Source organism: Panthera leo, chromosome D4 (assembly GCF_018350215.1).
Source record: "Panthera leo isolate Ple1 chromosome D4, P.leo_Ple1_pat1.1, whole genome shotgun sequence".
Classification (NCBI taxonomy): Eukaryota; Metazoa; Chordata; class Mammalia; order Carnivora; family Felidae; genus Panthera; species Panthera leo.
This window is the reverse complement of record NC_056691.1, coordinates 31756525-31828613: the sequence shown is the minus strand read 5'-3', so window position 1 is coordinate 31828613 and position 72089 is coordinate 31756525. Positions and strand designations below refer to the sequence as shown.

General features: G+C 37.1%; 1 protein-coding gene across 5 annotated transcripts; it reads right to left on the bottom strand.

Annotated features, from left to right (window-relative positions):
• Nucleotides 1–33794: 33794 nt before the first annotated feature.
• Nucleotides 33795–71745, bottom strand: IL33 (interleukin 33). Of its 5 annotated transcripts, none has more exons than XM_042913747.1 (11): nt 71696–71745; nt 60554–60690; nt 58300–58383; nt 50841–50970; nt 48209–48316; nt 41214–41336; nt 40534–40665; nt 38828–38935; nt 37996–38046; nt 36952–37049; nt 33795–35594 (listed from the first exon to the last, which is right to left on the bottom strand). In XM_042913747.1, exons 5-11 carry the CDS (start codon nt 48303–48305, stop codon nt 35397–35399), a joined length of 807 nt encoding a protein of 268 aa, XP_042769681.1. In that variant the 5' UTR covers nt 48306–48316; nt 50841–50970; nt 58300–58383; nt 60554–60690; nt 71696–71745; the 3' UTR covers nt 33795–35396. The 5 variants fall into 5 exon arrangements, with proteins under 5 accessions (XP_042769681.1, XP_042769685.1, XP_042769686.1 ...); XM_042913751.1 differs by having other exon boundaries at nt 48242–48316; XM_042913752.1 differs by lacking the exon at nt 40534–40665.
• Nucleotides 71746–72089: the final 344 nt, after the last annotated feature.

The window sequence follows — 72089 nt, the reverse complement described above, 5'->3', positions numbered from 1 at the left end:
TAAAGTCTAGTTTGAAAAAAATAAAAATAAAAAATAAAAAAATAAAATCTAGTTTGTCTGATATAAGTATGGCTACTCCAGCTTTCTTTTGACTTCCAGTAACATGATAAATGTTCTCCATCCCCTCACTCTCAATCTGAAGGTGTCCTCAGGTCTAAAATGAGTCTCTTGTAGACAGCAAATAGATGGGTCTTGTTTTTTTATCCATTCTGATACCCCATGTCTTTTGGTTGGCGCATTTAGTCCATTTACATTCAGTGTTATTATAGAAAGATATGGGTTTAGAGTCATTGTGATGTCTGTAAGTTTTATGCTTGTAGCGATGTCTCTGGTACTTTGTCTCACAGGATCCCCCTTAGGATCTCTTGTAGGGCTGGTTCAGTGGTGATGAATTCCTTCAGTTTTTGTTTGTTTGGGAAACCTTTATCTCTCCTTCCATTCTAAATGACAGACTTGCTGGATAAAGGATTCTTGACTGCATAATTTTTTTTTCTGTTCATCACATTGAAGATCTCCTGCCAATCCTTTCTGGCCTGCCAAGTTTCAGAAGAGAGATCAGTCACGAGTCTTATAGGTCTCCCTTTATATGTTAGAGCACGTTTATCCCTCGCTGCTTTCAAAATTTTCTCTTTATCCTTGTATTTTGCCAGTTTCACTATGATATGTCGTGCAGAAGATCAGTTCAAGTTACGTCTGAAGGGAGTTCTCTGTGCCTCTTGGATTTCAATGCCTTTTTTCTTCCCCAGATCAGGGAAGTTCTCAGCTATGATTTCTTCAAGTACCCCTTCAGCACCTTTCCCTCTCTCTTCCTCCTCTGGAATACCAATTATGCATAGATTATTTCTATTTAGTCCATCACTTAGTTCTCTAATTTTCCCCTCATACTCCTGGATTTTTTTTTATCTCTCTTTTTCTCAGCTTCCTCTTTTTCCATAACTTTATCTTCTAGTTCACCTATTCTCTCCTCTGCCTCTTCAATCTGAGCCATGGTCGTTTCCATTTTATTTTGCAGCTTGTTTATAGCACTTTTTAGCTCCTCCTGACTATTCCTTAGTCCCTTGATCTCTGTAGCAATAGATTCTCTGCTGTCCTCTATACTGTTTTCAAGCCCAGCGATTAATTTTATGACTATTATTCTAAATTCACTTTCTGTTATATTGTTTAAAACCTTTTTGATCAGTTCATTAGCTGTTGTTATTTCCTGGAGATTCTTTTGAGGGGAATTCTTCTGTTTGGACATTTTGGATAGTCCCTGGAGTGGTGCGGAACTGCAGGGCACTTCCCCTGTGCTGTCTTGAATACCTTGCGTTGGTGGGCGGGGCCGCAGTCAGACCTGATTTCTGCCCCCAGCCTACCGCTGGGGCCACAGTTAGACTGGTGTTTACCTTCTCTTCCCCTCTCCTAGGGGCGGGATTCACTGTGGGGTGGCGTGGCCCGTCTGGGCTACTTGCACACTGCCAGACATGTGGTGCTGGGGATCTGGCGTATTAGCTGGGGTGGATAGGCAAGGTGCACAGGGGCAGGAGGTGCAGGCTCAGCTCCCTTCTCCTTTGATGATCCACTTCAGGAGGGGCCCTGCAGCAGCAGGAGGAAGTCACACTCACCCCCGGAGGGATGGATCCACAGAAGCACAGCGTTGGGTGTTTTGGGTGTTTGGGCAGTGCAAGCAAGTTTCCTGGCAGGGACTGGTTCCTTTTGGGATTTTGGCTGGGGGATGGGCGAGGGAGATGGTGCTGGCGAGCACCTTTGTTCTCCACCAAACTGAGCTCTGTCGTCCGGGGCTCAGCAACTCTCCCTTCCGTTGTCCTCCAGCCTTCCCGCTCTCTGAGCAGAGTTGTTAACTTATAACCTTACAGATGTTAAGTCCTGCTTGCTGTCCGAACTCACTCCGTCTGGCCCCTCAGCTTTTGCAAGGCAGACTGGGGGGAGGGGGTCTCTGGCTGGCGGGATGCCCCTCTGCCCTGGCTCCCTCCCACCAGTCTGCGTAACGCGCACCACCTCTCCGCCCTTTCTACCCTCTTCCATGGGTCTCTCGTCTGTGCTTGGCTCTGGAGAATCCATTCTGCTAGTCTTCTGGCATTTTTCTGGGTTACTTAGGCAGCTGTAGGTGGAATCTAAGTGATCAGCGGGACGCGGTGAGCCCAGCATCCTCCTACGCCACCATCTTCTCTCCACTTTTTTTTAAAAAATATTTTTTAATGTTTATTTGTTTTTGAGAGACACAGAGAGAGCAAGCACGAGTGGGGGAGGGGCTGAGAGAGAAGGAGACATAGAATCTGAAGCAAGCAAGCTCCAGGCTCTGCGATGTCAGCACAGAGCCTGACAAAGGGCTCAAACCCACGAACTGTGAGATCATGGCCTGAACCTAAGTTGGACGCTTAACCAACTGAGCCACCCAGATGCCCTTTTAATGCTCCACTTTTAATTCTAGTTTTCTTCCTATTTCCACTACATCTGAAGATATCTTCTCTCCTTAAGTCTTGAGGGTTGGAAACAACTTATTCCAAACTCCTTCTCCTGTTGATATTTTGACCTCTTCCCATAAATTACAAATGTTCTTCATGACACCTAGGATGGTGAATCTTTTCCAGGAGGTTTTCAATTGACTGCCAGATGCATCAGAGGAATCTCTGTCTATGGCAGCACTAGCTTCATGAAATGTATTTATTACATAATAAGATTCAAAAGTAGAAATTACTCCTTAATCCATAGACTGCAGAATGGGTGTTGTGTCAGCAGGCATGAAAACAACATTACTCTTGTTGCCCATTTCCATCAGAGCTCTTGGGTAGCCATGTGCATTGTCAATGAACAGTAGTATTTTGAATGATTTTTTTCTCTGAGAAGTGGGATTAAATATTCAGTAAATTATATCATAAGCAGATATGCTGTTATCCAGGTTTTGTTCTTCCATTTATTGAACACAGGCAGAGTAGATTTAGCATAACCTACTCTGTAAGAATTTTAGAATGGTAAATGAGCATTGGCTTCAACTTAAAGTCACTAGCTGCATTAGCTCCTAATAAGATAATCAAACTGTCCTTTGAAGCATGGCACTGACTTCTGTAGCTATGAAAGTCTTAGATGACATCTATTTCTAACATCAGAGTGTCTCATCTATATAGGAAAATCTGTTGTTTTAGAAATAACTTCTTCCTTATACCTATGGATTAACCTCTGTTAGCTTCAAACTTATCTTCTGTAGCTTCCTCACTTCTCTCAGCCTTAATAAAATTAAAGAATATTAGGGCCTTGCTCTGGCTTTAGTTTAAGGTAATATCGTGGCTGGTTTTATCTATCAAGACCACTAAAACTTTCTCCATCTCAGCAGTAAGGCTGTTCTGTTTTGTTTTTTTTTTAATTTTTAAAAAATCATTCATGTGTTCAGTGGAGTAGCACTTTTAATTTCCTTCAAGAAGTAGTCCTTTGTGTTCATTACTTGGTTAAATATTACAGAGGCCTAGCTTTCAGTCTTTCTCAGTTTTTGACATATCTTGCTCACTAAGCTTAATCATTTCTAGCTTTTGATTTAAAGTGAGATGTGTGACTCTTTCACGTGAACATTTAGAGGCTTTTGTAGGGTTATTAACTGGTCTAATTTGAATATTGTGCCTTAGGGAATAGAGAAACCTGAGAAGAGGGAGAGAGATGAGGAAATGGCCAGTTGGTAGAGAGGTCAGAGCACACACATTTATCTATTAAGTTCATTATCTTATATAAGTGTGGTTTGTGGTGCCCCAAAACAATTACAATAATAACATCAAAGATCACTGATCACTAAAAAAATATAATAATAAGGAAAAGTTTGAGATATTGTGAGAATTTCTAAAATGTGACACAGACACAAAATGATGACATACCTTTAGAAAAATGTTGCTGATGGGCCTGTTTGATGCAGGGTTGCTACATTTCAATTTGTGAAAAATAAAATATCTGGTAAGCACAATAAAACAAGATATGCCTGTATTGAAAATTATTATTAATTAAAATCCATAGTTGACATTAGAATTTACTCTGTTGCACAGTACTATGGGGTTTTACAACTGCATAATGTCATGTATCAACAACTATAGTATCCTACATAATAGATTCATTGCTCTAAAAGTCCCCTGTGTACCATCTCATATCCCTTACTGTTCCATTTCCTTCCTGAGCCTCTGCTATCATTGATCTTTTCACTGTCTCCATAGTTTTGTCTTTTCCAGAATGTCATATAATTGGAATTTTACAATATGTAGCATTTTAGACTGGCTTCTTTCACTTAACAATATGCATTTAGAGTTTCTACATGCCCCGTTGTGGCTTGATAGCTCATTTTTTAAATTGCTGAATAATATTTCATTTTATGGATATACTATGTTTTTTTTTATCCTTTCACCAGTTGAAGGACATATTTGTTGCTTCCTACTTTGGAGCAATTATGAGTGAAACTGCTATACCCATTCATATGCCAGTTTTTGTGTAGACTTAAGTTTTCCAACTCATTTGAGTAAATACCAAAGACCAAGATTGCTGGATCATATGGCAAGACTACATTTAGCTTCTTAAAAAGTGGCCAAACTGTCTTCCAAAGCTGCTATACCATTTTGTATTTCTACTAGCAATGAATGAGAGTTCCTGCTGCCTCACATTCTCATTAGCATTTGGTATTGTCAGTATTTTGGATTTTAGCCATTCTAGTAAGTATATAGTGATATCTCATTGTAATCATGTCTTTCCTTTAGCCACTCTCTTCTACTACCTCTCACTGGAAACAGTTTATCCTCCTGTTATTCTAGGCAAGAACAAATTCCAATTTTACTGAGGAATTTAGCATTCTGACAAGATTAAATCAGCTTTTAATGAAAAAAAAAACAAAACAAAATAAAACAACCAAAACACCATTGTATTTTCATCTCTCTCTAAAAAATGTTAAATGGTTTCACTTATAGGCTGACAGACTGAGTTTACACTGCATGGTATCAGGCCAATTGCTGTTTGACTTTATTATTTTAGTCACATTTATTGAGGGATAATTTTCATACAGCAAAATTCACTTATTAATTGTACAGTTTGATGAGTTTTGATAAAGCATATAGATGTATAATCACCACCTCAGTCAAGATATGAACATTTTCATCACTGAAAGAAGTTCCCTTATTGCCTTTTGTAATCTATCCTCATCTTAGGCAACCACAAATCTAATTTTTGTCTATATAGTATTTGACTTTACAGAATGTCATATAACAAATATCATACACTATATGCCCTTTTATTGATGGCTTTTTTCACCTAACAAATGCTATCGAGATTCACCCATGTTGTTGCATGTGTTAGTAGTTTGTATTCTACTGAATGGATATATTACATTTTGTTTATCCATTCACCAATTGGTAGACTTTTTGGTTATTTCCAGTTTTTGGCTATTATGAATAAAGTTGCTATAAGCATTTACAAACTGCTCTTTATGTGGAAATATGTTTTCATTTCTCTTAGGTAAATACTCAGGAGTGGAGTATTTTGTAAGAAACTGACAAATTATTTTCCAAAATGGCTGAACAATTTTGCATTTCTTCTAGCCATGTGATAGAGTTCTAGTTACTCTTCATCCTTGACAGCACTTGATATTCTTAGTCTTTTAGATTTTATCTATTTTAATAGTTGCATAGTGTTATATAGTAGTAGTTGGTATGTCAGTGTGGTTTTAATTTGCATTTCCCTGATGACTAATGATATTGGGCATTTTTTTCATGTGCCTGTTTGTCATCCGTATGTCTTCTTCAGTGTCTGTTCAAATCTTGTGTCCATGTTTATTTATTTATTTGTTTTTAATTTTAATTTTTTATTTTTTTAAATTTACATCCAAATTAGTTAACATATAGTGCAGCAATGATTTCAGGAGTAGATTCCTTAGTGCCCTTCACCATTTAGCCCATCCCCCTCCCACAACCCCTCTAGTAACCCTCAGTTTGTTCTCCATATTTATGAATCTCTTGTTTTGTCCCCCTCCCTATTTTTATATTATCTGTTTCCCTTTCCTTATGTTCATCTGTTTTGTCTCTGAAAGTCCTCATATGAGGGTAGTCATATGATATTTGTCTTTCTCTGACTAATTTCACTTATCATAATACCCTCCAGTTCCATCCACATAGTTGCAAATGGCAAGATTTCATTCTTTTTGATTCATTGTATAGATATACCACATCTTCTTTATCCATTCATCCATCGATGGACATTTGGGCTTTTTCCTTGCTTTGGTTATTGTTGATAGTGTTCCTATAAACATGGGGGTGCATGTGTCCCTTTGAAACAGCATACCTGTATCCCTTGGATAAATGCCTAGTAGTGCAATTGCTGGGTTATAGAGTAGTTTTATTTTTAGTTTTTTGAGGAACCTGCATACTGTTTTCCAGAGTGGCTGCACCAGCTTGCATTCCCATCTTTTGTCCATTTTCAATGGGTTATTTGTACTGTTGCTGTGTTGCAAGAATTCTTTATATTTAATTCTGAATATGAGTCTTTTATCAGATGAATGTTTTATAAATATATTTTTCAGTCTGAAGCTTTTTATTTTCTTAATGTCTTTTGAGGAACAGAGGTTCTTAATATTTGTTACCTACAATAACATTTTTTCTTTATGGTTTGTGCTTTTTGTGGGTTTTATCTAACCAATCTTTGATTGACTTATTGTCACATATTGTGTGTGTGTGTGTGTGTGTGTGTGTGTGTGTGATTTCTTAGAGTTTTGTATTTTTAGCTCTTATATTTAGGTCTATGATCTTTGCAAATTAATTTTTGTGTCTGGTGTGAAATAGAATCAGAATTTTATCCCCTCTTCCTTCCTTCCTTCTACATATGGACATTCGATTGTTCAAACACTATTTATGGAAAAAAACCATCCTTTTTCTGCTGATTTAAATCTTTGTTGAAGGCAACTGATCTCGGTTATTATATATAGGTTACATATATGTTGATTAAAATCTCTACCACAATCATGGCAGAGTTTTGAGAAGCTGGTTCTAAAATTGACAAGATGCCTGGGTGCCTGGGTGGCTCAACCAATTAAGCATCTGATTGATTTTGGCACAGGTTATGATCTCATGTTTGTAAGATCAAGCCCCGAGTTGGGCTCTGCACTGACAGAGCATGGGTTGCTTGGGATTCTCTCTATATATCCCTGTCTCACTTGCATGGATGCTCTCTCTCTCAAAATAAATAAACATTAAAAAAGATAAAAGGGAGAAATCGGTGAAAGAGAAAACAAAAAAAAAAAAAGGAAAAATCAAAGATACTAAAAACTGGTTCTTTGAATAGCTCAGTAAAACTGATAAACTGTCACGAAACTAATCAAACAACAAAAAGGAAACCCACATTATCAATATTGGAAATGAAAGAAGGGACATCATTATAGATCTTATAAGATAAGAGAATATTTTGAACATCTTATTGCTGATACATATGATAGCTTAGATAAAAGGAACACATTTCTTGAAATAAGTTAATTACTAAAGATAACATGAATAACAGCATATCTATTAAAGAATTGAATTCATAGTCCAAAATGCTGCCACAAAACATCTCCAGGCCCAGATTGCGTCACTAGTGAATTCTACCATGGAATTAAGGAAAAAATAATAATAATTTATACAAAATCTTCCAGGAAATAAAAGAGGAGGTAACAGCCACTCATTTAATGATGACAGCACTATTCCCAGTAGCAAAGTCAAATAAAGGTATAAAGAAAATATACTAACCAATATCCCTCCCAAACCTAACTCAAAAAACTTAAAAAAATTTTTTTTAACATTTTATTTATTTTTGAGAGACACAGAGAGACAGAGCCTGAGTAGGGGAGGGGCAGAGAGAGAGGGAGACACAATCTGAAGCAGGCCAGGCTCTGAGCTGTTGGCACATAGCCCAACATGGGGCTTGGACCCGTGAACCGTGAGATCATGACCTGAGCCAAAGTTGGACACTTAACCAACTGAGCCACCCAGGCCCCCCCCTTTTTAAAAAATTTTTTTTTCAAAAATCTGAATAAAGTATTGGTAAATTAAAATGAGTATTAAAAACCTGAGAAACTCAACAGAAGACCAGGGGGGAGGGAAAGGGGGGAAAAGAAAGTTACAGAGAGGGAAGGAGGCAAATCATAAGAGATTCTTAAATATTGAGAACAAACTGAGGGTTGATGGGGGTGGGGGGAAGGGGAAAGTGAGTGATGGGCATTGAGGAGGGCACCTGTTGGGATGAGCACTGGGTGTTGCATGGAAACCAATTTGACAATAAATTTCATATAAAAAAAGAAAATACTTCAGCAAAAGGAAAAAACCCAGATTAAAAAAAAAACAGTAATATACAAAAAGATCATATATCACGAAGTGGGACTCATCTCAGTTATACAATGTTGGTTCCACATTTTAAAATCAATTATTGTAAGTTACTATATGAACAGAATAAAAAAGAAAATTATATCATAATCTCAATATGTACAGAAAAGCATTAGCAAAATTCAGTATTTATTCAAGATTTTAAAACTCTCAGCAAACTAGAAATAGAAGGAAACTTCCTCAACCTGATAAAAAAAATATCTACACAAACAGATTTAACTTTATTTTTAATCCTGAAAGGTTTAATGCATATTTTCAGACCACAACACTATGAAACTTGAAGTCAACCACAAGAAAAAAATTTGGAAAGACCACAAATACATGGAGGTTAAAGAACATCCTACTAAAGAATGAATGGGTCAGCCAAGACATTAAAGAAGAAATTTTTAAAAAGTACATGGATGCAAATGCAAATGAAAACAGTCCAAACACTTTGGGATATAATAAAGGCAGTTAAGAGGGAGGTATATTGCAATACAGGTCTTAATCAAGAAGCAAGAAAAGTCTCAAATTCACAACCTAACTTTGCACCTAAAAGAGCTAGAAAAGGAACAGCAAATAAAGCTTAGAGCCAGCAGATGATGGGAAATAGCAAAGATTAGAGCAAAAATAAGTAATATAGAAACAAACAAACAAAAAAAAACCCCAGTAGAATAGATCAACAAAATTAAGAGCTGGTTCTTTGAAAGAATTAATAAAATTGATAACCCCCTAACTAGACTTATTAAACAGAAAACAGAGGGGTGCCTGGGTGGCTCAATCAGTTGAGTGTCTGACTTTTGATTTGGGCTTGGGTCATGATCCCAGGGTCATGGGATCAAACCCCACATCAGGCTCCACTCTTGGCAAGAAGCCTATTTAGGATTCTCTCTCTTTCTCTGCCCTTCTTCCCTACTCGCATTTGCTCTCTCTCTATAACAAAACAAAACAACAAAACAAAACACAACACCCAAATAAATTAGGCCAATTTAGTTGAAAGTGTTGCATATTTTCTATTTCCTTACTGTTTTATTCTTTTTCTTTTGGTCTGCTTGCTCTGTCGTATACTGAGAGAGAAGTCTTATGTTTTCAACTCTGTGATCATCCTACATTCTTTCCCAAGTGTGCCTTTTTTGGCTCAGCAGTACAAAGGCAGGGCCTGTAGTAGAGCAGGCATCAGCCAGGCCATTAAATGTCAGTCTCCTCTGGCTGGCTCCCAAAATTTATCAGCGATTTTATGGGAAATGTTTACTTTTGGTTTCTAAGAGATGAAGGGAGGGGATTGTTTTTCTTCACGAGTTTAGCATTCCTCAAACACTTGACTTTTCCATCCCTTATCAGTCCTCTTTTGCATTGAAATAGAAGGATGAAATGGTTTGTTCAAATAACTGAATTTCAAATATTGGGTAATTACTGGTTTTCTTTCCATCCATGGGGTCTTGACAATTCAAGGAAAAATAGGAAAAGTTCTGTTAAATAAGTTACACTTGCATGGAACTGAATACCAAATCAGTTCATACTATTCTGCTTAAAATCCTATGTTACAATTAATAAGACTTCTCAGGGCACCTGGGTGGCTCAGTTGGTTGAGCATCCAACTTTGGCTCAGGTCATGATCTCATGGTTCGTGAGTTCAAGCCCCACGTCAGGCTCTATACAGACAGCTCAGAGCCTGGGGCCTACTTAGGATTCTGTGTCTTCTTCTCTCTATGCCCTCCCCTGCTCATGCTCTGTCTCTCTCTCTCTCAAAAATAAACATTTAAAAAAAAGACTTCTCACTGAGGAAGGACTGTTTATGTCAAAGAGGTGGTGTGTCAGCTGAAACTCATTCCAAAATTCCCAAGTGTTTCCTTAGAGAATGTAATCATTCTTTTAATAGAAGAAAAAGCCAGTATGGTGCAATGGTAGTATGTTATCAGCAGCAAAAAGCAGAAATATATTTATTTTTCTTCTTGTCTTTGTTTAATTTTACAAAATGCCTCTAATAATGAGGCAAACTAATAATGAGGATCCCATTCAACTGCAAAATTCTGACCTGATTTAACAAGTTTTTTTGTTTTCTTCAAGTGTGGTTCTTTGAAAAGTAGGCCTCCCTTGAGGAAAAAAAAAGTTCTATTGGATATTAAATTGCAAATGTATGTCGAAAGGAGGAAATAGGATTAACTTTTGTTGATCCCAATATAGTCCAGACAATGTGCTAGGTGCTTACAACCATTTCCTTATTCCATCTTCTCAAGATCCCTATCTGGGAGATATATTAGCTCTATTTAACATGCAATGACACTGAGGTACAGAGCAGTGTGAGGTCACATAGATGGCAGAAATTAAGATTAGAACCAAGATCTCTCTAGTACCAAAATTCATACTCTTTGCTGTCCATCATGCTTTCATTAATATGGAGGCCTGACACAAAAGTAACCCATTACTGTTTTTACTGATTAGTTCTGTGGTTTCTGAAATGGTTTTATCTAATTGTAGTTGGCATAGAATGAGATCTTTCTCTTTATATTCATTGTATTAGGAAAGCTTTGATCATACCATGTACTTTAAACAGAACTTGATATTTTGGTCTTTGATTAATTTGACACTATACAATATAGACATCTCTTTAGACTTTAGTCTTTGCAAATGTTAGGCTTAATGTGAGGACTGAGCAGAGGGCAGTTTAGGGCCTTTGGTCTAGGCAAGGAGGGACAACTAGAAAAATTCAAAGAGTGTAGCAAGATTGGTCAGTAGAAATGAGAAAACTGGCATGGAGGCAAGTACAGGTATCAGAATTCAAGGCAAAACAGATATCAGAGACCCAAAAGAACTTGTTACAAGAAATAATCATGCAGAGAAATGATTCCAAGCAAAGGTCATCAGTGATGTGGTTTGAAGTGTTGAAGTTTGGAGCCGATGGGTAAGAATTCTTGAGATGTTTTTGGTGCAGAAAGGTGGTTTTATTAAAGCACAGGGACAGGACCTGTGGACAGAAAGAGCTGCACTGGGGTTGTGAGGAGTAACTGATTATACACTTGGGAGTGGGGGAAGATAAAGGCAAGGGGAAGTTTCCAAAAGGACCTTCCTATGTTAAATAAGACTCACAGGATCCTGGAGGCCTAGATATTGTCAAGCTAAAGTTATTTTTCCCTCTAGCAAAGCATTAACATTAAGACAGTTGGGAATTCCTGGAAGAATGTCATACTCTGCCTATCTCAAGTTATACGCCAGTGGGCTGTGGGTTATATGGAAATTTAATTTTATCTACAGTTCTTCTGCCTTTGTTTCCCCCATTAACCAGTGGCCATGCACTTGTGTGAACTGGAACATTGATTTTCAGATATGATCCTCTGACCAGCAGTATTGCCATCACATATTAACTTCTCATAAATACAAATTCATGAGTTCCACTTTGATCTACTGAATCAGGATTTCCATGACTGGAACTCAGAAAACTGTGCTTTAACAAACTTTTCAGATTATCCTTATTCATGTTAATATTTAGGAACCTCTGAACTAGAGGTGCAGAGCATCAAGTAGCAGGAAGGAATGAACTAGTCATGGAGCCTTGACTCCTTCATATACTTAATAAAAAAATTATTAAAAGTGCCAGGCACTGTGTTAGGTACTGGTTATACAGAGATGAAGGCATAAGAATGACTTTGTTGATGACATAGAGGAAAAGAATGCATTTAGTCAGAGTTGTGTTAAGTTTGAACAATCTAAAGTACATCTAAATGGTAGTGTCCCATAGGCAATAGGAAGCACAGTTGGCCTTTAATCAGAAAAGATATCTTGTCTAAAAAGTTACCAGTCCTTAAAAGAAGAGCTAAACTTCTGGGAGCTAATGGCCTTGTGTGGGGTGGGGTCTAGTTGGGGGCTGGCAATGTGGAGTGAGGAATGAGAGGGTCAAATGTTTGAGATTCCTTGAGACCTTGTTAACCACTCCATTCCCAACCAGATTCCCTGCCAGATGTTCTGACTACCTTCTATTTACTCTATTAGTGAAAGGGGGAGATTATTCCTTGCCCTAAGTAGTATGAGATGCCCAAACACGCAATGCCTGACATGATCAGATGAGATCAGCAATAGTTTATTAGTCACATATACTCACAGCCTGGGGAGAGGAGGACACCATATGCCAGGGCCCACAGGGGTTTCTCTTGGGAGCAGAGTGAACCAGCAGGGGCTATGGGAGGCAAGATTTATAATGACAAGACAGTGAGGTGACCTTTGATCCCTGTTGGAGGGTGTGGTTTATTTGAATAGTAACTTGGGCTGTCAAAGAGATGAAACCTGTTAGGTTGAAGAGCCGGGTAGTGTGTAGCTAGCTGGGCTGACAGGTGAGCTAGCTGGGTGGGGAGCAAGGGAACTCATGGTAGGCCTTTGGGATTCTGTGAGGCTTAAAGCTGTCAAGGCAGCACATGGAATTTCGGATTTTACAATTCACCAGCATACATGGGAAGTGCACTTCAACAACCGTCTTCTTTTAAGGGAGTTTATCTGGGCTAAAGCCTTCTTGTTCTCTTTTGGTTTTCATTGCACAGCCTGATATCTCTCTGCCACCTGTTAGAAATAAGCCCATCGACACAACCAAAGAAGGGACACAGAGGGAGCACAGTGAAGGGAGGCTTTAATCAACGTTCTTGCAAGAGCAGGTGTCTGATGAACAGGCACACTTAGGGCAGTTACAGCAGACAATTTATCTCCTAGCATGCAAGTCCCTCCCCTGGTTCCTCTTTGGCTGAGTACTACAGAGGTTACAGCCTTACCCATGATGAGGTTTTGGGGTGATGGTGGGGGGTCCAGAGCCAATGACCAAGAAATAATTCTTGAAGATGTCTTTGGTGCAAAAAGGTGATTTTATTAAAGCACAGGATCAGGACCCATGGGCAGAAAGAGTTGCGCTGGGGTTGTGAAGAATGGCTGGTTTTATACTATGGAGTTGGGGAGGTAAAGTCAAAAGGGAGGCTTCCAGAGGGACTTTGATATGCTAAAGAGAACTCTTAAGATACCTGAGGCCTTGCTATTGTTAAGCTAAGGTTATTTTCCTTCTGGTAAGGCATTAACATTAGGACGGTAGGGAGTTCCTGGAGAAATTTTATACTCTATTTGCCTCAAGTATTTGTCAATGGGCTGCAGGTCACCAGAAAATTTAATTTTACCTGCCATTTCCTTCTTGCCTTTGTTCTCCATATCACTATGGAGGGGTGATGTTGGGGCTCCAGGAAACTGAGTCCATAGGTTTCTGGAGATTAGGCTTTTTCTTGCCTAATAAGATTGCCTTTTTCTTGTAATTTATTAAGATAAAATCATGGAGACCAATGTCCTGTATGACTATGATCTCTATCAGTTGGCCATTTGTTTTCTCTCCTTTCCTTTGTCCTGGGGCAGACAGGAGTGCCTGAAAAATATCACACATCCCACCTGGAGGGGGGGAGGGGGTTGGGTGTGCTAGCTTGCACTTTGTCAGCCCACCCCATGCTCCCTTATCACCTGGATGTCACCCATGCCAATGTAAGACAAAAAGTAGTCTGATTGGAACAAATGTACATTCACTATGGTGACACAGAGATTTTCAGTCCTTCTTCCCTTTGTTCTTTGGTGCATGCTCATTGCAAAGCCCATGAAAATAAACCCGGGAAAATAAGTCCACGAAACAGAGAGGGGAAGAAGAACCAGGAAGTGAAGGGTCTAAGTGTTTGGGACTCCACTGTGGTGGGGAGAAGTTGTACATATTTCCAATAGGTTGTAAACCTACTGTTAACTAGACAGCACAGCTTTTATTTGGTATTTCTGAAAATGAATCATCTCCCTTCTCACACTGTTATGGAATCAGGCTGGAATGCTGGCAGAAAAACCAAGCAGCACTTGGAGACCCTGGTGGACTGGAGATTTACTTAACACCAGCGGGCTCAGAGGAGATCGTTTCTCCAAAGATCTGAGCCCTGAATGCGAACGGGAAGGGTAATTTATAATTATCAGCCTTCATATTTGTGTGTGCGTGTGTGTGGGGGGGGGGTGGGTTTCGCGCGGGCAGCAAAGGAAGAAGAGCTCGGAGGAAGGGGTCTCTAAGCTAGAGACCAGAGTTTGTTTTAGTCCAATCAGCCATCTTTGGTGTACATTATCCACTTCTCCAACATTCCCCCCTTTGATGCCTTAAAAAAAAAAACTTTTAATAGGCATCACCTTTCAGTTTTACAGGTTGGTACTCTCAGAAGGCTAAGATATGTGCAGTAGTTTGGCAAGCAACAGTGTTTTCAATAAAACATACCATGGCATTCAGTATACAGGGGCCGATGGATACAAGTAAAATTATGGAGAGGAGGGGCCCCGCCAGGGCAGGAAGCAGGATGCCCAATCTGTGAGATTCCATCCTTTCCATTGATTGATATTTTCCTATTGTTTATGTTGAATTCTTTCCTTGAATTTCTTAACCTTAGTTGTAACTATTCTTGACTGGTTTAGGAGATAGCAACATTCCTCCCCCAGAAAGATGCAAGTCCCTCCTTTTTCTGAAGTGAGGAGGTCGAGGGCTCACCTATTTTGGAGGGTCACCACCGCCAAAGAGTTTATTTGGCTTTGTAAGTTTACCAGAGAATCTGCCACCTGTTCCATGTCTTCATTTAGCTCTTGAGATAGTCTATGGTATAGTCCCACGGATGAACCTATGCCCCCTATTCCAGTTCCTATTCCTGTCTCAATTTCTGCTCATATCAGAACAGGTAGCAGGACTGCCTGTTTAGTCTGGGACTTGGGGCTAAAGGCAGTTAGGAGCTGATCTTCAGTGTATACAGATATCTCTGGGGTTAGGAAGACAGAATAACATATCTGAGTCCAGTTGGCTTCTAAGCATTGGTAGGCTGAATTAGAACATAGATAGAACACCCTAGGGGATGAACATAGGGTTGTATTCCTCTTTAAGGTTATATTTCTTCATTATAGAGAGGTACCATTCATACCCTCAGGGACTGTACAGATTAGATTGTTGGCATTTGTGAAACAGAGCCCAGTGGTCAGGGTCCAATTAAGACAGAAGTGTTGGATTTGAGATTTTCAGGAGCTTCCCAGGTCAAAGGGATAGGAGTGGCTAAGTAAGCCCTCCAGCTGAGGGGCAAACACATCCAGCAGGTAGGGGTGTGATCATCTATTTGATGGAGGACTTTAGAGTAGTGTTAGTCCAAAGCTGGAGTGGGGAATTGGTAAGCATCTGACTGAGGGCTGAAAGCCTCAAACACTGGTAGGCTGCTGGGGGAGTGGTCGCCTTTATGGTTTATATTACCCTATCCTGGGTATATTTTATAAACTTTTGAAGGGCCCTGTCTTGCATTCCTCCCCTGTCTGAGATCCCCCATTGAGGAAGCTAAGTGTAACAAGCTTCCCTCTCTGGAGGCCCTTGTTGTGACATGGATTTCTGACATTTTGGGTTATCCCCATGGTCCAAACCTTAGTCCTTGGGGCCCCGGGGGGCCTGACAGATAGTGGGTGTTTTTCCCTTGTAGCAATCTTTGTGGAGGGAGGTGAAGGTGCTGAACGACCTTGACCCCCTTATTGTCATATAACAATCCTGGGGGCAAAGTGGGTAAGTGGCAGTTGTGAAAGTGAGAGAGGTTATCATAATATACAGACAATACTTAATAATCCTCCCATCTAGAGGAGGTGTGTGAGATCCAGCATACATCTTTTGTCCCATGTCCAGCTTGTTGGTGCAGTCTCTATCAGCCCAACAGTAAGAAGATCAGGGCTATGACACCAGTGAAAGGTAAGGGCTGGCAGAGTTGTATCCAAATCCCTGGGTTCGGTGCATATATTGATTCCTCAAGCTTCTGCCATGCACAGGCCAGCCAACTTCCAGGGTGTGGTTGGAGCAGGGCTGGAGATCTCAGGGGCCAGTGTCTTTTTGAGGGTCAGTTTAAGTGGGTTGCCTGGATCACTTTGCCAGGTTGAAGGTTCCTCTGAGTTGGCCTTCTTAGCTCTGGAGTGATGAACCCATGGGGTGATACCTGAAACTGAATCCTCTATTTGGTTGTATGTCTGTAAAGTCCACCTCCAAGTCTTCCAAAGGGATAGGTTTCTGGTAACTGTCAGATCAGGTTTAGGGAAGATATGGTTTGCATATTTAGAGATCCATAGTGTTTTTCAGTTGTTTAAATAATCATATGTCCATAGGGTCTTATTATTATCCCCATAGTATAACAAGCACAGAAGATTGCCTATATATGAAATACTGTGACAATTTTCTGAAGTTTATCTCAAGTTGTCTAGTTTAGGCAAACAACAAACATTTAAAGGCAATCATAACTAGAATTTAACATCCATAACGATGCATTGTTGAAACATAGTTGTTCTCTCTAAACACCCCCCCCCCTTTCCAGAGATAGCCAAATTGAGACCAATGCATTTGTAGAACAAATCCAGTCTTAACAAATCTGGCCTAATTATTTACATAAGCTCAGCAAGAATAGCGATTGATTGTGAGGATCTTTTAAAGTTTGCTTTGTTGGAACCTTTTATAAGGAATCTCCAGGTTGAACTTTTAGTAGCCTCTCCAGGCCAGAAGTCAAGCCAAATACATGCCATCAGACAGGCCTGCAATACCTGTAGAATTGGGCGAATTCCTCTTCATGAGGTCCCCAAGATATCCTGAGGTTCCTGCACCTGCCAGGAAGTGACCTTCTTTACTTACCCGGTGAGGCTGCTGGGAACTCTGTAAGCAGGGACCAGGCCAACACTTCCAAGGGGCTTTATGGCTCCATGTTTTATAAAGCCAACCCTAATTCCTTAAAGCTGTCTGGTCATATCTGAGTCTATGAATGTCATCCTCAAATATGACATTCCAGTCAAAGCCTTGGTAAAATAACCAGTATTTCCAAATGGTGACCTGTTATAAGATGAACAGATTCTTATTGAACTTTTGCAAACAATTGTAATTGCCATGAAAGAAAGAATACTCATTGAGAGTTTTGAATTTCAGGGGAATTATGTAGAGAGAAAAGATAAATGCTTCAGTTTACAAATGCATACTTTATGACATTTTTATATATCATAGTTATCTTAAGAGAAAGTTTCCTTAATCTGGAAGAGGAAACATTAGGGAACCAACAATATTTTTAACAAGAATCACAAAACTATAATCTTCCTCAGTTCATTTAATCTCATGTTCCTAATTCTTATTCAATTTGAATGCAGCTTTTTAGTTATGGAAATTTTTACCCATTTTAGTATTAATCTTAAGGATGTTGAATACCTGTATTTGTCCCCAAATTCCTTTTTATAAATCTTCTTGAAGAAGAGACATGTTTTGTGAGAGAATAAGAACAATTATAAATGGCAAAATCTCAGAAATAGACATCATTAAAGATCTGATGAGAGTTCATTATGATGCAATTGACAAAGAAATTCGGTTATTTCTGTGACACATAACATCTCAAGTAATCAGAATATTAAGTGATGACCTTATATCAAAACATTAAAATTTTAGGAATTGCATATATTCAGGCAGTTACAGCATTTACCTGTGCAATACAATCTAAGGTTTACTATTGTATGACAGAGCTTTTCCAAGTAACTTGACATCCCAAATAAAAGAGCCTAATTGGTCAAGAAGACTTCGTTTACCATTTAAATCCTGAGAAGTTTGTTAAAACCCCAAAAGTCATAAGTGCATCCTAAATAGGATTACAGATCATTACAAATCTTACAATTTTATATATTCAACCAAAGTGGCAATAAAAGATCCCAAAGGTGAATGTATAGCATTATACAGTTGTTATCAAAACCTAGCTCCTTTAACATTCAGAAGTTTTAACTAAGTAATCAAAGACCTGATAGAGATGAGACCTAAAACTTTGATTTTCCTGGAGGATAAACCTTTGTTTGCATTGTCTTATCAAAAGCAGATCAACAGTTTAAGAAAACTTTGTCATTTGAGCAGAGAGAAAAGCAGGATTTCAACCTTATAATAGTGTACTTTTAAACTTCCATTCATCTCAACCTTCTATAACTTTCTTTTGCTTCTAAATTTTGTCCCAAAGACATTTCTTTCCAAATAACCAGTTTCATTCAGGACAAAATTATTTTCTTCTACCCTCGAAGAAACTGTATTTCCATTCCTTATATCTTTCTTATATACCTCCTATTTTCCTACATACAGAGTTGCTTTCTTTATTTTCATCAGTCTTAAGTATATTTAGCAAAATTTAAACTCTTAGGAAACTTTAGTCTCCAAATGAGGACTTGGTAACCAATTAAGAGGTGTTTAATCAGAATTTTTTTAGACGGTAAATTCATTAATCAATTAAGTACAAAGCATGCTTTCCAATAGGTCTGAATAGCCTTAATTTCTCAGCAATAAGAAGTTAAAAACACAAACCTATGTTCAATAATCAAAGCTTTAGCATTACATACTATTTGGAAAGTTTCAGGTTGCCAAGGACCTTGAAAGTTATCTTAACAATTACCCATGAAAACTTTGAGACAAACAAAATTAACTATCATTAACAAACTGCAACAGAAATAACATGAGCTTATTTGACCTTTGCTGATAACTTTAAAGACAGGTCCAATAAACTTAGATTAGTTTAAACATCGAATATGTTTAACTGCATCCACCTAAAAGTCAATCAACTTTTCCCCATTGTCAATTTTCATTTGGGGCACCAGTGGAGATATCTGAAATGGGTGGTCCAAGGAGGGTGCACTTTGCTCCTTGACTTGGAGGGTGGGAGGAGGAACCAATGGTGCCTGAGACACTGAGGATGGTATAGGACCACACCCAAGTTGGTGCAGAAACATGAGGGGAAGGGGAAGGCAGAAGCAGCAACTTCTTGGGAATATTCCTTAAAGTCCCTGTCCTGAGGTAGACTAACCACAGTTGGCTCCAACTATAGCTTTTAACCCGGGAAATGAGGGAGAATCCCTCACATCTATTAAGCAGAGGAACAGGGAGAGAGAGTCAGTGCCCCCTTTTAGTCTGGTTCTGTCTCAGCTAGACCAACAAGGTCCCCTTCTGGAGGTTCCTCCTGATTTCCGCTGGGTTTTGGGGACTTTCCCTGGTTGGGACACTTATTCTTTTTAATGTCCTTTCCCCTTGCAGTAGGTTCATTGACCCCTTGCTAAGAATGTTCTGGGCATCCCCCCTTGCTACTGGGCATATTTATGGCTTTGTCAGACCCCTGCTCTGATCTTCCTGAGAGCCTCTTGATATCAGTGGATGTGGACTGGCATCTGGAGAGCGCCTGCCCCTGATGGAGGGCGCCTGTGCTTGGCCTAGGGTGCAATCTGGCCATGAGCCTTGTGGGGGAGGGTTCTCTGGCCTGGAAGGGGAGGAGAAATGGGCGGCTGCTGCAGCAGCAGCAGCGCTCTGGCTGGGGCAGCAGTGGCAGCAGTCCACCAGGGGAGGAGTTTCAAGCTCGGGAGGGGGGAGGGAGCCTAAAGAGTCATGAAGAGGGTAACATTAGGGGAGCGGTGGGTCGCTCCTTTGGCTCCCTGGGTGAGTCTCCGGATAAAGCAGCTAAAACCTTTACCTGGCTCTCCTTGTTCTGTCCCAACCCCACAATGTTCCTGTGAGGCAGAGTCACAAAGACAGAGGGACAGGGGCATCCCCTCCAGTGAGGAGACCAGCCAGATGCCCGCCTGGCTGTGTCTTGAAGGAAACTAGGCGACGCTCAGCCCACAGGTCCCAGCCCTGCCACCCACAATCAGAAACCATTCTGATATCGCCACACCGAGTGCCATCCATCATGGAATCACAGATGGGCCCACTCAGACTCCATGCCCCCCTGGGGACCCCAAGGGCACCTGCCTGTGGAGCCACAGAATCTAACTCAGCAGGCAAGCTAGACCGAGTCACACATTCACATTCACATACACACCAGAGGTTATTATATTCCCTACCATAAAATCCCTACCTGTGAGACTTCTGAAGTCTCAGGTAGTGATCAGGTCCCCCTTCCACTCTTGCAAGTAGGCCTGACTAGATTGGGCCCCAGCCTTACGGTTCGACGGTGGGGTCCAGGTCCTCACCTGCCAAGTATCCTCAAGTCTGGTGGGAACGGTGGAGTGGGCCGGCCTGAAGGGGACAGAGAAGGAGACTGCTGAAATTTAGGCAGGGTGCACACTCTCCCTTGTGATCCCTCATTCTGTAACTGCCTCGCTCTTCTCCCAAACTGGTGGCAACAATGGGCCAGCGCTGTTGGGTTTCCCAGTCAGGGAACCAAATTTGTTATGGAATCAGGCTGAAACTCTGGCAGAAAAACCAAGTGGCTCTCAGAGACCTTGGTGGATTGGAGATTTATTTAACACCAGCGGGCTCAGAGGAGACCGTTTCTCCAAAGATCTGAGCTCCGAATGCGACCGGGAAGGGTAATTTATAGTTATCAGCCTCTATATTTGTGTGTGTGGGGGGGGGGGGGGATGGTTTTCCCATGCACACAGCAAAGGAAGAAGAGCCCAGAGGAGGGGTCTCTAAGCTAGAGACCAGAGTTTGTTTTAGTCCAATCAGCCATCTTTAGTGTACTTTATCCACTTCTCCAACAACACCACCGGCCTTCTCTCTCTCTCTCTCTCTCTCTCTCTCTCTCTCACACACACACACACACACACACACACGCGCACACACTTTTATATTGACAATAGGTTTGGATAGTCCTCCTTGATGTGGGAAACAAAGGCAAAAGGAACTGTAGATAAAATTAAATTTCCATTTAACCCACAGCCCATTGGCGTATAACTTGAGACAGGCAGAGTATGACATTCTTCCAGGAACTCCAGCTGTCTTAATGTTAATGCTTTGCTAGAGGGAAAAACAACCTTAGCTTGACAATATCTAGGCTTCCAGGATCCTGTGAGTCTTATTTAACATATGAAAGCCCCTTTTGAAACTTCCCTTTGCCTTTACCTCCTCCAACTCCCAAATGTATAATCAGTTATTCCTCACAACCTCATGCAGCTCTTTCTGCCCACAGGTCCTGTCCCTGTGCTTTAATAAAATCACCTTTTTGCAGCAAAGACATCTCAAGAATTCTTTCTTGGTCCCTGGGTCTGAACACCAACACTTCAAACCACATCACTCATGGCTGTAAATTCAGCTGGCAGTCAGGTTACCACCCCAGACTGTAGAAGAAAGTGTCTTGTGTTTCTTAAATGATCCATATACTCAGACGTGGTATTCCCAGCCTGGGTCTAGGATCTAAGTAAGCTCTTGCTTATCTGAGAAAGTGGGTCTCATATTCTTATATAGAAACACAAATACTCAAGATGGCAGAGAGAAAAAGAGCATGTTTAAGGAAGCGAAGAAGAGTGGTAAGAGAAGTTGGAAGAGAAGCTGGGGAGGTATATCAGAGAAATCAAACTAAAAGAGACTACCCAATAAGAATGGGGTGGTTGAGAAGAACACATGCTGCTGGGAGCAGTGGAAGAAATGGACTGAAAAGTGAATATTGGATTTTTCATTTCAGATGTATTCATGCTACCTTGTTAGAACAGTTTTGATAGAATATGTGTGTAAAGATATGTGTGGGGAAGAGTAAGGGGAGGGGTAGGAGAAAGAAAGATGAAACCGAACAGTGAATTCAGAGAGAATGGATACTAAGGTATTTATGGGAGAAATTACATCCTTCAAATACTCCAGCAACAACATCAAAATTTTAGTGGGATTGGAATGGGGAATTAACTAAATAAGAATGGAGGATTATTGATTATTCTCCATTAGAGCTATCTGATGGGTCCTCATTATTCTATTATGAGACTACTTTTTAAGCTTATGATGTGTTTGAAATGGTCAATAATAAATGTCTGAGTGTTTCTTGAGGACCAGAAGGGGCCATGCAGGAGAGAAAGCCATCAAGGGGACATTTGTGAGAGGGCAAGGAGACCCCAGTGGAAAAAAGATAAAGGTGTATCAGCTAATGACAAGGGGCTGAGGAAGAAACTGTAATATATTCCAACACTTCTAACCCTACAACCTGTTTAGGAGAGCAGCAGTAGAGAGGAGCCCAGCAGGAGATCTTTAAAGGGCACTTTGAAAGAAAGTATCAACTTTAATCATCTGCCAGTCTGGTTCAGGGATATATCAGCTTTAATTGTCTACTAAGACTGGCAAACTTGAAGCCATACAAGTAAATAAAGAACTGTTTTATCTCTTCACCTCTCCTCTCTTCTTCATTCTGTCTGTTCCCCGCTCCCCACCCAACTTTAATCCCTAGGGAGAGCAAGTCTTCAGGTAGCAAGTGAAGGAGAATGTAACCAGAAGGCCAAGTCCCTTTCCTCACCCCAACTTGAAGCAGGATTTTGGGGTGGGGGGAGGAAGGGTAGGGGTGGGGAAAAGATGTGATGCTAAATTAAGTTCAGAGATTTGAGTATTGCACTGAACTGGACATTCTAATTATTGTATTGAGGCTGTTTGCAATGTAATATGACAATAGGACTGTCTATCAAGAATAAGTGGAAAAGTGTAAGAGGTAGGATTGAATTAAGGGATGGTGGAAGACAACTAATGTTTTGATCACCAATTATACTTAAGGTTGTGGACTACACCATTTTTATTTCTGGTTTTATTTCCTTATCATGATCATTTCAGCTCACACTCAAACTATTCCAACAAACCCATTCTCTTCCTTACCACTAATTCCTGTTTCCCACCTCCTCATTTCTGTTTCTGGCGACTTCATTTTTCCCAGTCTCTCAGGCTCAATATCTAGGAATTAATTTTGATTCTTCAGCCATCAGGTGTATTGATTTTTCTTTCTCATTAGGTTCTCTGACTCCACCACTCACTGACTGTGGGCCTGGCATAAACTAGGAGATGTGTTCTAGGATGTCTACAACTCAGCCATTTCAATTGGTAGTCCCTGATGAAGGTGTTCATATCTATATTATGAGAATGCGACCCCATGGCCATAGTGACTGGATGGACCAGCAGTCAAGTACAGCTTGATAGGTAGATATACTGGGGCAATATGATTCTCTTTCAAGAATGTGAACCAATACCAGTTTTTGTTGTTGTTGTTGTTGTTGTTGTTGTTGAACAACTTTGAGAAGGTTTTTATTCCTAATGGCCAAACTAGGTCTGAAAGGAAGAGAGTCAACATTTAATCCCTCTGAGCCTTAATCTTCATATTTATAACATTTAATCCCTGCTCTATTATTTATACTAGTAGTGGCAAACTAAGTAGCTTACTACTTCTAAACAAGGTCATTTTAATTTAAAAAATTTTTAATGCTTTAATTTAAATTCCAGTTAGTTAACATACAGTAATACTAGTTTCAGGTGTACAATATAGTGATTCAACACTTCCATACAACACCCAGTGTGCATCACAAGTTCAGCAAAGGAAACAATCAGCAAAACTAAAAAGCAACCTATAGAATGGGAGAAGATATATGCAAATGACATATCTGATAAAGGGTTAGTAATCAAAATCTATAAAGAACTTAGCAAACTCAACACCTTGAAATTGAATAATCCAGTTAAAAAATGAGCAGAAGACATTTTTCCAAAGAAGACATCCAGATGTCCAACACACACATGAAAAGATGCTCAACATCACTTATCATCAGGGAAATGCAAATCAAAACTACAATGAGATACCATCTCACACCTGTTAGAATGGCTAAACTCAACAACACCAGAAAGAACAGGTGTTGGTGAGGATGTGGGAATAGGGAACCCTCTTGTATTGTTGGTGGGAATGCAAATTGGTGCAGGTAGCCTGGAAAACAGTATAGAGGTTCCTCAAAAAAGTTTAAAAAATTGTTACAATCCAGCAATTGCACTACTAGGTATTTACCCAAAGAATACAAAAATAACTAATTCAAAGGGATACATGCACCCTGATGTTTATAGCAGTGTTATCTACAATAGCCAAATTATGGAAACAGCCAAGTGTGTCCATTGATGGATGACTGGATAAAGAAGATGTCACACACACACACACACACACACACAAGCACACAAACTGGAATATTACTTAGCTATAAAAAAGAATGAAATCTTGCCATTTGCAATGACACGGATGGAGCCAGAGAGTATTAAGCTAAGTGAAATAAGTCAAGCAGAGAAAGACAAATACCAAACAGGGTCATTTTTAAAAACTATGTGTAATTCACAATATAAAATTCACAATTTTAAGCTGTACATTTCAGATGTTTTTATTGTATTCACAATATTGTGGAGCCATCCCTGTCTCACTCCAGAACATTTTTATCATTCCAGAAAGAAATTTCATACCTGTTAGCAACCACTTCTCATTCTCTTCTCCACTGGCCTTGGCCCACACCCCCTTTCACTGCAAACCACTAATTTTCTGTTTCTGTGGATTTGACTATTCTGGGTATTTCATATAAATGAAACCACATACTATGTGGCCTTTTGTGTCTGGCTTCTTTCCCTTAGCATAATGCTTTCAAAGTTTATCTATGTTGTAGCATCTATTGGTACTTTATTCCTTTTTGAGACTGAATAATATTCCATTGTATGGTTATTATCTGTTGATGGACATTTCTATTTTTGGGCTACTATAAACAGTGCTGTTATGAGCATTTGTGTACAAGTTTTTTGTGTGAATATGTTCCCATTTCTCTATGGTATACACCTAGGAGTAGAATTTGGGTCAAATAGTAACTATGTTTAACTTTTTGAGGAATAAACAAACTTTTCTATACTGGTTGTACCATTTCACTTCTTCACAAATATTGTATGAAGGTCTTAATTTTTCCATATTCTTGCCAACACTTGTTATTTTCCTTTTTTAACCACCCCCCCCGCCTTGATAGGTATAAAGTGTTTTTTTATTAATTTTCTTTTCAATCAATTTCATTTTCAAAATGGAAAAAACTATTTTTCTCACTATCTTTGCTCATTGTAATGAATTCAGGTAATGCAGTTAGCTATCAAGATAAGCTAATATCAAGATAAAAATAAAAATTGTCCACAACTCCATCAATCCAATGATAGCAACTGTTAGCTTTTGGAGGAGGGCAATAGTTTGAAGTGCTATCTCATCTAGGTCTTGGAAATACCTACACTGTGGAATATATCTCTGTATGAACTGAAGTTCTTGTTTGCCAGAGTTCTAAATAAATACTACCCAATTTTTGGAAATTATCCATTTCCACCCCTACCTCCTGTTTACACAATCTTGAGATAATTGCTTAGAAACAGTTTTATTTAGTCAAATGCTTCTCCCATCCAGATTATGTCTGAAAAGTGAGAAGAAGAATAACCATGTATTGAATTTTTGTGAGACAACAGGCATGGCATTAAGGCACCTTCATTGTATTACCTTATTTAATATTCAGAACAGCTTTGTGCGACAGATCTTATTGTCATTCCCCTTCACAGACTGAAACAGATGCTGAATGATGTTAAAAGTAACTTACTGATAAATCTAAGGCCATGATTTTCCAACCTGGATCTGAGAACCAAAAAACTAGTTTTCGTGTTGTTGTGTTGTTGTTCAGTTCAACATGCAACATCATTTGGTGGGTTACTTCTTTATTCTATTGCAGTTTTTATTAATTCAGTTAATCACGTATTTTAAGCAGTTAGTGGTGAATAACTTTAAGGACAATACAATAAGAAACTGAATAAGAGAAAATATGTCAAAAATACAGTTATGAATTATTGATAGTGTAGCCTATTAAATATCTTTAAGCATTCTGATAGTTTCATTGAAGCTTAATAGATAACCAATAAACATAATTTAAGATGGACAATTTGGTAAGTTTTGATATATGAATGCTCCTGAGACACCTTCACAGCACAGTCAAGTTAGTGAGCATATCAATCATGTCCAGAGTTTCCTCTTGATCTATGGTAATTGCTCCTTTCTTCCCCACTCCTGTGCACTTCCATCCTCAACCAACCACTAATGTGCTTTCTGTTACTATAGTTTGCGTGTTCTAAAGTTTTTATAAATAGAATCATTTTGTATGTACTCTTCTTTTTTAATCCAGCTTTTTCACTCAGCTTAGTTATTTTGAGAATCATCCATGTTGTAGTGAATCTCAATAGTTTATTCCTTGTTGGTGGTGAGGAGTAATCTTATTGTATAGATACACTATAGTTTGTTTATCCATTCACCAGTGAATGGATATTTGGGTTCCAGTTTTTTACTATTGCAAACAATAGCATTCATGTTTTGTATAGAAATATGCTTTTATTGCTTTTGGGTAAATACCTAAGAGTGGAATGGCTAGATCATATGATAGATGTATGTTTACTTACTTTAAACATCTTTTTTTAAATTGATTTATTGAGGTATAAACTATGTACTTTAACATTCATTCATTATAAGTGTACAGTTCAATGAATTTTAATATTACAGAGTTGTATAATCACAATCCAACTTTTGGTAATTTCCATCACCTTAAAAAGACCGTTGGTCCATTAGCAGTCACTCTCTGCTTCTACCCTAAGCTCCAGGTAAACACTAATCTACTTTTCATTTCTATAGATTTTCTGTTTTGAGCTTGAGGGCTGGAGATGGAGTGGGCTGGCAAAAGTGTGTGTGTGGAAGGACTAGGGCATGCTGCAACAGAGCTACCTTGGGGGGACAGCTGGATTTGGTATGGGCCAGGGCCCAGGGCAAGCTGGGGTGGCCCTACTAGTCCCTGTAGAGCTCCTAGATCATGCTTACTCCATGCTATCAAGGTGGAAAGGGAATGTAAAAAATGGCAGTTGCCAGCACCTCCAACCCAGGAGAGAGAGATTTCCAGCAGTTCCTTGTTTTGCAGATGCTCTAGAGTTAGTAAATAGGTTTCTTTAACTTATAGTCTCGTTGTCCCTTTAAACTAGGTGCTCCTTGAAAGTTTTGCTGTGCCAAGATGGGGAAGCCTTATTGACTTGTTGATGTCCCTACCTACTTCAGATTGCTGCCTGGGGGGTGGTGTTCCCATAATTATTGTGTCACCATTTGTCTTACCCTTCTCTCTGTGGTCCCTCTATCATTTGTTATACAGAAACTGTTCAATCAGCCCTCAGTTCTCTTAAGGAGGGATTGCTGTATATGTACGCATTTAGATTTTGTGTTTCTGTGGGTGGAGAGGACTTCAGGGTCTTCCTATGCCACCATCTTGGACCAATTCATTTTTTTTTTTTTTTTTTTGGTATATGGATATCCAATTGTATGAACACTATTTGTTGATAAGACTTCCTTTTTCCATTGAATTGTCTTTGCAGTTTTGTAAATAATCAGTTGTGTATATATGATTAAGTCTATTTCTGAACTGTCTATGCTCTATCTTTATGGACATACCACATTGTCCACATAAATGTAGCTTTATAGCAAGCCTTGCAAGTAAGTAGTAGACAAAAAAAATTTTTTTTTCAAAATTGTTTTGGCAATTCTAGGCCCTCTGAATTTCCATATAAATTTAAAAATCAGCTTGGGGTTTTGATTGGGATTGCACTAAACCTATATACCAACTTGGGAAAAATGGACATCTTAACCATATTATGTCTTCTTTTTTTTAAGTTTACTATTTGTTTTGACAGAGAGAGAGAAAGAGAGAGAAAGAGTGAGCACATGAGTTGGGGAGTGGAAGAAGGAGGGAGAGAGAGAATCCCAAGCAGGCTCTGCTGACAGCACAGAGCCCGATGTGGGGCTCAATCCCACAAACTGTGAGATCATGACCCTAGTCAAAATCAAAAGTTGGATGCTCAAAAGACTGAGCCACCCAGGCACCCCAACCATATTAGATCTTCTGACCCATAAACGAAGTATATCCCTCCACTTATTTAGGTCTTCCTTAATTTCTTTCAGTTGTGTTTGGTTGTTTTCAGTTTATAGGTCTTGCACATCTTTGTCATATTTCTCCCTAAGTATTTAAAAATGTTTAATTGTATTATAAATAGTATTTTAAAATTTTCAATTTCCAGTTTTCTTTTATTATACAGAAATACAGTTGATTTCTGTGTATGGATATTGTATCATTCTGCATCCTTGCTAAATTCATTAGTTCTATTAGCTTCTTTGTAGATTCCATTGGATTTTTTGCATGGATGATCATCTTATTTTTAAATAAAGGCAGTTTTACATTTTCTTTTCCAATTTGGATTATTTATTTCTTTGTCTTGCCTTATTGCAATTACTCGAACCTCCAGAAAAATTCTGGACAGAAGTAGTGAGACTGACTTCCTTTTATTGTTCTTGATCTTAACCAGTCTTCTATTCAGTCTTAGACTATTATGATGCTAGCTGTAAGTTTGCTTTGGTCTATGCCCTTTATCAGGCTAAGGAAGTTCCCTTATAGATGTTTTTATCAGGAATGGATGTTAGATTTTGTCAGCTGCTTTTTCTGCATCTAGTGAGATGATCATATGGTTTTCTCTTATAGCTTGTTAAAATAGGAAATTACATTAATTAATTTTTGAATATTAAACTAACATTGTATTCCTGGGATGAACCCCACTTGATCATTATATACCCTTATATCCCTTTAATACATATAATACATATCTTTATATATATTATACATCTACTTTTTATATTTGTGGATTGATTAAAATTTTAGCATGTAAATTTTTGAATTTTTGTAACTATGTTCATGAAAATATTGATCTGTATTTTTCTTTTCTTGTAATATCTTTGGTTTTGATATCAGTGTAATGGTTGCCTCATAAAATAAGTTCAATAGAATTCTCTCCTTTTTAATTTTTTGACAGAGTTTGCTTAGAATTGATATTATTTCTTCATTAAATGTTTGAAAGAATTTACCACTGAACTGAAGTTTTTTTGTTAAAACATTTTAAACTATAAATTCACTTTAAAAAATGAATATAGGGCTATTCATATTGTCTGTTTCTTCTTGAGCGAGTCTTAATATTTTGTGCCTTTCAAGGATTTTGTCTATTTTCACTGAAATTACCAAAATGTTGTCCATAGTATTCTCCTTTTCATCCTTTTAATATCTTTAGAGTCTATAGTAATGCCAATTCTCTTATTATTAATATTGGTAATTTGTATTATTTCTTTTTGTTTTTCTGATCAGTCTGGCTAGAGGCTTATCAATTTTATTAATTTTTCTCTAATATCTAGCGTTTGGTTTCATTGATTCCTCTATCATTTTTCCAATCTACTTAATAGATTACTACATAATTTTATAGTTATATCTTTCCTATATCTTGAAACATCTGTACTTTTATCAAATTATCTTAAAATACTTTTTAATGTTTATTTTTGAGAGAGAGAGAGAGAGAGAGAGCGAGCACAAGGGGGGGAGGGGCAGAGAGAGACAGGGAGACACAGAATTCAAAGCAGGCTCCAGGCTCTGAGCTGTCAGCACAGAACCTGATGCGGGGCTTGAACTCACAAGCTGTGAGATCATGACCTGAGCTGAAGTTGGACACTTATAACCGACTGAACCACCCAGGTGCCCCTATCAAATTATCTTTTGAAGAAATATGGGTCTTTTCATTTTTACTATTAAACTTTTTTACTTATAATGTAATATTTTATACTTATAAAAGACTATATGTAACTTGTAGGTAAAGAAGTATAATAAAATAAACACCTATGAAGTTGGTGGATTACTTCTATACCTGTCAGATCTCTTTAATTCTGATTCCTATCCTCCCCCAACACACACACTTTATCTCTTACAGGTTAACTTCTATTAAAGTTGTAGAGAAATTTGAGCATGTTTCTCTATGTGCTAATTGTACCTAAGAAACATTGTTCTCAGTTAATATCAGTCAGGTTTTCCTGCCTTTTAAAGCTAACATTCACTGAGAACTTGCAATGTGCAAGGCAATTCTTATGAGTGTCCTAAGAAGCAGGTGTTCCCATCATCTCCTAGTGTTTGAAGTTTGCTTGAAGCCACATTAAAAAGAAAACCGATCTCTAGCTTAAGCACACATGGATTTATTTTTCTCTCTCAATAAGAAAGTTTGAGAGGGAGGGAGCCAAAACATAAGAGACTCTTAAAAACTGCGAACTGAGGGTTGATGGGGGGTGGGAGGGAGGATAGGGTGAGTGATGACTATTGAGGAGGGCACCTGTTGAGATGAGCACTGGGTGTTGTATGGAAACCAATTTGACAATAAATTTCATATTAAAAATATATATAAACAGAAAAAAAAGAAAGTTTGCAGTTAATACTACAAGACTAGCACAGCAGAAAACAGTGGCACACATGTCCCGCTGTCTTACATTATGCTCCCTAGATGTGGACCTGAGTTAGGGATTCATGAGCATGCAATTTACTAAGGAAATGTTCCCAAGAAAGATTGCTAAGGGAGTTGGGCAGAACAGGGATGGGCAGGAATCTAAGTAAGAATGTGATCTCATGCTTAAGTCCAGCAGAGGGTAGCTTCAGCATGAAGCCTCTAAGAGAATTTTTGAGTGAAATTTAAGATAGAGTTCTTTGACCCAAGCAAAAACTTCCAAAAGTCTCGTGAGGCTGATGGGAGGAATGCAAACTAGCAGAAATTTTCAACTCTCTGTGCAAGAGGGCAAAGCAACATCAGTACCATAAAAACAATTCTTGTAAGAAAAACTGTAAGTGATGGATATTGAAAGTGCACAGAAGATGGTGGTGGTGGTGGTGTTTATATGGGTGTATGGTACACACAGAAATGTAATAAAAGAATTCAATATAAAGGGATCTAACAAGGGGATTTGGGTAGAACACCATTATTGTTCACAACACCAGCGTTCGTCCATATTTCCTTCCTACCATTTTTAATGTATTGACCTTTATCCCTATGTTCATTGCCCCATGGTCAGAAGTTGGCTGTTCTACATTCAGCCTCATATAGGTAAGAGGTCTAGGTCTAGGTCTAGGTAAGAGGAAGGCAGAGAGGGTGAAAGACAAAAAGTGCATTTTAGTTGAATATGTCCCTTTAAAAAAGTTTTTCTTGGGGCTCCAGGTGGCTCAGTCGGTTAAGTGTCTGACTTTATTTCTGGCTCAGGTCATGATCCCAAGGTTGTGAGATCGAGCCCCATGTCAAGTTCTGTGCTAAGCATGGAGTCTGCTTAAGATTCTCTCTCTCCCTCTGTCACTTTCCCCCATTCGAGCTGGCTCTCTCTCTCTCTCAAATAAATAAATAAATAAATAAATAAATAAATGTTTTTCTAAAACCTTTATCCTACCTATATTTTATTGTTCAGAACGGTGTCAAGTGGTTACCATATCTACTACATGGGAGTCTGGGAAGGCTTAATCCTGTTAAGAAAGTGGGGATAGTGGTGTTGGATATTAGGTAAACAACTACAATATTTGGTAACTTCTCACCTTACAGAGAATAAACAGAGATTGAGAGAGTTCACATAATTTGCTGAAGTTGCACAGCCTGTAAGCAGTAAACCAAACCTATGTTCTTTTTTAAAAAAAAAATTGTTTAGTTTCCTTGTTTATGTATGTATGTATATATGTAACATCTACACCCAATGCGAGGATTGAACTCATGACCCTGAGATCAAGAGTTGCAGACTCTTCCAACTGAGCCAACCAAGTGCCCCCAAATCTATGTTCTTACTATGCTGGGTAGTGATTCATGCATTCTTTTTATGGGAATACCATATGGGCTAGGGACTATAATTGGACTTGGACAAGTGTTTCATCATCTTGGCACCTCAACAGGAAGTACCTCATTGATTCTATCTCTACCAATTTGGCTTTAACTTTTATCTCTTGCATCCATTTCTCAGAGTCCTAAACCCCCTAATCCCAACCCTGACTGGGACCTGTAGAAGGAACCTATATAACATAACCTTGAGGATGGATACATGAATAGATCAGGGTGGGTAGTAGGGTAGAGAATTCACTCTTATTTCTTTCTCTAATGTGAAACTCACACTGATCTATCTTACCTTTGTGCAAATGTGTACTGCAGAGTTGGGGGTTAATACATAAATTGTACATGTTTTAAGTTCCATGTGGACAAGGAGCATAGTTTAGTTTTTTTTTTTGGGGGGGGGGAGGTGCTTTCATACTACCTAGCAAAGTCCAATATGCATGACATGTATTAAGGGAGCAACTGCTAGAGGACAAGACTTCTGGGCTGTATAGGTCATTGTATGATGGGGATGGGGGAGGAATTTTGAGTACCCTTGTTTAAGATTTTCCCATCCATCATGCAATTTCTCAGCATGAGGCATAAAGGTTGAAATTGTTTTTATTTTTTGGCTTTTTTTTTTTTTGCAGATGTGGTGGTTATAATTCAATTTTTTAAGATTTTAATCAAGCTGTTGCATTCTTTTTTTAAAAAATGTTTATTCATTTTTGTAAGAAAGAGAGAGAGAGATGCCACAAGTGGTTAAGGGGCAGAGAGGGAGACACAGAATCTGAAGTAGGCTCCAGGCTCTGAGCTGTCAGCACATAGTCCAATATAGGACTTGAACCCATGACAGCGAGATCATGACCTGAACTGAAGCTGGATGCTTAACTGACTGAGCCACCCAGGCACCCCGTCAAGCTGTTGCATTCTAATTAAATTAGCAATTATTTTTCCAAATTCGCTGAATCTTAATTCTTACTTCATTTTTTTTCCAATTCTAAGTCATATTACTTATTCAAATAAAGTTTTCTTGACAGTATTTCAAGGTATCCAATAAATACATAAAAATCTAATGAATATGAATAAAATGAGGGAAAAGTAAGTTTTGGCATAATTGTTATTCTGATACAATGAAATGGAAAAATTCCTTCCAGTTATGTCTGTGTTATCGACCATCAAAACACATGAAAGTAAGTGACAAAAGACCATCACACATTTAAATATTTTAATCAAATAATACTCAGTATAGTGATGGTACAAAGTGTTTTTTAGAAAAGGAGAATTGAACATGAAAAATAAGATAACCAGGTTGAAAGATACCTAAATGATCAGAGGTCAGGTTAAATTTCCTTTGGCAGGTGTATGTTGGCTGTTTGATTTGGGGTAAAAGTCACCAAATAGCTCATCTGTGCTGGCCAGTATGATGGGCACTGGGAATATAAAGGTGTAAAAGACAATCCCTTTTCTGAAATATCCTACTTAATTTTGAATGACCAAAAATATCAGACAAATGACCTACTCCATATACCAACATTGGTGGAGTAAAGTGTACTTACTTTCACTTAAAAACTTCAGAATATTGAGTCATTTTATGATAAAAACGTGGCCTCACAGACTTTTGAAAAATATAATTTATTCAAGAACTTAAACAATGTAATAGATATATCTGGTTACTTAAAAACAATAATTTTAAGTATATCATAGAGATGCATATGATTAACATTTAGTGTTTTTCAGAGCGGATATTATAGATTCTGCGTTTATTTTTGTCTCCATAATAAAATTGGCAATGAAAGCATAAGAGACTCTTAAAAACTGAGAACAAACTGAGGGTTGATGGGGGGTGGGAGGGAGGGAGGGTGGGCGATGGGTATTGAGGAGGGCACCTTTTGGGATGAGCACTGGATGTCGTATGGAAACCAATTTGACAATAAACTTCATACATTGAAAAAAAAAAAAGAAACTTGAAACAATATACAAAAAAAATAATAAAATTGGCAATGTAATGAAAGATTTATTATTGTTTATAATTGCTTACCCTCACACAGTAATTCTCAGCCTTTTTAATCTTATGTTCCACCAGCATTATAATCTAATAGATCTCAACAATTAAAAATTAAAAAGCCTACACTTTCAGAAAAAGTTGCGTTTTATAAGTATTGTCATTAGTTTTATCATTTATTGTCAGTGTTAAGCCTAGGAAAAATTATAGTAGAATTAAGGCCTTAAAATAAGCAAAACTATTCCTTTAGTAGTTGAAAAATCTTATTATATGGTTGAGTATGAATTTTATTACTTTAGTAATGTAAAATGCAAAGATGTTTAATAAAAAAATATTGCTCTTTAATAGGCTTATATGAAATTCTACAACATCAGATAGATGAAGTAGAATAAAGATGGCATCCAGATATCAAGTGATTTGTAATGAAGCTCAGGAGTCACAAAAGGTATATCAAGAACACATTTGGTCAAAAGAATAAAGAAGTAATAAAAGTCAAACAAATATGCCATAATAAGTAGGGTAATCGGAAAGCTGGACAAGAAAAACATTTGTATACATGGGAAGAAAGTATTAGAAGAAATTTTGTCCAGGGTGATATGTATATCAAAAGTCATAGATCCCTGGAGAATAGGGTCAGAAGGACATAGTATACTACAAACATCAGGAAGAGTCAGTTATTGAAATTGTGATGATAATCCTGTGTCCTATCTAGGCTGTAGTAGATTAGAGGATTTCTGAATTCACTGTGGTACTTGGATCCCATGGCACTTGGATGTCCTAAAATAAGTTGTGTCTCAGTGCTTTTAAAAAAACGTTTTAATTTGTTGGATATTCCTAATGATTTCAATTATATGTCTGAACTAAAATTTATTTCATTTCCTAATATAAGAATGCTTTGCTTAAACTTAACTAAGTCTATAAAAAATCAGCAGTTTACAAACAATTAGAGGCAAAACTATTTACTTTACAAATACTGGATTTATTTTTCTTAATGTTTTGACTATCTTTGTCATTTCATATATTTATATTATCTGCTTACCTATGTAGGTAGGTATCTGAAGTTTTGGGCATCTTCAAACAAATTTGGTGTTTTATTCCAGTTGTGAAATGGTCAGTCCAAATAGATTTGGTTGTATTTTCACCAATAGCTTTAGTGTTTGAACTCATTGTTTGGAACCAGGGAAAATTTTGTCTTTATGTAGCTCTTTAAAATGGATCCCTGTCTAAAATGAGACTTGGATTAAGGCCCTTGCTTCTCCCCAGAGGTTTCAGCTCTAATATGAAGTTCTTTCTGTACTGAAAGTAGAAAAAATTAAAGTTCAGGTTGTACCTCTTCTGAGGTCTCTTTAGCAATATCCTATTGAATATGTAATGATACAGAAGGAAATAAAATGCAGAAATGAAAGACCATAAAAAAGTATTTACACATAATGAGAAAAACATTCCATAGCATACTAAATACCCTCCATTTCCCTTGAATGTTACCTCTTTATTTCTCGATCATTTCTCCAGTGGTAGCTATTTGAGTTATCCAACACAAGATCCACAGCTTTCCATAACATTAAGTTTAAGAGAGTTTAAATATGATATTCTCTGTACTAAAATACTCAGTTTGATCCTCTACTTTAATTAGAGCAAGGTGGTTATCCTTTACTCCTATAAACACTCCAGGGTCATTCTTACATTCAAATGAAACACATTTGGAAGACTTCCTATGAAGGCGGAAGAAGGCCTGGTCTGGCAATGGTTTTCCACATTTTTGTAGCTGAGGAAACAAGAAAGAAAGCAATCAGTACGTGAGTGGGAAATCCATAGTCAACCTCACCTCCCTGTGTTAGAAACTAAAGAGAAATAATTATAACTTGGTATTTCTAGCAAGGCTACTTACTAAGTAGGGGATGGGAATGGGGTAGGAAGAAGCTAGTAGAGGGCTGAAGTGGGGTGGATTTAATTTAATTTACTGATGGTCTACATACTTTGAGATGCTTTGTAGCTTAGAATGACTGGATTTGGATACAGCAGCTCAGGATTTGTGCCCCACTTTTGCCATGTACTATCTCTGAGTCCTGTGCACATTGCTTTACTTCTCAAGCCTCAATTTTTTAGCCTAATCTGTTTTCTACATGTGAGTGATATAAATGATTATTATTTCAGGCCAGTAAGTGTTGGGAATGGTTTGTTATACAGTAATATCTGACAAAAACAATAATTCCATCATAGAATTACTACAAGAATTAAAGGGGACTGCTTGTAAAACATTTAGCATGGTATTTGGCATATAAGAGAGTTCTGTATGGGTTAGCTCTTACTATTGAGTAATTATATATGCCAAACACTGTTATATACATTGAGGAGCATTTGTTAAGGAAGATGTGGGGTACCATCCAGTGTTTATGTTAATACCTTACATGGCTGTATTAGTTAGATTTATAATTTTGTATTTATGTAATTTGTCATCTATATTATACTCTTATGTTTTCTTCCTGGTCTCTATCTTTGGCTTGTTTGTTCCTCAAAATGTTTATAACTCTTCATCATGACCAATATTATACTAACATTTACTAACTGAAAAAGGCTGTGTAGTGAATCCTATGATTAGAATGTAGATTATTATTTATAATGATAATTGTAAATCTTGGCAGATGGAAATATTTATGACTTTCCCTTTAGCAGGCTTGGAGTGTAAAATTACTTCTGCATTTGCCTAAGAAAACTATTTTATTAAGAAATGCTTCCTGGAAAAACAAAGTAGTTCCTAAAGCTGAGTAGATAGAATTTCAGATCATTCTACATAGTAGCACTTTTCAAACTTTAATGCACATATGAGTCTCCTGGAGATTTGTTAAAACACTGATTCGCATTCAGTTCTGAGGAAGCCTGAAATTCTGCATTTCTAACAAATTCACAGCTGATTCTGCACTACTGGCAGAGCCCAGACTTTAAGTAGCAAGGCTATACATGCCATTTCCCTCCCTTCCCTATTCCAGAAGCAAGTTATTAGTAGTAACTGTGTTTTATGTACAATAGCAGAAACAAAACTTTTTCCTTGAACTGTGCCAAACACCCAAATCTGCACAACAGAGTGGAGTCAATTATGACAGTTAAGTGAATATTTCTATTACCTCCACAGAGTGTTCTTTGTTATTGGCATGCAGCAGGAAGTCTTTGTCTTTTGTAGGACTCAGATTTACCAATAACGTATGGCCATCATCAGCATCACCTTGCAATTAAAAAAATATGTAAATTAAAAATAATAAATTAATTTAAAAATCTAAATTATAAAGCTAAGAATTGAACAAGTAAGTTCAATTTAATGAAATGAATTTAACACCTAGGAAAAGAATCCAAGATGTGATGTAAAATAATTGCTTCATTAACCAACATGTCTTATAGAAGTATTTGTACCCAAATGAAACTAAAAAGTCACCGGATAATTTGGGGGTAATGTTAAGCTCCTAAAGAGTCATTGGACAATTTGGGGGTATTTTTAAGCTCCTTAGTTTTCTTATTTGGTTTCTAATTGTAGAATTATGACTCTATTGGTTATTTGTCTGGGTGTCAGCTTCCCTGTCTCCATGTAAAGCCACTGATAGTTTTCCTTCAATATCCCAACTACTCTCCTTGTGTAATAGAACATTTCCCAGTCTGTTTTCTTGTAACTAAGTGTAGCAATGTGACTAAGTTTTGACCAATGTGAGGTGAATGGTAGTGTCACGTGCAACTTCAAGGTTTTGTCCTTAAAGGGAAAGATAATTCATGCATCTGTCTTCCACTGTCCTGCTGATTGGGCATTGCTGAGGTAGCAAGTAATCTTGAACCATGTAGATGTTGGCAGAGTGACAAAGAGAGAAGGATCCTGGTCCCCGGACAACTTGTTGAGCAGCACTGCCATTCTCATCCTGGCTAAGATAGAAATGAAGTTTTATGTAGCTTAAACCACTATTATCCTGGATCTTTTTTAAATGTAAACCTTCATCCTAGTTATTAAACTGCACATGGATGGGATGGAATAAATCCTCTAAGAATCTAAGATTTAACCATGAATGTGGGCTGGGCTGGAGAGAGTCTTCTGAGACTGCCTTCCTTTTTTATGGAGCATTTTTGGATTTGTCCTTGCCCCAAATTCAAGAATTCAAGTACTACAGCTACCTAGTCTTCCAAATTACCTGTTTCACGTGAGGGAGGTTGGAAATCATAATAACGGAATAACACCTTATCTGAAAGAGAATGCATAAAATCCCTTCAGTAAGATACAATTTTATCAAAATGTTTCAGTTTTAACAAATACATAACGTCAGACAATATCCTCTTTTATTATACATCAATTAAAGAAATTTTGTGATTTTAAGGAAGGTCTCAAAAATGTATGAATATGCTCTGATGAATTCTCTAACACAGTTATTATTAAAATATTTAACAAATTGTCCATAACACTGGTATATTCTCTTATTTGAGATTGTACTTTGGTGATATTGATAGGACTGGAAAGACATAGCAGGTAATTAGCAGTAGCAAATATATGTGGTCGGTTCATCCATTTTTTTTAAGTTTATTTATTTTGAGAGAGAGAGAGCACAAGTTGGGGAGGAGCAGAAAGAGAGAGAGAGAGAGAGAAAGAGAGAGAACCCCAAGCTGACCTGTGCTGTCAGTGTAGAGCCTGACATGGGGCTCAATCCCATGAACGCTAAGATCATGACCTGAGCCAAAACCAAGAGTTGGATGCTTAACTGACTGAGCCACCCAGGAATCCCTCTTCCATCTTTCACAACAGATACCGCTTCTCAATATCAGCATCCTTTCCTATTAAATCCTCACTAAGCTTCTGAATTCTCTTCAACTTAGTGATATTTAGGCATGTCCACCAATGTATTGGAGTTAGCACACAGTATGAAATCTATGTGTCATGTCTGAAGTAATACATTATTTATGGCTTGGTAAATTTATTTTTTACTTTACTAGTCATCATTATATTGTTATAGACAAAAGGAAATATTCTACCTTTCTCTTGGTCTTTTCCCAAGTCTTCTACATAGATCTCATAACTTCCATCCTCAAAAACGAAAGTAATAGATTGATCATTGTATGTGCTCAGGGAAGCAGAATATTCTGTAACAAGTGAAAAGCTTGCCATTAAAAATTCAAAATATCTTGTTCCCATGAACAATCCTCAGCAATTAAAAAAAACCACTTTGTTCAAGGTTTTTGTTACTGTTTTTCCAATTTGAGCTGTACTTTGTCCACCATTGTTGGATAAATAAAAGCCTTTGGTGCAAGCTTAACATAGCTCAAAGGCGGAGGTATGTCGCTTGAATGGGATTAAAGATGCTGGTCTCCTTCATGAAGACTATAGGAGGTCATGCTAGTGTGTTTATGGGAGGATTTGATGGAGAGAAGTAAGCTGGAAAAGTGACAGACTTTGCCAGCTTCCTTGTTTCTTATGGTCAAGGGGACTGTGTACAAGAAGGGACTGTATTTTGAGAGACATGGTTAAATGAATACCCATCTGTAAGGTGTGGAGACCCATTCTGTCTTCTGGCTAAATAACAGAGACATTTACAGCAGCACTCTCAACTTTTAAAACAATGTCCCAGCACACATAGAAAATGATAATATTTCTATGGCACGCTGGGGTAAACTGGTGTAGAATTAGGACCTATGTTGGTCCTTGAAGAAAAAAAATCTTTACATTTTCTTTATATTATAGAATTGTGCTAAGAGAAATAATATACCAAATAGAAGAATGTTAAATATTGAATGTGTATATGAATTTCTGAAGTAAAATTATTTAAAAGTCTTTATTTAAATTTTAGTTAGTTAACATACAATGCAATATTGGGTTCAGGAGTAGAATTCAGTGATTCATCACTTACATACAATACCCAATGCTCTTCACAACAATTGCCCTCCTTAGTACCCATCACTCATCTAGACCATTTCACACCCACCTCTCTCCATCAACCCACAGTTTGTTGTCTATTATTAAGAGTTTCTTGTGGTTTGTTTCCCTTTCTTCTCTTACCCCCTATGTTCATCTGTTTTATTTCTTAAATTCCACATATGAGTAAAGTCATATGGTTTTTGTCTTTCTTTTATTGACTTATTTTGCTTAGCATAAATTCTTAATGAGAAACCTCAGTATGTTTCTGGAAACTTAAGATATTTATATCAGGAGTTATGCTTGAAATGGCAATATGCCATTCCTGGTCAAGTTTTCTTAATGATCTCCTCATTTCTTGATAGTTACCATCAACTTGGGGTTTACTTGCACAAGTAGGTGATACAATCTAAAACCAATTTAACAACTATTTAAAATGTTTATGAGCTGAAATTATATTTTAAAAATATAATAGTTCTTCATTTTCTTTCATTGTCAAAATGTTGAAATTTGGGGAGGAAATGTGTTTTTTTTTTTCCCTGAAGGATTATGTATTTTCCCCAGGAGTAATGTATATGGGATTCCAACCCATGACAAGCATTTCAAAATAATGATGGAGGGCTAACTATAGAATGCACATATATTGTTAGAGCAGCTACACTATGACTAGTTTGGATACCACTAAATGGGTACAATGACAGCAAATGGACAGAAGTTTCTGTTACACAAGTAGGCATGGACTTGAAGCTGTTTCCTGAAGTGGCACTTGTCATGGTCCTGTGTCTTACCTCCCTCCTCACACCCACACCATGCCCATCACCAGGCATACCTTGGATACTTGGAACATCAGTTGTTCCAAAGCATTTCTGGACCATAGGCACACCAAAGGCTAAGCCCTCCACAGGCCGTTCCAGCTGCTGATGACGGGCAGTGAATACTAGATGTTCTTTATACTTTCCAGCTGTAGGATAAGGGTGGAGTAGGAGTGGATTGTCAGTACCCACTCTGCCCAAACCCTTTACCCCCACTTTGAGGATTCTGAGTCAAAGCTGCTTGCTGACAGTGATGACTGACCCCAGGGCTTCAGCCACCCCACAGTCTGAAGGGATCAATATTTCCTGGCACACTTATACCACAGTAGGGTACACTCACTGGAGTCCAGATGGGAGAAAACTAGTGACCCATGGTCTCAACACCCAAAAAAAACAACTGCTATTAACATTTTAGTTTAATACCTTTAAATGAAAAAAAATGTAAAATACTGTAAATATATTTATAATTTAATATACTCTGTTTTCACTTATTATGACATGACTTTTTCTACCATGCTATAAAACTCTTTATATGTCCTTTTGAAAATGGCTAGAAAATAGTTCAGCATCCTTACTATTTTTCAGAAGGAAAATTTGGTCGAGGGAAAACATTATATATCTAAGATGTGGTAAATGAAGGCTAATAGATGCTCATTACTATATTGAAAAATTACCAGGAAATGTAGTTTCCCCTTACCTCTTCTTGTTGAATGTCTTTTGGTGGTTTCTTTCTTAAAATAACAGGCTGTCTTTTTTATAAGGCCAGAACGTAGCTGCATAAAGTACATTTGGCAAACTTCTTCAGCCTTCTGCTGGGATTCTAAACAATTGAAAAATTTTGATACTGTTTCATTCCATCCATATTTATCTTTTTACAAACCCTGAGCATAGCAGTCCACGAAAGCAACTAAAGATCCACAGTATCTTATCAGAAAGCTTGGGGCCAGTTGTGTTTCAAAATTCAGAGTTTTTTATTTTAAAAAATTTTTAATGTTTATTTTTGAAGGATAGAGAGGCAGAGCATGAGCAGGGGAAGAGCAGAGAGAGAAGGAGACACAGATTCTGAAGCAGGCTCCAGGCTCTGAGCTGTCAGCCCAGGACCTGACATGGGGCTCAAACTCACAAACCATGAGATCATGACCTGAGTCGAAGTCTGACGCTTAACCGACTGAACCACCTAGGTGCCCCCAAATTCAGAGATTTTTTAGATTTTAGAGTTGTCAGGTAGACTATATGCTGTATATATGTAGTACTCCCAGCAGGGAATAGGGCAGCACTCATAACCAAATAATTCATGATTTAAAGTGAAATATAGGAAAATTCATATAAAGTGAAATAAATAAAGACTTCATGTTGGTTCAGATCAGGATTTAATTGTCACATGAGTTCAGATTGTATTTTATTTCCAAATGAGTTATGAAAAATTTTAGGTCCTTAGAAAAAAATTTTGGTTTTCAGAATTCCATATAAGGGAGTGTGGATCTACATCAAGCATGTATCAATCTTTGCCTAACTTTTGTGATCACATGAAATCTGTAGTCTTCTTTTACTTATCTAGAATACACTTTTAATAATTTTAGAAGAATGGCTATAGTCTCTAGAGGTTATTGATATTAAAAATAAGTGACCCATGTCTTCAAGCTTTTTTCCTTTATTTTCTTCTAAGAGTTTCATGTCTAACATTTAAGTCTTTAATCCATTTCAGGTCAGTTTTTGTGAGTTCTTTTACATACGGATACCCAGTTTTCCCAACACCATTTATTGAAGAGACCATCTTTTCTCCTTTGAGTATTTTTTTGCTCCCTTCTCAAATGTTAGCATGTCTACAGTGCGCCAAGCACTGTGCTAGTAATTTTACTTACTGTTTCATTTAATCCTTTACAATAATATTACAAGGAAGTTATTCTCCTCATTTTCCAAGTGATGATCAGAGGCTCTGAAAACTCTTAAGAGGACTCTGATACTTATCAGCAGGAGGAATTAGTGAGTCATGAAAAAATATGAATGACAAATTTGGCTTTTGCTGGTTATTTTTTAAGCAGTAAAGGGAATCCCCCCACAACACACACACACACACACACACACACACACACACAGCTCCAGGGCACAGCTCTTCACTTTCCTGGTATTTCTCTTTCTTTTATTTTATCTTAGAATTAGAGGCAGATTCTTGTCTGATTTGTTGCAATGAAAGAATAGCTATTGGTCTTCCCAGAGGCCAAACTGTGTTTCCAAGAGTGCATGTTGTGAACCTTTGGAGGGCATCGTTACCTTTATGAGGAGTCTGGGAAAGACAAGCTGGTGGACTCTGGGTCTCTCTAAGGAGATACTCTATTTGGATTAGAAGACAGTTGGTTTCATTCACCCATTCCAAACGAAAACAAAACCAAAGAGCAACTCAGCTGCTATTTATATCCACATCTCAACACTAGATTAGTGTGATCTTGGCCAAGCGTCTTAACCTCATTGGTCCTTGGGTCATGTGCCAAATCTGTCTCAGAAAATTGCTAAGAGGTTTAGGTGAAATGACTAAGTAAAGCCCAGTTCCTGGCCCATCATGGATTTTCAAACACGCTTGCCCAAGGTTACAGATCTGGTGAGAAGTTGTAACTCAAGTATGTCTAGCATCAAAGCTACTCTTTCCATCCACTTCCATCTAAGAAAATGCTACACTGCAATTTTAGGAACTAACATAATACAAATCCAAATTAAATCAGTTAAAGTAAAAAATTTAATCACCTATTTAGTAATTCTTTCATTTAGTCAAAGAAAAAGTCTCAAATAAAAAATTAAATTTTCTACTTGTAAATTCATAAAAGGTTTTTCAGAGTCAAACGGAAAAGAAAGTTGTAACACTTGAATCATGGCATCTCAACTTTTAGTGTTTTGGTAAATGAATTATCAAGCAATTTGTATCAATACAGCCAAATTTCAATTATTCAGTGATTCAGAAAATGAAAATTATGATTTTAGGATCCATTCTATGATATACATTTTTTAATGTTTGCTTATTTATTTTGAGAGAGAGAGAGTGGGAGAGGGGCAGAAAGAGAGAGGGAGAGGGAGAATCCCAAGTAGTCTCCATACTCAGCTTGGTGCCCAATGTGGGGCTTGATCTCATGAAACACGAGATCATTATTGAGCTAAAATCAAGAGTCAGACACTTAACAGACTGAGTCACCCAGGCACCCCTCCTCCTTTTAATTCTCTAGAAGATTTGTCTTCCTGATATACTTTTGAAAGTTAAGTAAACTTTTGTAACTTACTATTTTGAATTATCTATATCTTACCTCCAATTCAGATGGGCATCTGCCTTTAGGTATCTTCAACACTCTGAATGGGGCAAGACCACTTAATTATACTAACATCTACCTTGGAACTCCCTATCATTGCATCAAATTTATAAATATCAACTGTAGTATCACATTTATGTAATGTTTTTACAATTGCAAGGATAATTTATAAACCTATGCCAATGCCAGCATTGAACTTAGTTTCCTGACGACTAATTTAATAAAATACTTTATTAAATGTTTCACATTGTCTCTCCAGAACTAAAAGGCATAAGATGATACTGAAAGTATGCTCATTCTTTACATGCTTATCTTTATGTTATATTCAGAATCCCATTGGACATAACTGACAGGCATGTCTAACATTGAGAGTGGATCCTGTAGGGAGCAGGATGTGGGTCTTGGGTAGTTAGAAGTAACAGTCATGATATTGAGGAAGTATTATGGGTGTAGAAGAGAGGAGCTAAAGATATTGATGTAGAGGCTATCATCTAGTGGGACGAACACTAGTATAATTTATTGAGGGATGACTACATTTGAAATATTGAAGACGGAGCACCTGGGTGGCTCAGTCTGTTAAGCATCTGACTTCAGCTCAGGTCATGATCTCACCATTCGTGGGTTTGAGCCCCGCATCCGGCTCTGTGCTGAGAGCTCAGAGCCTGCTTCAGATTCTGTTTCCTTCTCTCTCTGCCCCTCCCCTGCTCATGCTGTCTCTCTCTCTCTCTCCCCCTCTCCCTCTCTCTCTCTCTCAAAATAAATAAATAAACTTAAAAAATTCTTTGAAGTATTGAAGATAATTTACATTGGGAGAATTTGTAAGAAGGTATACTTTCGTGTTCAGGGCAGCTGAAAGTATGGTTGTGAGGGTTGTGTTCTCAGACGGGAAGCACAAAGCTGGCATGGCCTTGGGGACTCTGTGAGAGAGAGTTCTCTGCTGGGGTCAAAAGGCCAACTCAAGCTTATGTAAGGGCTGTTGCCACTTCCTATGTCTCTATCCTGCCTCATGTATGAGGGCAGTGTCTCAGATGGTTTTTAAGGAAATTCTCATAAGTAATTTCATCATAGCAACAACATGATGAAATCCTTCACGCATTTCTGGTGAGTAAATGGGAAGGGGCTTGGAAATCTTTCTGTACTTCTGTCACTAAGAGAGCCAGACTATGGCTGACAGGAACTACGTAAGTGAATCACTCATCTTTCATTTCTTTCCGAAACACTTATTTCACCAGTCTCTCCTCACTGCTTACTACCCTTGATTTATCTGTGGCATTTGACTTTGGCAACCACATCCTTCTCTGAAACTCTTTCTTTTCTTATTGTCATGTCACCAGTCTTCTTATGTTCTCCTTTTTTCTCTCTGATCATCCATCTCTCTGCTTCTTTGTTGGTTTTCTCCTTGTCTGGCTGCTTCTAAAATATTGGTGTTCCTCAAAATTTGTCCTTTGCCTTTCCTCTCACTCTAGACTTTCTTTCTGGGCAAGCCTGCTCCAATGACATCTTCTTATACACTGATGACTCCCCAAACTGTAACTGTCCCTTAGTTCTGTCTCCTGAGTTTCCTATCTGTTGCTCTTTCTTCACAGGGTATTTTGACTTAAGTTATCCTACAGCATCTCTGTATCTATCTATGTAGAGCCACCAGAATTCTAGACATCTCTACCTGGATGACCAACACCTACTCCAAATTCAAATATACTCATAAAAAAATCAACCCTTCGTTATCTTTTTCTACCCAAAATATATTCCTCCTGAAATCCTATCTTGAAAAACAGTACCACTTTCTACCATTGTCTGCCCATTCTTAAATCATCCTGAAAGCTGAGAATCATCTATTTTTCCATCTCTGTCCATGCCTCAATTTATGTGGTGTGTCATTAAATCTTATTGATTTCGCTTTCTGAATGTATCTGAAATTTAGTTCTTCCTTCCTATTCTGTTGTTTTAGGTTAGGCCCTCATCATCAGTCCCCTAGATGAATGCAGTGGACTTCTAACCCATTTTTGTTTCTATTCTTGCCCCTTCACTCTATATGCCACCATCAATGTGATTGATCTTTCTAAAATAAAAATATCCAGTGCCTGGGTGGCTCAGTTGGTTGAGCATCTGACTCTTGATTTCAGCTCAGGTTATGATCCCAGGGTTGTGGGAGCATCATGCTCCACATTGAGCATGGAGCCTGCTTGAGATTCTCTCTCTCTCTCTCTCTCTCTCTCTCTCTCTCTGTCTCTCTGCCTCCCTCCTCTGCTCATGCACCCTCCTTCTGCCTCCTTCCTCTGCTCATGCACTCTATCTTAAAAAAAAAATCTTGCTATTCCCCAATTAAATGTTTTCAATGGTTTCTTACTGTCCATAGGATAAAGTTGAGCTCCATCACTGTAACAGAAGATATTCCATGGACATAACTCAAATTAAAGGGTGTGACCTCTACTCATTTCTATTGCCAATTATTGCCATGTAGGGATATGGACCCAGTGTTGCTAGATTTCAGATTTTTCAAGATATGGAGATTTTTATGCACAATCTTCTAATTTTTAAATGTTTCCTCAATTAAAAAACAACAATATACTGTTCAGGCCAGATAAAATACTTCTGCTGGATGGATCTGTCCCATGGCTCTCATACGGTGACTGGTGGCTAGATTCACTAGGAAGCTGGATTGTCAGGACAGAGAAAGTGTTGATGAATGTAGGGGAGAAGAAGTAGCAGAGGAAAATGGCCTGACTCTACAAGTAGTTTCCTTGAAACTAAGAAGGAAATGAGTTTGGGGAGGGGCTTTTCTCTAGCTCATTAAGTCCTGTATCTTATTGGTACTAGGGATGAAGTACCTTAGTGGTGACCAAACTCATATGGAACCTGATTGTATGTATACCTCTAGCCGATATTGAGTTTTCTGGCTTTGTGATTGTATCAGATCCTGCCAGTCCAAAGGAGAAGGAACAAAAATGAGCTTTCTTGCTTTGTTGCTTGGAGGCTCACAGCAGTTAATTTAGAAAAATAAGATACAATATTACTTGCACCTTGAGTTTTGAGAAGTGCACCTGCCACACACTTTATAGATATTTGTTGAAATTTTATCCAACAGTGTCTAAATAATGAAAATCTTAGTGTTAAACTGAGAAATATTATTGGAAAAGAAGATCTGTTAAGGGACAATAAGAATAATGTGCTGTATTCCAAAGCCATATGCATGATTTGGGGATTATCTTTATCATGTTTCTCTAAATGGTATAAGTAAGCTGTTAGGGCCACTGCACCCTTAAAGGAGGGGCTACATTTTAATTTTTGCATCAATGCCAGCAACTCTGGCATAAACTCCAGCCTGCTCCTCCACTCCAGTATCTATAAAGTGGCCACATCTCCTGGTGTACAAAGAAAACACATTCTTTATTAAGAGGACATAGAGTTAGTTCCACTGAGTCACTGTTTCTACACAGAGTTTTGATTCAGACACAAATAAAAGGATTAACTTAACTGTGATTTTCTGGCCATTCAGAAACTACAATTAAATTAATGTTTTCCTTGGTTACTAAAAACAGCATGGGTGGGCCACAGCCTTAGGGAAGACAGAAAATGATATTCTTTACCACTGCTCTCTTCTAGCCTTAACGATGTTCAAAGAGATGAAGAGAACAAAGAACAAAGATATGCCAGTCCCCACTATCATTCCTCATCCTCTATTTTCTCTCCAGTCTTGCCAGACTTCTATTAACTTTCTTTGGTGTTACCTCTTTTGTATGAAAAACATGAGTGTAAATTTGCATAATTCTTTTCTAGGATGATTTTCAGGATCAAAGATATTAGCTCTTTCATCTTAAAACTATGGCTACTACCTGCCTTTATTTACCCTTCAATTTATGCCAATTCCTTTGAGTTTTCAATTGGATAGACTTGAGCATCATTTGATCAACTCCGCTTTATTTGGGGCATGTATTATTCAAATATCTTCACTTATTATTCTCTCCCTTATCAGAAGTTGCAAGTCAAGACCACAGTACACCAAAGGTGTTTTATACATAATAAATGTTTGTTGAATGAAAGAAAATCAGTTTAAAATTTTATTGATCTGGGAAAAAGATTTTGGGTTAGGTAGAAAGAGGTGTGGGTAGAAAGAAGGGATTGATATTAAGGGTTATTCATGTTTATCACTATTAGCAGGTTTAAATTACCTAAACCATTCTTGTCCTGGTATGTATCAAATAAGCAAAAGTTGGCTATATATAGTTTGTCTAAAACCAAAGACTGCTGTATTACAAACTTATGAGCCATCCTTCCTAATTTCAGCTCTTGTATTCTTAGTAGCTTTTGGCAAGATATCATGTATGAACATCAGAATCATAAAGATTTGATAACAGATGAATATAGTGTGTAAAACAATCAGAAATGCTTAAGTTCTTACTTCCCAACTTGGGAGATTTTACCAAAGCCTTGCCTGCTGAGCTGTTCATCTTTGCTGGGGAGATTTTGGTGGTTGAATACTCCATTTTAGTCTTCATTTTTCAGGCTTCTGTAGGTTAAAATGCAATATTAGTTCAATTGTCTCAACTTGAAAATAAACAGAAACAACTGTGGCAAACTCAATATTAATAACAGCCACATAAGGAAAGTAATTATTTCAATAATATTTGAACATAGTTTTCTGAAAATATATCTATATTGGAATATAGTCAGAGGACAAAAAGAACTGCAAAGAAATCTTAACCTTTACTTACTGGGCTTTTTGTTGGTGGCATTACTGATTTTGGAATTCTGAAACAGTTTTTTCTATACTAGAGTATAGAACAAATAAGTAGATATGTTAATGTTACAGGATTTTTACCACAGGGGAAAGGAGATACAAATATAAAATATAAGAAGCCAAAGGAAAATCTCTGTTGTGTTAAATCTGAATCAGCAATATCAGTATGCCCATCTTAGTTTCTAAACAGTTTTTACACTAAAAGGAACCAGAACTCTAGATATGGGTTGGGAATGTAGAAGTGAATATGGAATAGTTATTTCTACTTGTATTATACAACTTTGTTTTTGTCTCTGGACTTCACATAGGTTGAAATTCCATTGTTGTTGTTGTTGTTGTTGTTGTTGTTATTGTTTGGATGGATAATATTACATGCAACCATCTTATTTACACTGGGTTTCATGAGCAAAATTCTTCAATGGTAAGAACACTTAGAAGCAGAGAATCTTTGATATCATTTTCCTGAACCCCTAAATTTGGCATTCAGTAATGCCAAAAAGCCATGTGTCATTCAAAAATTTGTGAGGCTGTGTCAAAAGGACACAGGAGTCCCCTTAAAGGGTTACCCACTGGCCAAATTTGGCATAATCTGAGCATCAAAAAGAAAAATGAAGGCAATTTACTATAAAGCATTTAATGCAAAAAGAAACCCACCAGTCTTGAATTTCTCAAGAATGAATGAATGAGGGATTTATTCATTATAGAAAGAATGGTAGAATTAGAAAAACAACAGTCTTGTAGCCTCCAATTTAATACTTATTCAGGCAAGGATCATCAATGGTTGCTGCACCTTGACTATCAAACTGGGTGGCAATATGTTACTGAAAGAATGTTGTGTTCTCTATTATAAATTGCAGAAAAACTCAAATTCTTTCAGTAAGGTACCACAGACTGGCTTCATTATCAAGGTAAGGCAGTGGTGCTGTGATTTGTGGAGAGAGCAGCATTTCTCCAGCTTTAAATTCTCCCTTATATTGCCTGAAACTCTGCTAATAGTTATTTCTACTTGTATTATACAACTTTGTTTTTGTCTCTGGACTTCACATAGGTTGAAATTCCATTGTTTTTGTTGTTGTTGTTGTTATTGTTTAGATGGATAATATTACATGCAACCATCTTATTTACACTGGGTTTCATGTGCAAAATTCTTCAATGGTAAGAACACTTAGAAGCAGAGAATCTTTGATATCATTTTCCTGAACCCCTAAAACAATGGATGAGTAGGCTAAGACTGAAAGATTAAGTGGCTTGCCCAGGATCACAAAAGCAAAACTGGGACCAGAATCTGGTTTCCTGATTTCCTTCTTTATGCCAGAGTTTCCCACCCTATCTCCTCTCTTCCTCCTCCAAATGTAAGAAGAAAATAATCAAAACTTGGAATTTAGTTTCAAATGCTTGGCCAGTTGTCCAACTTCTTTGAAAATAATAAATTTCTAAATATGGTAATTTGTAATCATAACATGTGGAATAGTTTGGTATTATTGTAGTTAAATTTTAAATGTATAGAAAATAGTTCAAATAATACCTTGCACACAGTAGGTGTGCAGGCAATACTGATAAAATGAAAATTATAACACTCGTTTTTAAGTTTGTTTCCTTTTTTATCCAAGCATCCTTACATTCCAGGAAAAAAACTACTCCTGGATGGACATAAAAAAAATAAAACCCAAAACAAACTGTTTCAAATAAATGTAGGAAATGTCCCTATTTATATTCCACCTCTTGTGAAGTCAGAACCACATTACCAGAGTGAAGAGGTAAGCAGTCTTTCATTGACGATTCATAGGTACTTTAGTTTAATTATTTTGGGTTATTATTTGATCTTGTAACTTCCCCCACCACCTCTATTAACAACCCTGTTAACATGGACTATCTATTAGCATGGGCTAATTTGAGATAGCATACTTGGAGGAACTCAGCTCTAAACCAAAATTAGCTTTCTGATTTAAGCAACATAGATAAGCAACTGAAATACCACATTTACAATGCAGTCATTGACACAGAGAAAGTTAGCTGCTTTTTAAGAATCAAATGGTAAGTCAAAAGCATAGTCAAGAAATATTTTCAAATCCTATTCAAAAAGAAAAAAAGCATTTCTTTAAACAACCTACATATCTTTAAAAAATACAAGCATTCTTTTCACCTTTTTTCAGACTTAAAATTTACTCTTTACCTTCCTATTTTAAAATCAGAAATATTTCAGAAAATATAGCAATATAAACATCATTGGTTCCTTCATGCTGCCTTTCCCGAAAACATAGGCAAATATTCTTATACACCGGTTATAACTCACCTTAGTTATAAACGTGAAGGGCTGCTCTCAAATGATGAAGTTTCTTGTCATCAACGTTTGGTAGTAGTTGCAGTTATATTTCAACTCCACTTATATATACACACTTGGGTTAAGCAACATTGGGTGACAGCTTTTGATGAATGAGGCAGTGTAAATAGTGCTAGTTAGAATGAGTGGGAGTATATTTTATTCCCACAGTCAAATCCTAAACAGAACTTTTAGATTATTTTAACTGCAGCAATTTCAATGAGTTATACTCAGTTAATCATTAATTTTTATGAAACCTCTATGACATGGACTCTAGGTACTGTTTATTGCTCAATGTAGATCATACAAGGGCACAGATTGTTTCATTGCCTTTCTCTTTTCTTTTGGGAAGTTGAAAACTTTAGGTAATTTTTTTTCTGATTATAAAAATGATGTACATGCTCTCAGAAGATAGGTAAATGATAGGAAAGCATATATGCTGTATTTCCTGACATTCTTTCTCCAATGTAGAAATACTATGCATATCTATTTTTTCATAAAAATAGAATCTTCCAAAAAAATAGAATCTTCCACAAATTTTATTTTATAAGCTGCTTTTTTGATTTTTCAATAATACTACATCATGAATACATGTCAGAAATATTCTTTTACAGGAAGCATTATAATTAGCATTCAATTATATAAATATCCCATACCAATCTTTTATTAACACTTTGGTTGTTTCTATTTTTTCCCCTTTCTTTTCTTCTTTTCTAATATCACCAATGTTGCAGCTGACATGTGTGTGTGTGTGTGTGTGTGTGTGTTGTGATTCTTGGTAAACCTTTGTACGTTCATTGGTAGCACAAATTCCTCGTACTGGGATTGCTGAATCAAAGGGTTCTTGCATCTTACATGTTGATAGATATTTTCCCATTGAATTCCAAATTTTTTCAACAATCCAAGTAAATGCCTTTTCATCATTGTCTTAGCAGCAATGGTGTCATCACCTGTAAGATATTTGCCTTTCTAGTGGAATTTAAGAAACAAAACAAAGGAGCAAAGGGGAAAAAAAGAGAGAGGCAAACCAAGAAATAGACCCTTAACTATAGAAAACAAGCCAATGGTTACCAGAGGGGAGGTGGGAGAGGGAATGGGTGAAATATGTGATAGGGATTAAGGAGTGCACTTGAGATCATTTCCAGTGCTATATGGAAGTGTTGAATCACTATATTGTACACCTGAAACTAATATTACACTGCGTGTTAACTAACTGGACTTTAAATAAAAACTTTAAAAAATATTTGCTTTTCTAAAGAAAGGAAAATATTTCATGGTTTTGAATTTTATTTAGTGAAATGAAGCAACTTAACAAAATGTATTTGTTATTGGGGTGCCTGGGTGGCTCAGTCATTTAAGCATAGACTTTAACTCAGGTCATGATCTCATGGTTAGTGAATTTGAACCCTGTGAGTCTGAGTCTGCTGTCAGCACAGAGCCCACTTTAGATCCTCTGCCTCTCACTCTGCTCCTCCCCCACTCACACCCATGTGTACTCTCTCTTTCTCTCTCTCTCTCAAAAATAAATATTTAAAAATCTATTTGTCCTCAATTTCTGTCAATTATTGATTTATATGAATCCTTTGTAAATTAAGAAATGAAAGCCTTATCTCTGTATGAGTTGAAATTTTTTCCATTTTTTGCTGTAAATAAATTTTCAAATCTTATGTGGTCAAATTTAATCACTGTTTTAGAATTCCTGGATTTTGCATCCTGCTTCAAAATACCTCCCGTCTTCTAAACTTATAAATAAATTTATTATACCATTTCCTAAAATTATATCGTTTACTACTTAACACCTAAATCTTTGATACACTATTACTTTTACTATGAAGAATAAGGTATTTTTTTTCCTACAGTGCTTATCTCCAACCTCACATGTAATCCAATTTAGACAAAGTGATGTTTCATGTGTTATGTTGGAACTAACATGCAAAAGGCTATGAATGCAGAAATAAGGAGTTTGAATTTTATCCCATAGCCAACAGGAATCTTCTAAAAGTTTTTTAAATAAGTGAGAAGTATATAAAAACTGTGTTTTATGATTATATTATAAAAACTGTAATTTTATGGTTGTGTCTGGAGGAATGAAAGAAGAAAAGACAGGAAACAAGGTCAGTCAGGAGGCCAATTAAAATAGCCCAGGCAAAAAGCAGTGAGGGCAGGGTCAGGGCAATGTTAGTGAGGCCAGTAAGGAGGGGATGAAGGTCATAAGTCCTTAAATATTAGAGTGATAAAAGGCCCCAGAGATCCCTGTTCTAGCTCCACTAAGTCACTTAGCTTCTTAGTGACTGAGTCAGGATTAAAACCCAAGTTTCACTCTCAGTTCAGGGTTGTGTCCACTACAGAGCCCTCATAGCTCTTTTTGGTTGTGTTTGTATCAGCTCTGGACAAGGATAGCGGGGAGGCAAAGGGAATTGAAGGGGGTGCCTGTGGTTCATGGTAGGAAACTCAGGTGGGGAGTCCATTGTCAAGCACAGGTAATGAGTATAATGTGGGGCAGATGGAGTTTGAGATACTTGAGGAGCACTTACATGGAAATTTCAGCACTGAGCTGGAATTAGGTTGTGGGTGGGTAGGGGAGGCCAGAATTAGCTGTGTGGATTTGTTCTTCGTTACAGCATGAGAGTTGATGATGTAGGAGCAAATGAGAATGTCTCAGCTGAATGTGGAACAGGAAGCAGGCTATGTCTAGATGGAACTATAGGAAATCTTACATTTAAAGAGTAAGAGAAGATAAGGAGTTAGAAAAGACTAGGAAGAGAACCAGAAAAAAAGAGGTCATATATTATGAAGACTAAGAGAGAAAACCATCTCAAAAAGCAACATTTGGTGATGAGCACTACAGTGACCCAGCTGGGGATTAGAGACCTTTTAGAGAGACCATTAAGCGTGGGACTCTCCAAGAAACTGCAGTGGATTGCATAGTGTAGAGGAGGAACTGAGACTTTTTCAAGAAATACAGTAATGAAAGGGAAACAAAGAGACAATGGAATCTTGCTAGAATAGCATGGAGAAGGGAAAATACTGCTTACTAGTTAGACAATCTTGGGCAAGTTGCTCAATATTTCTAAACTCTCAATTTCTTCATCATAATAATTTTCTTCATAATAATTTGAACTCAGTGGGTCATTGTGAGAATTATATGAGAAGATATATTTTAAGCAGTTGGGACAGTACCTGGCACATAGTGGGAACTTAATACTTGTTATTAATATTATTATTGATGGTTTTTATTGGAATATGGGACTCTCGGACATGTTACAATGCAAAGAGAAAATGAAAATGAAAGAGAGAAACGAAAAGGAGAAAACTGATATAATAAAGTCCCAGAAGAAACAGAGTGAAAGGAGAGAGCAGTAGTGGAGGGGTTGGCTTTGAAAAGGAGGAGGCATTCTTCTTTCTGTAGTAGAGGAGGAAAAGCAAAAGAATGGTAGAGATGTAAAGTTTTAAGGGACAAGAACTTGACAGTCTTGTAAAAATGGCTTGCATCTTCAGAAAGTAAGTTGTGAGGAGAGTTACAGAAATTAAGAGAAGTAAGCATGTGTTTTAATTTCTGAGGATGAGTAGGAAAAGTCTGAAACAGTTCCTTAGAGAATGTAAAAAAGAATTTACTAAGAAATGGGGAACCACTGTTCATGGATATCGAGTTTCAGTTTTAGAAGATGAAAAATGTTTTGGAGATGGATTGTGGTAATGGTTACTCAGCAATATGAATGTACTTCATGCTACTGCACTGTATACATAGGATGGTTAAAATGGTAAAGTTTACCACAATTTAAAAAGTGATTTTACAAAGAATTTAAAAATTGGCGTGGGAGAAGTAGAAAGACTGGAGGTTGTTTGTAAACTGAGGAATTTGGGGGAATTCTGAGGAATGTTCTCTATCTTGGAGATGCAAAGTTCTGATGATAGTGGTAGTCAAGATTAGCTTTTGCAGGTGAACTGTAGAAGAATATTAAAGACTCATCAAAACAGGCACTGGAGTCACCAAAGTTGACCTCAATAGAGGCACCATCAAACAGGAAAGGACTTTAGGGTCTCTATCAACCTGAATGGAAAGGAATTAACATAAGTAGGTAGTTGGACCCATGGTGAGGGTTAGCAAGAGCAGTAAAAAATAAGAAATGTCACTTCTCTATTGTCCCTGGGAGATGGGCACACAAAGAAAGGGTGTGGGTTTTGAGAATAGTGGTGTCACCAAGGGAAGCTGCATTTTAGTTAATAAAGGAAAATAGAAGGACATTTTTAAGGAAAAAAAGGAGGGAGATGACATTCCAGAGGAAATGACACACATTTAAATTATGAAAGAAAAAAAAAACCCAAACAACCTGAAAGAAGATTTTAATCTATCAAGAAATAATATCTTGCATGGAAATTCATTAGTTGGTGATTCACATCTGAGCAACAAAAACAAAAATGTATGAAGTGTAGTCATTTCCCAAACTGCAGTGTTATGTTTGTCTCTTTGCCTGGCAAAGTCTTCCAGAAACTTATGCATTCAACAAATATCAAGTGCCCATTACTTGCCAAGGACTATGTATTCCAACCCCATTAACCCATGGGACACTGCATGAAAATTTTCATTTCACTGTGTCTTCTTATCTACATCTGATCAACTGGAAAATCATTTATTGAATTACCAACCACCTCTCATATGTCAGGCAATGCCCTTTGATAAGCAATTTCCTTTTTTTAAAATACCAATACCCTTTATAATGTTAAGTTGGCTGTTGACTTTTCTTTCCTGATTGTGAATTTTACTTGTAAAATAAATTCATTTGATTAGATTGATTTCTTGTGAAGAGGCTTGTCATTAACATGTAGAGTTTATAAGAAATTTTTATTAAAAATACATGTTAATTATGGAAATTTTGGAATACAAAATATAAAGTTCAACATTTGATGCCCTAGAAAGTAGCTAAATGCTTTGGGGGAAAAAAAAGTCTTGGGACATCTGGGTGGCTCAGTGGGTTAAGTGTCCAACTTAAGCTCAGGTCATGATCTCTTGGTTCTTGAGTTTGAGCCCCACATCAGGCTCTGTGCTAACAGCTCAGAGCCTGGAGCCTGCTTTGGATTCTGTGTCTCCTATTCTCTCTGCCCCTCCCCTGCTCTCACTGTCTCTTTCTCTCAAAAATAAATATTAAATTTTTTTAAAGAAAGAAAGAAAAGAAACATGCCTAGTAATCATTGTAAAGAAATTCTGCCCTCCTAATATCCCAAGAAAAGTCCCAAATGATGTTGGATTTGTACATGTCTATACTATACCACAGAGTGCTGCTGAGTAATCATAACAACAGTAATAACTCAAACACTTGTCTAGTGCTGCGTTAGGTGCTGGGGTATAGCAGTGAACAAAACAAAGTTTTTCCTGCCTCCTGCAGTTCACTCTCTTTTGGAGAAATAGATGTTGAACAAATAATCATGCAAATAAATCATTTATTTTATTTTATTTTTTAAAGTCTATTTTTATTTTGAGAGACCGAGAAAGAGAAAGAGAGAGAAAAAGAGAGTGTGTGGACAAGTGGGGGAGGGGTAGATAGAAGGAGATATAGAATTCCAAGCAGGCTCTGTACTGTCAGTGGGGCTCAAACTCATGAATGGTGGTATCATGACCCCACAAATAAATCATTTATAAACAGTGATAAATAAATAAGAACTAGGCTGGTAAAGAAGATAAACAGTAGTATTAAAGTAGTGTGGTCACAGAAAGTGGCATTTATGTTGCACTCCAAGGGTGTGAAGAATATATGGAAGGGAGGGGACAGAGAGTGCTTTCTGGGCAGAAAAAACCCCAGGGTCAAAGGGTCTTACAGAATTTGTTGTATTTGGAAATGAGACGGCTAGTATGGTTGGAGCACAGTGGACAATGAGGAGAGTATAATGTAATGGTGTTGGCAGTAGAAGAGGACAGAAGCCAGGTAGGGCTGGGCCCTGGATACCAGAAGGAGGAGCTTGGATTTTATTCAAAATTCAGTGGGAAGCCAATGAAGTGTTTTTAAGTAATATGGGATGTGACTTGGGTTTCATTTTTTAAAGACTGCTTTGGCTGTCATATAAGGAATAGATGGAGGGTAGGAAGAGGAAAGAAATGAAATCAGCAAGGAGTCTGCATTAGTTCAAGCTCTTAATAATGGTGGTGGTGATGATAATGGTGATGGCACTTACAGTGTCTTGGGCATCTTCTGTGGGCCAGATGCTTTACATATGTTATCTCTAATTGTTACCATGACCCTGGTATTTGAGTACCATTTTAAAATTTAGGAAATAGAGACTCAAAGAGATTAAGTGTGCTGCAAAAGACCCCATAGCTAGTAAGTAGCAAAGCTAGGATCTGAACTTAAGTCCATCTGGTTCTTTCTCTTATTCCATGGGAACTGTTCGTAAAATGAGGTGAAATTAAATTTTTGGGTTTTAAATTCCATTCACCACCTTGTAAAGCTTACATACTTTTGCATGAGCAGATCTATGAAGGTATAGAGGGGTCATCAAAACTCTTGTTGGGTACTAGAAAATTACTGAAGAAGACAGTGCCCCACAACTTGTCTTGGCTGGTAGGAGGGACAGGAAATGGGGAGAATGATTAAGTTTGACAATGCTATATGATTTCATTCTGGGAGATTTCACAGGGGAGCAGGAGGGAGAGGGTGAGATGGGAGGGTGATCACATTATCCTCTGTTCCCTTGGGTATAGTGGTTTCACTTCTTTCTTGGGGGAGGTCAGAAAAAGTGATGTCACAGAAGGGGAGGTTGAAATTTGGGGAACAATGAGATAGCATTGTCCTTGTTCAAACTGAATCACTTCCTGTTCCTGACTCCCTGGCACTCTGAAAGTTTCTACATGCCTCTTACCTGGACCCAGGAGAGAACATTTCTCCCAAGGAGAGGAAACACTACAAAGAAATTTGGCAAATCAGTATATGATTCAAGCAGAACTCCTTGTGACAGGAGGGGAGGGATGTTGAGATTTTAGGAAAAATTTCTTTTGTTCTTTACTTAGCATTTGTAAAGCACTTCTATGCTTTCCCACAGTATTCCTGGATGCATTCTTACCCAGTCATTTTTATTCACTGACACTACCTACCCCTTCAACCTTTGTAGCCTCACACAACAGTAACCCCCCTACTCCCACACAGACACACTTTACATTTTATACCCATTGGACTGCTTACTATTCTTCAATTCACCACACACTTGTATACCTCCATGCCTTTGTACAAGCTGTTCCTCTTGCTAGAGATGCCTCTTCCTCTTTGCCTGGGAAGCTTCTATTTAACCCTTAGAGCCCAGTTCAAATGCCTTCATTTCCCTAACCACCCACAATCAAACAGAATTTATTGCTTCCTTTTCTTACTCGCTTATCATATCCAACTAAATTAGTTTTCCTATATCCTCTGCTGGAATGCTAACTCCTTAGAAATAAGGGTTGTACCTTAGTCATCTTTGTTTCCCAAGCAGTTATTGAAAGCAGGCACTCAGTAAATGTTGTGTACTTTGGATCTGTCCTTGCAAAACCCTGAAAAAATAGGTAAGGCAGGTATTACCCACTGAAGAGATGTGGAGATCTTGTCCAAATCCCAAACATCTACTGAGTGGTAGAGTTGGAACTGTGAGTTGAACAGATAGAATTGGCACTACTACATTTTGACCTACAAAGATGACAGTTTTATATGACTCAGTCTAATGAAACCCAGGTCTTCTTGTTCTTGGGTCAATGCTCTTTCTAAAGCATTCAAAGAAGCTGACTTTCTGTTTGGTCTATGGCCCTGTGGTTTTAGTGTGGCCAAACATTTCGAATTGTTCAGTTCAATGTATTGTTTTTATTCCCCTCCAGTGACCCTCCCCATGTCTCACATACTTTGGAGATCTAGCTACGTGTTGAACCAAATCTTTAACAATTTTTGAAGAAACAGAAGAAGAATGACCTCCATTCCTAAGCTTACATTCAAGATTTGCTCCCTCTCTGCAGGGCTCTTCAGCTCTCTCGGTCTTAGTTTCCTCTTCTCAAAAATGAAGAGGGTGCATGAAAGCCAGTGTCTTCCTATCCCTTTGACTCCTTCCTGTGCTTCTATACAGGATTCCACTCCAGCCTCTTCCTTCTCCTTTCCCTGGGCCTGCTTCCTCAATACCAGCAGCTGTACCAGCCCATTGCCCACCCAAAAGATGTCAGCCTCAGAAAACTGCACAAGTTCTGCTTCAGCCCTGTACCCTTCTCTTCTCCTTCCACTACCTTACAGCAAATAGCATAATGGGGTTAGACAAGGGGGCAATTAACTAACCTGGGGTCATGTCCTGGCAAAGGCAGATCTGAAATCCAGTTAAGCCATTGATTTGGGTACATTGTGTCTTAGGGCAAAATTATAGGGAAAGAGGAAGTCTATAGAGTCTGTAGTATATATTTTCTTTTTTATGGATTCAGGAAGCTTTTAAATGTAGAGGAAAGCAATGTATGGGAAAGAAACAACATGGAACAAATACGTCTTTGGTTTTAGTTAATTCTGAGGTTTAAAGTTGAGATCTTTTTTTGTTTACTTAAAAAAAATCTTAAGTAAAGCTGGACAAATAATATACAAATTATGAATTTTGTAAAAGTTTAGTGGAGCATAAAAAATGCAATAGGAGTATGCAGAGTTAAAAGTTCTGTGTTTTTAGAAATTTACCCTTGTATAGTGTTTACTATGTGCTAAGTATTGTACTACATGCTTTATATAGTTAACTAATTCAATTATCATAGCAATCTTGTCAAAAGTGTACTGTTATTTTCCCTATTTTACAGGTGATGAAACTGGGGCACAGAAGGGTCAAGTAAGTTGCCCAAGGTCCCTTGGCTAAAACCTGAAGCAAATGTTTTCAGAATTCATGAGGTGCTCTAGAAAGGCGTTTCTTTTGGATTTCACATCTTCCCCCCGATCCCTCACACCAGAGCAGAAACTCCTTACCCATAGTTGGTTTCTGCTTAAAGTATACTTGGTCAAGAATATTTTGATACAAGAAAACAAATTAAGGGGGTGAGAATATGGCATAAATCCATAACACCTGGATTATTTAACCCTGTAAAGGGAGAGTGAGACTAAAGTCCAATTCGTATACCATCATTGGTGGTCTTGTTGGTGAGGAGATTTAGCAACGTCATAAGAAGAAACCATTATACTTTAAGGCTGGAAGAGGGAATTTTCAAAACTTTTTCATGAGTAGAAACCTTGTCTGAAAAAGAAATATTGCTTAGAAACCCCAAAAGGATTTGACAAATCAGTAATTTACTAATATAAATGTTGTTCATATGTTTAAATTTTTAATATTTGCTCATTATAATGTTAACTAACCAGAGACTTCTCTTTTCAGCATGATGGTGGATTAGTTATTATGACCAATCCTCCTTACTAAAACTTCTAAAATGTTGAAAGAAATATTTAAAAAATCTTTCAAACTCATTTGTTGAACTGGAATGAAAGTAAAGAATGTATAGTGTTCAAAATACTGGGAGACAAGAAACCTTGGCTTTTTCCTAAAGTCATCTACTATATTCTAGAGACAGGTTAGACAACTACATGAAGTTCAGGGCCCAGGAGATAAAGTCCAGGATATGCCTAAAATGGGGATCCTAATAGGAAACTGCATGGCCTAAATCTGAACACCAAAAGGGCTACACTTGAAGTGTAAGGGTGGTTGAGATAAATAAACCTCACCTGCAGAAGGGGACTGCTAGGAAGCTCTGGCACTAGATGGAGGGAAAATCATTCTTCTGAGGATGATTCCTCATGAAAAGTCAGCCCCCACACGGGTTTGTATTTTGAAATCACAGTACCTGTGTGTTTCCAAAAGCCTGAAATAGAGAATTAAATATCAAATGCTTTTAGGTTGGTAGTATCCCAAGACAAATGGGAAAGGCAAACACAAATCCTATCTTGATGAACTCAGCTGCAGCCCAAGCCATAAAGTATTCATCCACACAGAAAAATTTCCAGGGCAAATGAATAGTTTGCAGTCAAGATTTATAAAACAAATAAAAATACTTGGCAACGTGATGAAAGCCACAGAAGGAACAGACAACAGAAGCCAACCTGAAAGTTGATTCATGTATTAGAACAATCAGAAATGACATATTGAACAACTGGTTTTAATATCTTTAGGTAGAGTTTTAAAAATATTGAAAAAAATGAATAAGGAAAATTTAGAGTTGAAAAAGATCCAAATAGAATATCTAGAAATAAAAAATACAATGTTGAAATTAAAGCTTCATTAAATAGCAGATTAAATGGCAGATTACACATAGTGAATTAGATGAAGAATCATGAATTAGAAAATATATCTGAAAATATTCATTGGAAAACAATTTAAAGACACATAGAGATGGAAAATATGAAAAAGAGGGTGAGAAACTTGAAGGACGGAATTGGACAGTCTAATGTGTATCTATTTGGAATTTTAGAAGAAGATGATAAAATAGGGAAGGGAAAATATTTGAAGGTAAATAAAAATTAAGAACTTTCCAGAATTATTGAAAGACTCCAATCCTCAGATCTAAGAATCCCAAGCAAGTTTAAAAAATTAAAGAAATCCATTAAATAATGAGGAAGGTTTTAGAAGATGTAATTAAAGCTGAGTCACAGAAAATAGTTCTGGCAGAACATTCCGTATAAGGTGGCAGAAAAACAAGGTGGGAGCAGATAGATCTAAAATCTCAACCTGGACAAATGCTTTTCAGAGTCACGCACATGGAAAAAGCAGATGCCAAGCCACAGAATGTGTATTGACTTGAGTCACTAAGTTGTGAATTAGTTCTCAAAACTGGAGATGAAATACAATCTGTCTTGCTTCAGTTCACTGCTTTAGACCTGGCTTGTTTTACTTTTTAAATTTTTATTTGTACCTAGATCCACAAAGGAAGACAACTTGCAAAGGTAGAGTCCCAAGACAAATGTGTATAACATTTGTATATATTTTAAAATATGTCATCTCTGTTCATGAAAAGATAGTAATTGCATCTATGTATATGTACGTATGGGAGATTTATTTCTGAGTCTTGCCTAATTCTTTGCAAATATGTACCAACAAGTGTTAAGAACATCTCTGAATTGGCAACAATATAAGCAAAACAGATTGCTTAACCAAGGATGAAAACTTGCCCATTAATGTTAGCTTTGACTCTGGGGATAGTCCCCAGATTCCAAAGCCTAAAGTAATTTAATATTTTTAAAATTTGAAATCCTAACAAGGATACAAGTCTTTGGGAAGTATCCTAAATTCTATCAAGTGACTTACCATTTGTTATTCAAGAGAAACATACATGAGTTTTAGACAGGCAAAGATTTACATTATGAAGCATATCTTCTGAGTAAAATGTAATGTATCTTTAACTTGGCTCTAAAGAGGTCGACTTGGCACATAAAACACATAAAACATTGATGAGGAGACATTTATTCCAGATACCACAGATATATATGTAAAGCCAATGAAAGTACACTTAACTTCAATTTCCAGTGCACAGGGATGCCACTTAGATACTTCTGGAATCGATTCTGGGAACTAATAGGCTTCATATGAAGGCAGCTTTGGAAAACTAAGGAATAACAAGAGGAATTTCTAAAAGGATGAGCCAGATATTTATGGACATGTGGAAAGTGGAACTCAAGTCTCTAAAATTTAGAAGCAAGAGAAGGCAGCCTGAAGCAGCAGCTGAGATAACAAAACTTTGCATTGGTGGAAGATAAATGTAGCAGATCTCCTTTAAAAAAATAAGAAAAACATTAAAAAAAGTTTTCTCTTTAAGAATGGAAATCAACTACTTTTTAGTCAAGTGCTTGCTAGCTACATTATGAAGACTAAAGATAAGTTTCAAAAATAGATATAAAAGATAAGTTGCAAAAGATAAGTTTCGGACTCCTGACACCCAGCCAGAAGATAAGAATTGTCCTTGTGCTAAGAAACCGGTCAGCCAATGAGCCTTTACTATTTTGATGTCACATGCAGAATCTCAAGATGATCTGGTTTATCAAATGCGATAAATTACACAAAGCAGTTACTTTGTTAAATTATACATCATTTGAACAATGTTTAAATCAAGAAAAATAATCAGGGTGGATTATTGTTAGCTCATAATGATTTAACAATACTTTAAACTTTCTTAAAGTATGTTGTGTTCAAAGTCTATAAAAAAACTACCTCTTTCTGCCATCTTGGAACCTGAGGAGACCTGCTGGGAACTGTACTCCTAAAACGACAGAAGGCTGTAGTCCAAGGCCATTTTTGCTGGCTATCAGCAGGGTCTCTGGAACCAGAGGGAGCACACAGCTCTTCTTAAAATTGAAGGTGTTTATGCTTGAGATGAAAATGAATTCTACCAAGCAAGAGATGCATCTATGTGTACAAATCAAAGAACAACCCAGTGACTCCTGGTGACAAACTTAGTAATCTAAAAAATCCTAGTAATCTGGTAAAAATAACTCACGCTCATGGAAACAGTGGTACAGTCATGCCAAATTCCAAAGTCACCTTTCTGCTAAAGTCACAGAATCCCTGTGATGCTGTACTCCTTAAGGATTTAAACTTACTGAAAAGCAAATAAATAAAAGTGTAGGTTTGTTAAAAATAAAACAAAACAAAACAACCACACAGTCTATCGAAACTAAATTTGTGACCATGGGGTTAAGAGAATAGTCCTTTTTTTTTTTCCTACCAAGGTAGGACACTTAAAAAAAGTGGTTCCTGACTTTTTTCCCCACTGAATCCCAAATACAATATAATGGTTCTTCCTCCCCCCACCCATTAATGTTGCTTTGCAACTGGGACACAAAAAGCAAATGCCTCAACCCCAAAATTACAATCTTAGGGAAGATACATATTTTTCTAAAGTGTGTCTGCTAGCTAACTCAAGTCTGGGGAAAAATTACTAGCTGCCCCAGACTGGCATAATGCCCACTTATCAAAATGGCTAAAATGAAGAAGATAGAAAATATCAAGTATTTGCAAGGATTTGGGACAAATGGAATTATACATGGCTGATTAGAGTATAAATTGCTACAGCCACTTTGGGAAATAATTTGGTAGCATTCACTAAAGCTGAGCATGTGCATACTTTTGACCAAGCAATTCTACTTGAAGGTATATATGAAAGGCATAAAAATGCCAAAAGACATAGTAAGGGAATGTTCATAGCAGTCTTAGTTATATAACTCTAAACTGGAAACATGGAAAATGTTCATCTACATTATAACAGATAAATTGTAACACATTTATTTAGAGGAATTCTAACCAGTAATGAGAATAAACATATGTGCAACTACACAGAGGGATCTCATAAACATAATGTTGAGTGAAAAGCTGGACACAAAACATATACTGTATGAATTCATTTGTAAATAGTTCAAAAACCCCACAAATTGAATATGTGGTGTTTGATGTTAGAAAGTAAAATACTATTCTTGAGGTAGAGAGTAGTGACTAGAAGAGGGCATAAGGAGACTCTGAGTCCTATACTCCTATTTCTTTAAATAATTACTGAGGTTGGTTTACCTTGTAACAAACCATTAAGCTATACAGTCAGATTTGGGCAGTTTTTGTGTGTGTATGTTATATGTTAATGAATTTTTTTTTAAGTTAAAGGAAAGAGAAGACTATCAGTGAATTCTAAAATGTACACATTCTATATCCTTAAACGTGGTGGTCAAAGAGACACTGACAGAATTAAATAAGCCCTCTATATTGTGGTTAAAAAGAATTAAAGAAGTGTCAGTGTCTGTGTTTAAGAATGCATTGAGCTGACTGGAAAATGGACGGAAATGAACACATTCTCTTCTTCCCTTTGTACAAAATAAGTGGTTCTGATATGCCTGATTAAAGACTTAGTTTTCATACAGAGAAAGATAGATACCACATGTTTTCACTCTTAGGTGGATCCTGAGAAACTTAACAGAAACCCATGGGGGAGGGGAAGGAAAAAAAAAAAAGAGGTTAGAGTGGAAGAGAGCAAAAGCATAAGAGACTCTTAAAAACTGAGAACTGAGGGTTGATGGGGGGTGGGAGGGAGGGGAGGGTGGGCGATGGGTATTTGGGAGGGCACCTTTTGGGATGAGCACTGGGTGTTGTATGGAAACCAATTTGACAATAAACTTCATATATTGAAAAAAAAAAAGACTTAGTTTTCTGACCTGAAAAAATTGAAAATTAATCAGATTAAAAGAGATTTTTCAGGTGTTTTTCAGAGTAAGGCAGAATCCTCAGGGTAACTTTGAAAAGAGTTTGGCTGCCCTTTGCAGAAGTTCTTAAAAACGAAAAATGGTTTGAGTTCTGCAGAAATCAGAGGATGTCAACAACCTGGGAAGTTATTTGTTACCTAGGATGAATGTTGTTTCTTAGCTGACAAATCACTTTTCTTTCACCAAAGACAAAATTTAGATATGCAGAAACATAAACCATTCATAGCAATCCTGTCTATCTGCCAACTGTGTCTAGGACTAGGCATGTAACCCAGATCTTGCCAATGAGACAAAGGGGTGGCGTATCTGGGACTTGTGGGACAATTTTTCTCCTTAGGAGTAAGAACTTTTTGACTTTTTGACTTTGCCTCTGTGAAGATGTAATTCTCAGAGCTGGGCCAACAATATCCCATAAAGGAAGAGATCATGGACAGTCTGAAGATGGTAGAGCAGAAGGATGAGAAGAGCCTGGGTCTTGGTGACGTCCTTGATTCTTTGCACCAACTCTGGTATTGCCCACTTCAGAACTTCTTGTTAAGTAAGCACCAAGTGTCCTTATATTTTAAGCCATATCTAATTCATTATTATATTTTTGCAGCTAAAGCATATCAAGTGATACAAATTATCTTTGGCTTTTTTTTTTTTTTTTTTTTTGCCTAAATGTAATCTACATCGGCTTTTTCTAAATCCTAAAATGAAATGGCAAACAACTAATGTATTCTGGACATTGTCTTAATCATATCTTTAAATACAGCTGGATTATTTAAACATTTCCCCTGCCCTCCCCCTGCCATGCTCAAAGTTCTTTTTTTCCTTTAGTTTTTAATGTAGTAAAAAATATATAACATAAAACTTATCATCTAACCATTTTTCAGTGTGCATTTCAGTAGTGTTACTAGGTCTGTTCTGCAGCAGGTATGTAGAAGTTTTTCATCTTGCAAAACTGAAACTATATTCATTGCACAACAATTCCCCATTTCCTTCTTCCCCAGGCCCCTGTCAAAACTGTCCTACTCTCTGTTTCTGTATGTTTGGCTACTGTAGATTCCTCACATAAGTGGACTGATATAGTATGCAGTATTTGTGTCTGGCTTATTTCACTTAGAATGATGTCCTTAAGGTTCATCCATGTTGTAGCATCTGACAAGATTCTTTCTTTTAACATTGAATAATATTCTATTGTATGTATATACCACATTTTCTTTATCCATTTATTGGTAAATGGACATTTGGGTTGATTTTACCTGTTGGCTATTTTGAATAATATGGCATTGAACATGGGTGTACAAATATCTCTTCAAGATTTTGCTTTCAATTCTTTTGGATATATACGCAAAAGTGGGATTGCAGGATAATATAGTAGTTCTATCTTTAATTTTATGAGGAACCTTCATACTGTTTTCCATAGCAGCTAAACAGTTTAATATTTAAATAATGTTATATTTAAAAAATTATGGCATAATAATATGGATATATAAATTGATATGTTATAAACAATAACATATTGTATATGAGAGAAAAAGCATGGTATGTCAGAAATAGAAAAGATAAACTGAAAATATATTGTATCAGGACAAGATTTTGAAAACATATAAGTAACTGAGATGCTTTTTAAAAAATAAATTCAGATGGCCAATAGCAGTACTGTTATTACTATTTTTACAATTAATTCTATAGATTGCCAATATACTATTATATTATTATTTTTGCAAAACATCAATTGGATTTGTTTACCAAAAACTTTTACATGTATAAATTTGTCTAAATTTGTGTGTAAAATTGATTATGAAAATTACATATACATATACATATTGGTCATTGTGCTTGGACAAATAGTGACAAAATGAAATGACTTGTAAACACTTTGAACAAAGTTAACATTCTATTTATAAAGTGAACTTTTAAACAGGTTTTCATATCCTCCAGTAACTAATGTAGCTAACAAAGGGGCAAAAACAACAACTGTCAATAAGGTATTAACATTTTCAAATTTAAAAAAACTGAAACAATTGGGCCAAATTATAAATAAAAAATATATTTTTAATTAAAATATTTGAATTTTATTATTTTTTTCAAGTGTAGAATTTCGTGATTTATCCCTTATATTCAACATCCCATGCTCATCACATAGTAAAATAGGTAAAAACTCAAGTAGGTATATGATGTTGGAACTCCATTGAAATTGCCAAAATGAACTAGTGATTTTATATATACAGATTTTCTCCCCTATCTCTGTAACTGAACTAATTTAATGTCAATAGTAAGATGAAATAATCTACTATATATCCTAGGGCCTATATTTTGTAATCTAATAATGTTCTCCACTAAAGAAATCAAAGTTCTTTGGAGAATAGCTGGTTTCTGTTACAGGTAGAAGAAATGCAAGATGAGCCTGAATAACTTGTTGCCTGAAAGCAGTGATGCATTTTGTAGAGTTCTAAGGTGATTAATAAAAGAGCAAATGAACCAGCATAAAAAGGCTTCTATGTGCCAAATAGTGGCAATTTGAGTCAAAACAATAAAAAAATTATAGCTAATCAAAACAAGTTAAGTTTGAAAATGATTTATTTACAACAATGTCAACAAAAATCATGAGTCCATAATGATGCTCAAAAGAGAAAAGCACTAAAAACTGTTTTCTGTTCAAAATATCATTTCAGAATACCTATATTCATAAGTTAATTGTAAATATTTTCTCATAATATGTGAAAGTTTTTCCTTGTACAAAGACTGAAATTACTGCTTGCATAACTTTTATAGGAATTTTCTCCTATGTTTGGGATATGTCTATCAAATAGTTACAGAAATACTGGCCAAATTATTAATACTTATGTAAAACTTTAGATATTCCACACCACCCTCACTGACACATTATCCCAGATTAGCTGGTATAGTCCAAAATGAGAACGAGAGTCCCTTCTAATGCTGATATTCAGCGGGCATGCTGAATATGCTCCATGTGGCTGGTTCTTTTATTTATTTCTGCTTATGCCGTACCAGAACATCAGAACATACATGAACATCATCACCCGTGGATAAACCAAGAGATATTTTTCACAACCAAATAGCCACCTAGTAATAAACTGTATCATATATTAGATGATATTAAATTTGATTATTAAGAGAAATTTAAAAATTAACAGTATGGTAGCTTTCTTTCCTTTCTTTCCCTTCCTTCCTTCCTTCCTTCTTCCTTTCTTCCTGCCTTCCTGTCTTTCTTTCTTTCAAATTACATTACATTTGAAACTTTTAAAAATCACTTACTCTCTTTAAGAAAAAAAATATATAAACTGCTTGACAGCATTTCTTACTGCCACTGATAGAGCAACAGGCTAAGAAGTTAGAATGGTTGATATTGAACACAGCAGAGATGCAAAACAATGAACCTCTGTCAAACTCTTTAAGAAAGCATTGAATCTTTGCTAGGAAATTCAAGAGAAGTAATGAGCAAAACATGATTGCTGCATGTCTCAGATGCACTAGTATTGTGAGGGAAAATTGTGGCAATCATCTAATTTTTGAGGTGTTCAGAGTGAAGAGGAATTAGATGTAGACTGTTGTGCTAATTAAAAGTGAAAGCAATCAGCCAAGTTTGTGGGTTCTGGCAATACCAACAGGAATGGCAAAAGAAAGTTACATAAGAAAATGGTGGCTGGCAGGAAAACTTCTTCAGATGGCAATGAATGTAGACCTAAAAAAATAGGTGGAAAGTTTTAATGTCATCTCACTCATGTTTCTGTATTTGGAAATCATGGAAACTGAATTGAAAATTGCTTTACAAAAAGATTAAGGTCATACTAAATGAAGTTGTTTGGAATCCATCTTCCTTCTTGGTCCTTTTCCTTCATGGGACTTAACTCTGGATTTTAACCTCTGGTTTGAAATTTGCTGACTGCGTTATCTTGGGTTAGTACAATCTTTCCAAATCTTACTTGTTTAACTTTATAAATGGAGAATGTTATTATCTTACAGAAGTGCTGAGGATTAAATGGGATAATGGGGGGAAAATAACTCATTTAGTACATGTTCAGTGATTAATAAAGTTACCTTTAATGACTACTTCTGGCTTGCTTTATCTTTATAGGTATCAGAACACCTCTCTAAGGTAGGATTTTTTGTTGTTATTATTATTGGTTTGTTTATTTTTATATCTTGCACCAGAGGGAAAAAATTCAGGGTCAGGAATGTTAAGTAAGATCCAAAATCACGCAGGTAGTCAATGATAGATGATGGATTTAAGGCCTGTCTGGCTCAAAAAATATGTGTATTTTTACTATTATGCTATATTGCACTCTTAAAGCAAAAACAAAAACAAAAGTGTTCACAGATATAGCATGATCTACCAATAGTAACAAGGCTAGCATGCGAGTATCTGCCAGGAGTCTGTTACAGGGAGGAAGTGCTCCAAACTCCTTATTTGCCCATTACTATCCTACAATAATGAACTTTGCCTGCCCTGTGAGGCTGTTTCCTCTTAAAGCTTTCTTTTGCATGCAGATGTCAACACCAGAGAACCCAGAGGGAAACTGAAAAAAAGATTAGAGGTTTTTACCATGATTTCCTGAAGTCCTTGAACCAAGCATCATTTTTTTTTTGAAGGAATTAAGATTTTTTTCTGCTCTTCAAGGAGATTATTTTTGGTCTTGTTTCTAAATGTCCCTGCTATAAGCTGTGATATAAATAAGAAAGATTCTGACAGACGTTCTTGATTCTTACCATGTCTGCCAAAATTTCAACTTGTTGAATGAAAGATACATAGATTTTGGCACAGTCACACTCACATCTCCAAAAATGACCTCATGCTATCAGATTTACTGGCATAAAAATTCCCTGAATTTTCTTCCTCCCAGTGCTGTCCCTTCTGCAGTACTTCCCTGTAAAGATTTTAAAAAAAAAATTTTTTTTAATGTTTATTTATTTTTGAGACAGAGAGAGACAGAGCATGAACGGGGGAGGGGCAGAGAGGGAGGGAGACACAGAATCGGAAGCAGGCTCCAGGCTCTGAGCCAGCAGCCCAGAGACCCACACGGGGCTCGAACTCACTGACCACAAGATCGTGACCTGAGCTGAAGTTGGACGCTTAACCGACTGAGCCACCCAGGCGCCCCTTCCCTGTAAAGATTGAATTCTGCATGAGTATCTCCAAAAAAGGCCTTGTTCTGTCAAATACTCACATAAATATTCCTTGGTGTTTATTTTTTTCTCCCTTCTGTGCTTCACATACACACACCCAACAGTATTTGCTTGTAATGATTTAATTCCCCCATGAGTGAACCTTTTACAACTGAATCTCACACACATTCCCAGAAGTTAGTTGTAAGTTCTGTTTCTTTAACCCTCTGCAGACCCTAACCAGGAGTGGCAGTTTCCATTTCTCAGTCTCTTGCCTTACTTTTAGCCCTGTTTCAAACCCTAAGTAAAAATTCTAAGAATTCTTCCCTCTCCATAAATGGGAAAAAGAAAGAGGTACATTCTGGCTGTATATATTGTAAGCTAAACAGTGATGGGAAATCGAAAAATATCTAGGTCATTGCCGAGAAAATGCTTTATGTAGCTACCAGCCAAGGTTTGATGGGAAATCTAGGATCCTTTCAGAGAAGAATGGAGAAAAGGTGAAATTTGAGCTGCAGAGTTATGCTTGTTCAGAGAGTTAACTATTTAAGCATATTACTCAATTATGTGATTCTTCTCAAGCACCCTAAACTTTAGGAAATAGAGGACTCTGAAGTTTTCTGAACACAGAGCCATGCCCTTTTGGGGCAAAATTTAAAGAGGGGCATCAAGTATTCTAAAGACAAATGTGAGAAGCAATAGATAGGGATATTGGGAACAGCATAGGACCACAGTATACAGGGATGATTCAAGCTGAAGAAGCACAGTGCTGAGGAGGGAGTGAGAGTCAGGAAGATCCAACCACACTTAGTCCTAAACTCTCAAATTTCCAAAGACCTTCTAGAATCAACTTTGTGAAGCAACAGTACTTTTGGATTTGTGCCATTTTCTTTATTAAAATAGTCTGGAGGTATGTATTCATGTGTGGAAAGATAAGGCAGAGAAAAGTGCAAGGAGAAAAAAATTGCCACAAGGCAGACAGTAACAAATAAAGAGAAAAAAATCTTTAAATGAAATTGTCTAAATGAAGAATAGTAGCAAAACTAATAAGCTTTTGAATTTACCCATTTAGTCATTTAGGATGTAAATTACTTATTTTTTCAAAAACTTGTTTATTTTTGAGTAGATGATTTTGAAGGGATGACCCCTCTCGGTTCTTCTATTTGTCCTCCTTTTTTGAAACCACTGGTAAACAATTGCGAGTAGGTTTGTCTTGGAAGTACAGTTATCAACTTGTTTTATGAAGTTTTGTGGTGGGGGAGAAAAACTTACTATAAAGACTATTAATAATCAATTTTAGCAATTTATTAATGATTTTCCAAATCACCCAAAGGAAATCAAAGTGGAATTATAAGTTAGTAGCAACTATCATTATTATCAACTTTTACTAGTATTGGCAATAAATAGCAACAATTCAGCCTAATCCTTTATAGAAATAAAAAATAGTTCTCCATGGTTCCCAAGATCTTATTTTGCCAAACCTGAGAAAAGAATCTACCAGAATGTTAGTCTTATTCTTACCGTGTAATCTTGTTTTGATTTCTCCTCTGAAAAGCAGCAGCTCTGTGTTCAGAGGGCTTGCAGATTCTATTTATTACTCAAAGTTTGGCAGAGAATCAAATCTCCAAAGGAGGGAGATCTGAGTGGGTGAGATTTTGGCAGGTTTTAATTGCATGTAAAGAGCCAATAGAATTACAATCCTGTCAACATTCAAGATTCCCTACTTTCTGCCTTCTCTTCATCTCCTCTTAAAATTTAATTAAACAATTATGGATTTTATGTTTTGTGGTTTTTTATTTCCAACTCACATCAGAATTATCTCACATGCAATCCCCACTCCCATCTGCAACTCACAGTCCTCTGCCCCCACACATTACAATTTGGCTCTCTTCAAAGTTGAACTTCACCCCCAGCA

What these genes read in the sequence shown, in the direction of transcription:
- IL33 (XM_042913747.1), bottom strand. Translation starts at nt 48,305, where the DNA reads ATGAAGACTAAAATGGAGTATTCAACCACCAAAATCTCCCCAGCAAAG. An exon ending in AAAATCTCCCAAGTTGGGAA is followed by an intron (nt 41,337 to 48,208) that starts GTAAGAACTTAA and finishes TCAATTGTTTAG; the next exon opens with AATCCCAGCAGAAGGCTGAA. An exon ending in TGATGTTCCAAGTATCCAAG is followed by an intron (nt 38,936 to 40,533) that starts GTATGCCTGGTG and finishes CACTTGTTACAG; the next exon opens with AATATTCTGCTTCCCTGAGC.